At 43.1% G+C, this 72,089-nt stretch overlaps 1 protein-coding gene across 1 annotated transcript; it reads right to left on the bottom strand.

Moving 5' to 3' along the window:
* Positions 1-41,444: 41,444 nt before the first annotated feature.
* On the bottom strand, positions 41,445-68,900 carry Lpl (lipoprotein lipase). The gene is made up of 10 exons (XM_052752426.1): positions 68,436-68,900; positions 60,766-60,926; positions 56,805-56,984; positions 53,717-53,828; positions 52,523-52,756; positions 51,582-51,824; positions 48,786-48,906; positions 46,915-47,097; positions 45,598-45,699; positions 41,445-43,606 (listed from the first exon to the last, which is right to left on the bottom strand). Coding segments are annotated over exons 1-10 (1,425 nt in total). The 5' UTR covers positions 68,524-68,900; the 3' UTR covers positions 41,445-43,605.
* Between the last annotated feature and the right edge of the window lie 3,189 nt (positions 68,901-72,089).

Raw genomic sequence — 72,089 nt, 5'->3', positions numbered from 1 at the left:
CTGTCTTTATAAAGACTTTCTGTTCTGCCTTCTCATTGGTTGTAAACCCAACCACATGATACCGCCTCATCACTGCCTGTCTGTACAGACCTCCAGGTCTTCTATGGTTGGTATTGAGATTAAAGGCGTGTGTCTCCATGCTGACTGTATCCTTGACCACACAGAGATCCACCTAGCTCTGCCTCCCAAGTGCTGGGATTAAAGACATGCGCCACGAACGCCCAGCTCTGCTATGGCTTGCTATTAGCTCTGACCCCCCAGGCAACTTTATTTATTAACATACAAATGAAATCACATTTCAGTACAAATAAAATATCAATTTTAAGGTTTTTTTTCTTGTTAAATCAGCTTCTGGGTATTTTGTTGTTTTTGTTATATCGTTAATAGCTGTTGTTGTTTTTCTTTTAAGGAAAATGGGTTTATTGAACACAAAGCAAGTATCAGGTGTGATGGTAACAGAAGAGCCACCAGCCAATAGAGTTTTTATCCTTTCTACATCCCAACTTGCTGTTTGTATATATAAAGGGATCAACTTTTTGTATATTAATTCATTCTACCCACCACAGAGAAATGGATATGGGTGTAATAGTTACATCTGGAGCTCTGTGATCAAACTACCTTTATATTTATCTTTGTGATTCTGTCTTTCTGTGTGGTTTAGATTTATTTTGTATTTTCTGACTTCTTGAAGAGAAATGTCTTGTTTATTGAGATAAGTCTTTGGAGCTGTGACTTTTTTCTGGGTCTAGTTTTCGTTGAATCCCATGAGTACTGACACTTGTGATGTTTACGTTATTGTTATTTCCTAGGAGTGTATCAGTGGGATTGTACTTTTCTCTTGCACTCTTACAGTCTGACTTTACCCTGAAGGTGACGGGATAAGGGTTTGTCTTAGTCTTTGCTCACTGCTACAGCAAGATATCTTAGACTAGGTAATTTATCAGTAATGGGATCTACAGCTTTTACTTCTGAAGATTGGGAAGTCTGAGGGCAAGGTTGGAGCACAGTGGGCTTCTATGAGAAGAGCCACCATCTTCTACAGATGGTGTGTGGCTAACTGGGCTTTCACATGGAAGACTGTCATGAGGGACAAAAAGGCTCCCTCTAACCATTTCAAGAAAATGTTAATCCCATTCCTCCCCAGGAATGGAATAGACTGATATGCTCTAACCACCTCCCTGACTGCTTAATACTATTAGATAAAATATAAGAGATTAAGAGTTAGATATTTGTAGAGACAAAGCGTTTAAGCACAGTTGTAATCAGGAGAGTGATGTCATAATTGTGAGTTAGATGTTCCCTTCTGGTTAAGGTAAGAATCTAGACATTCAAGCCTGAGGAACCAGTTATAACGCAATAACTACATATCATTAGTAGAAGATAATGATTACCTGAACTGACGTCAACAGAAAAAAAGGCTAAGGAAATAAGAATGTTCTGCTGTAGACTGTATTAATTAAACTTAACTAGAAGTGGAGTAAGGGGACAGTCAAATTGCTGAATAAGTAAGCAGCTTATGCTTTGATGACATGCACTGAAGGAAAAACATAAGAGGAACATCACAATTGGCAGGGAGACTGTTGCTAGGCTGTACACCTCCACCCTCCCTACACGTATGATCACACCGACTTGCACATCTACAGTGCAGGAATGGTCCTGGAGTGAAGCCACAGATTGCAAGCAAACTTATCATACTCATGTTTCCTCCGTCGTTTGGATTGTTATTACAAGATACTATGTAATATATATTGACAACAGGAATGTACTCCTCACAGCTCCATAGTCTGGAAAGTCCACAGTCAGTGCAGTAAAACTGATGCATGACAGGAGCTGATTTACAGGCTCACAAGCAACATCATCTCTCTGTTTCCTCACAGGGGGACAGGATGAGAAAGCTCAGAGAGCCACGATCCTTCTCATGTCTGCATTACTGACACTGCTGTCTTAAGTAAGTGAGACTCCTCCTGAGAGAGAACATTTGGGGACTTCCATTAGTGCGCGAACAGGATGCCTTTATTTAGTCTGCTTATTTTTAAATAAATGGTTTCAAGAAGTTATAGTGTGACAGCTAAAAACAGTTCCCTGTATTTAAATTAATTTAATGTTTTGAAAAACTTCTCTGAGATTTAAAATGCTAATAAAATGTTTGTGATATCTCTAGACAGATAGACCGGTTCATGTTCATAATCACCCCTTTCCCTGTTGGAAATGACAGAGCAGTATGCGGTCTACATCATCTGAGCATTCTTAAAAGAAGCAGAATGTAATATGCCAAGCACTCGATGTGCTGCTAACATTTACTAAATGTCAAAGAGAAAGAGAACATTTGTCACTGAAAGCGTAATTTGGATTTCAACCTTTTTAAAGGATTGCTTTCTTCCCGAGATGTATTCACAAAAGTTCAAGATCCCTTGTTAAAAGGCTGGATGAGGGGAAAAAAACATAATTATTTTAGAAAATCATGGAACTGTGCTAGTATATCATGAGTATTCACTGACTACAAAGTACTATGATGTTTTAGGCAGAGCAAAGTGCAGGCGGGTTGCATTGAGCATTTTCACCTTTAAGATGCTTACAGTTCAGTAGAGGAAGAGGTAAGACTTAAGAAGGAATGTCCTTAATATGGAGTAATGTGGTGGTTAATTTCAATAGTCAACTTGAAATCTGGGATCATTTGGGAGACTGGCCTTGGGGCATACCCATGGGGGATTATCTTGAATAAGTTAATTGAGGTGGGAAGGCATGCCCACTGCAAGTGGCACCATTCCTTGGACTGGGATCCTGGCCTAGGAAAAGGAGACAGTGATCTGACCACAAGCCTTCAAGTTCTCTGCTTCGTGTCTGTGGACACAATGTGGCAACGGCCTCAGTCCCCGCCACAGTGAACCATGGACTCCAACTATGATACAAAAACCCCTTCCTTCTTTAGGTTGCTCTTGTTGGGTATTTTATCACAGCAACTAGGAAAAATAGTTCAGAGAATGGCAGTGGGGTGCAGTGAAATACAATACCCCCGTTCTCAGAGGGGATTACATCCTGTTAAGAAAGATGACCCTGGCACATTGCTGACTCCCCATGGGAGGAGGCCTTACCCTTTTGGATGAGGGGATGGAAAGGGAGGGGGGATACTGAGGAGGCGTGGGAGGAGGGATGAGAAGGAGATCTGTGGTTGATATATAAAATGAATAAAAAATTTTTTAAATGAAAAAGAATTCAATAAAATTTCTAAGGAAGGTCAACAATTAAAAAAGATGAGCTATATGGAAATACACAGTTTTATATCTATATCTAGTAGATCATCTCAACTATATCCATATGAATATCTACGTGTACAGCTCCACATGTGTCATTGCTGTCACGTTCAGAGCAGGCATGAAAAGAAAAAAAATCAAAGCAAAACAAAGCACCAACCACAACAACAAAATGTCACACACAACAAAGACACTACACGGTACCCACAGGTCTCTTTTGACACTGTAATTCTAGCAGAGAAGCACTAAGTAGGATGGACAATCTTGACTGTCAACTTGGTTGGGCTTGACATCGATTTGGAGACACTTCTGGACAGAACTGTAAAGATATTTCTTGGGAGGATTAACTGTTTGGGGGAGGGGAAGTGTTGGGCACCTTTTGGTGGTGGCCCAGATGTAAGGAGGTCCAGGGGAGAAGCTGTTGTTCTCTGCCTGCCTTTGCCCTCACCTTGTTGTTGTTGTTGTTGCTGCTGCTGCTGCTGCTGCTGGAATTCAGCTTCTTGGGCCTTCTGATGTGGACTGGACACCATTGGCTCTCCAGAATCCTCCAGGCCTTTAGCACCCGATCAGCACTGTTGAGGCATCTGGTCTCAGTGTGTGAAGAGTCATGCTGGACTACACAGTGTATCATGTAAGCCAATGTAACGGGTCTTCTTTTAATATATATTCATTCTGTTGATTTTCCCCCTAGAGAACCCTACACTGTTCTGTTAGAAACCTGCATTATAAAATTTTGTATCACCATGTCTGTTGGTCCCTCTTAGTACTACAACATGGCTGCACATGGGAATCACATAAGCCCTGGGTCTGAGGGGGAATCTGAAAAATACAGATTCAGCTAGTTGGATCCCACCCTGCGGATGATGATTTAGCTCATATGGGTTGTATCCAGGCATGACATTTGCCAAATCTCCCCCGTTAATTCTCATTTGAGAACACTGTCTTACTGGAGCATATAAAACAGCTGATATCAATTATTGTCTTTGGTGGGGCCTTCATCTCTTTAGACTTTTTGCATTGGAAGGGGGAACAAATAAACAACAACTACTAGTCAACTGGATAATTCTACAGAAAATTTCTCAACACCAACCCCACATGCTGCTTTAGGGACTGCTGGAGTCATGTGCAAGTCACAAGAGTTAGGAAAAGGAATTTGGCCCAGAGTAACCTTCCGTCTGCTGGAATTTTTTAAACACTATTCCTTATGTCCAGTCTACAGTAAGTGACTTTGTCAGAATTTTCTAGAAAGACTTTTAAAGCAAGAGTTAAAGCAACATGACAGTATTTCCCCCAAAATCATTACAAGAGATTAAGACAGTTCTTTTTAATTTAACATCTAGTATTTAGGGTAAAGCATCGCTTGCTCTTTGGATCATGATAACTTATATTTTTTTCCCTCAAAACACTAAAATGCAGTGGTTCTAGCAATGCACTAGAAATGTTTGTGCTTTGGGACAGTCTTACTCTTTGTAATAAAGATGAAAGGGAGGAAGGGGTGCCTAGACAGGGTCTATCTCGGGAATCCAGAGAGCCAGAAGCTGGATGTGGGATGCTAATCGGATTTCACAGTCTTAAGGTTCCCAGGGACTACAAATTCCCTTCATGTACATAACAACCAGATCAGCTGCTGATCTCTGTTAACAAGCCAGACAACACACACACACTGACCAAAACAGAAAGCGAATTTTTTTATTGTACTGAATATTTTAATCCTTCAATATATCATTGGTACCAATTCCAGATCCTACTCAGTGTCAACCTCTTTGATCAGACACAGGAAAGTCCTGCTGGCCTTGATGTGGGAGTCTGTGCCTGTGATTTTCTCTTAAAGCAATCACCTTGGGAGAGACCCAAGTTCCTCTCTGACTCTGGGGAGTCTGTGATACAGGAAGATCTTAGTGTGTCAGGAGAGAAGGAGCCAGAGAAAGATAGATAAAGATTAACACATGGAAAAAAAACCCAGCTTGCAGAGGAAGACTGCAAGCCCTCCCTTGCCTGAGCTTCTTGTAATGAACGGTCACACTCTAGAAAAGCCCCACTATATAAACTTCAGAGAGAGGCTCGTGCTGTGCAAATGCCCTGTAAAGGGACAGGTGTCATGTGGGCCAGAGCTTTGGGGCTCTTTGCTCAGCTCACTAACCCAGTACCCAAACTAATTCTTGGGAATGCTTTCCTTTCTTTATAAGCTGTTTCTATTCCTGTTTTCCTGGTACAATCTTTTGCTCTTGGACACAAGTGCTGGAATTTTGTTCCCTCTGAGCTCGGATCTGCAGCTCAGCACTCCGAAGCATTTCCCCAACACTGTTTCTCTGACCTTCACACTTAACTTAAAAGGCATGGTGTTTTCTCCATACCCCCTTCTCCTGGAAGCTGTCAAGATTTTCAGCTTTCCCATCCTGTTGTTTTTCTTTTAATGCAAGCATCCACAAGCTTTCTTCTGAGTTTGTTTGTAAATTCTTTTATTGGTGTGGCTAAGAATCAAAAGGAATCCTCAGTTTCCCTGGTAACATTAGTGCCCACAGAAAGTTCACATGCTTACACTACAGCATCACTCCATGTCTTCATGGTTGCTTGGTTACTCTGAAGCTTCTGTCTTCACCAATGCCAGAGAAACACAAATGTAGATCTGCCAGTCAACACTCGAATTTAAATCCCAATCCTTTCTCATGGAACATATCCAGGAAAAATGAATAAAGCTCCAAGAAGTGATGTATGACTTTCAACTGATCAAGAAAAAGAGAAGGAGAGGGAGAGAAAAAGGAAGAAGAGTTTGGTGAAGGACAGCTTCGGGAGAAGCCCAGAACATGTCCTGAGCAAGGGAAAGGTTTGTTACGGAGATCGATTGGAATCCCTGGCTCTTCCATTGATAGGAGCTTCCGGTTATCCATGTGTGCGTCTATTACGAAAGAGTAATTGCTGTTTTCAGAGCTACACCTGCACCTTTGATTTCTCAAACTAGTCAGTTCAAAACAACCTCTGTGCCAAAGAAGCACATTTGGGATTGGCATAGGCTGTCTCTTACAGAGGTTGAGTGTTTGGACTTAGAGAGTCAGGAGCCCCATGTGCTGATATTCCCTGGTAAATGCTTGCTTGTCTTTGTGGGGACCCTCTTAGCTTGCCCCCACTACCGAATAGGCATAGAGCTTATTTAAAGCTGAAAATAGCTGACTTAAAATAGAGAAGGATCAGAGCATGGTAGCACACATCATTAATCCCAGCCCCCAATTAATTGCTTTTCTTTATGAGTTGCTCTACACACACACACACATACACACACACATACACACACACACACACACACACACACACACACACATGCACATGCAGTGGTAAAATGTAAAATGACAGGACAGTAGTGGCTGTCACTGTCACAGTGCTAGGAATTCACTATTAGACCAGGCTGGCTTCGAACTCATAGCGATCCAACTAACTCTGCATCCTGAATGTGGGATTAAAGGTGAGCGCCACCATGCCCAGCCTTTTCTCTTTTTAAAGAAAGATTTTGTTTTGTTTATTATTTATGGTTATGAGTGTTTTGCTGGCATGGATGTATGTGTACTGTGTACATGCCTAGTGCCCATATGGGCCAACAGAGAGCATCAGATCTCCTGAAACAGGAGTTATGGGCAGTTATGAGCCACCATGTGGGGGTTGGAAACTGATCTCAGGCCATCTTGCAAGAGCAACAAGTGTTCTGAACTGATGGGCCAACTCTGCAGCCCTTGGGTACCCTTTCTACCCCTCAGGGAGAAGTCGCTTATAGGTCTGTAATGTGGTCGGTGGTACCAGTCAGATGGTGCTGTGCATATGTTCATGTAAGCACAGACTCATCCTCCATTATCAAATGGAGTCAGAAGCTGTTGGTAAAATGGGGTTTCTCAGGACAAGACACATTCTGAAAACTACTGTTTTACACAATATGATGTAACTTAGAGTAGGGTGCAGCCTGATCTAAAACAATGTCTTTCTAAAAGACTCATGTTAAAAGCATGGTTCCCCAGCTGGTAGATCCAGGCATTGAGAAGTAAGGGCTCAGACAGGCCAAGATGTATTTGGATGATTTGAGAAGAGTAACTGAGCAGAGCCGGGACATGGACTCTTCAATAAGAGTGAGGGTAGGGAATTCACAGGAGGAGTTCTGTAGGGTACTAACTGTAATTGATTGAAACCTTACAACTGATTTAAACCCATGAGTTCATAATTATCCTAAAATGGGATCAAAATTCTATCATTTCCCTTTAGAGCTACAAAGAATTGTCATTCTGTAACCTCTATACAGTGATGACATGATAGGCAAAGGGATCTCCTGACCTCTTGATGACAGTATATGACAAAATATGTAACCTTAATCTAGTCAAACCTCTAGACTACTTACCAATTGACCTGAAATACAGGAATCAAAGGAGACAATCAAGTACTATCGGTACGTAGGGGTTTCCCTTGACCTGGCTGTAGACATCTTGAGTTTAGCTACTATGGTTGTCTCTGAGTGGCCCTTGTGAATTTGGCTCACAGTCTTCTAGCATAGTATTAAATAAGCAAAAGCATTTTGGTGATGTGTGGAACCTTGTGACCAGATCCTGTTATCCATGCCATGAACATGTCCGAGGCCCTTGATGTGAGATTGAGGTAAAGTAGGGACACTCTGGCTTGGATAAAGCCTCTTTTGTTCTAACATTGCATGAGTCCCCCTTTCCCTGACAATAGTGGCAACTTACTGGTCTTGCTGCAGCCCTTAATCATGCCTATGTCAGTAAGTTCCCAATTCGGTGATATATTGGGTTCCCCAATAAAGCTTGTCCGGGGATCAGAGGACAAAGCCAGTCACTAGAATTAGACATAGAGGTCAGGCAGTGGTGGTACATACCTTTAATCCTATCACTCAGGAGGTAGAGTTCTGTTTGGATCTCTGTGAGTTCAAGGCCACACTGGAAACAGAGCCAGGCAATGACTTTAGTCCCAATACTGGGAAGCACACACACCCTTAATCCCAGGAAGTGATATCTGGGCAGAGGAAGGTATGTAAGGCGTGAGGAAACAGGAACTCATCTCTTGAGGCTGAGGATTTCGTAGAGGTAAGAACTTATGGCTGGCTTGTTCTGCTTCTCTGATCTTTCAGCTTTCACCCCAATATCTGCCTCTGGGTTTTTTATTATAAGAACTTTTAAGATTCGTGTTACACCCCAAAACATGTATTTGTAAAGAAGCAGCATTGTCTATATTTGCACTTAATGTGATCTATGGAGAACCCCAAAAATGCTTTCCTATAGAATGTGCAGATAGCCACCAGAATGAACTTCAGGGCTTAAGAACAATACCCAGAAGTCAACTATATGTCCATGTACTTTCAGTGAACAAAGAGAATTTGAAATTTAAAATAAGATGATTTATAATAGCATCAAAAATATACCACAACATTTAATTCTATACATTTTTTTTGTAATTATTGCTTTTATCACTAAGAGCTAGTTTTTTTCCCATAATCAGTATAATGAGCATCCACTTCTTTCAAATAAAATTATGTTGGCAATCTTTTTTTAAGATTTATGATTTTACAGTTAAACAGGGCTAATAGGGGCTCACAGAGACTGATGTGACAAACACAGACTCTGTATGGATCTGCACTAGGACCTCTGCATATGTTATAATTGTGTAGCTTGGTGTTCTGGTGGAACTCCCAACAGTGGGAGTGGGTTGTCTCTGACTCTTTTGTCTGCACTTGGGATCCTCTTCCTCCTACTGGGGTTGCCTCATCCAGCCAGAGATAAGAGTTTGTGCTTAGTATTATTGTATTTCGCTATGCCATGCTCTATTGATATCCTTGGGAGGCCTGGTTTTTGTTTGTTTGTTTGTTTGTTTTGTTTTTGTTTTTGGGGGGCAGGAAAAGGAGGTCGGGGGAGGGACTGAAAGGAGTGGAGGGAGGGGAACTGTCGGGATGTGATAATAAAAAAGATTTATGATTTTAAACATTTATTTTAAATTCTCTCTCTCTTTCTCTCTTTCTCTCTCTCTCTCTCTCTCTCTCTCTGTGTGTGTGTGTATACAAGTGCAGATGGAGTTAGAGTTACAGATGATTGTGAGCTGCCCAACATGGGAGCTGGGAACTGAATTCTGGTCCTGTGGAAGAGCAGTACATGCTCTTACTACAAAATGATGTCAGAAATTAAAGACTTATAATAGATGAACACCATATGTTCTGTGCTCACAGACCATCAGACTCAGTATTGCATAGATGCTAATTCTCTCTACAAAGATCTATAGGTTCAAGGCAATCCCAATCAGAATCCAATAGGAGTTTTTATTATTTTATTAATTTTATGGAGTAGAAATTTATTTTAAAAATTACATAGAAAAGTAAAGAATAAAGAATAGCCAAAAAAAATTTTAGCACAGAATTAAACAACTGGTAGTTACTGAGCATCTGTAATCCATTATGAGAGATATTCCCAGAAAGCATCAATCTCATCTCAGGCTTCAGTGTTTGATCAAGCAAGGTGTGCCAGCAAATGCCTCTGAATAATTCAGGATGGTGAGTAACAAAAACATGACCTGTGTTTGTGCTTAGGAAAAGGAGGAATCTGTGAGGCCTGAAGCCTGGGGGAGATGTGCTGGACAGCTGGCTTTCCAAGCTTAGAAAGAGCCTGGTTCACTGGAGAAGCCAAGACACCAGGGCATTTAGGGTAAAGAGCTGAAGAGAATCTGGATGGCAAGGGGATGTCACATCCGGGGACAAGGTTTAAGCTGGCCAGGTTACTGGGTGAACTATCTTTTGCACAGTGCGCTCAGTACACAGAGGGAGCGAGGAGGAGGATGTTCATTTCCAAGATGCTGAATTAGCTTATTAGCTGTATTCTCACAAACATCCTCTTTTATCCAGCAGGAGAATGCCATTACATTTATCAGCTCACCTCCAAGTTCTTGCTAGTCCCCTCTGGAGACAGTGGAGCACGCAAACAAACGCCTTCATCAACTTCACCTTAGCTACGGGCTAGGCCACCACTAGAGAGGAAAGATCATTGCCCCTTGGTGCACAACTCGGCAGATTTCAATTTTCAGAGGGGGAAAAGTGCTTCAATCTCCTTCCGCTCACTTTAGGATAGCTCCTGCCAGGCCTGATGGGCTGCTTTCCAAGTGCAGAGACAGTAAACAGGGCTGATTGCTTCCAAGAAAACCAAGCCTAGCTCTAAGCATGCCAGGACCACTTTGCCAGAGGAAGTCAGACATGAGTGAGCAGACACATTTGGAGTGAGCATAGCTTTGTCTTCAGGGATACTGAGACGAATGTGCTAATTGGGACTGGACGGAAGACAGACTTTCCTTTTGGTACGTGCACGTGTGTGGACGTTCATATGGAGGCCAGCGGTCAACACTGGATGTCTTTTCACAACCGTTCTTTGCCTTATGTTTTGAGACAGAGTCGCTCGATGTGTCTGAAGCTTACAGACAGGTGGCCAACATGACCCAGGGCTCTGTCTGTCTCCACCCCTCAGTGCTGGAATTACAAGCACATGCCACCATGCTCAGCTTTCTATGTGGGTTCTGGGAATTGAACTCCAGTCCTTATGCTTGCGGGGAGGCAAGAGCTACCTCTTCCAGCCCCAGCAGCAAACTTTTCTAAGAAGAACATCATCCCAAACTGGTCTGTTGCAGCTTTCTCAAGTCCTTTCCTTTGTTTTCTTGCACTCTCAATGGTTTTCCTCCCTCACTCCCTCTCTCCCTCTTTCCTTTCCTTCCTGTTTCTTTTCTTCCTTTTTAAATCAGGGTCCTGCGATATAGGTCTGACCTGGAACTCCTCAGATGCCCTAGAGCTGGGATGACAGGCATGTGATGCCACACCCACACCCACCCTTTGCTCATCTTCAAGACTGGGTTTAGAAAAAGATCACTTGCTGTCAGGCATGTGAATACGGTTTAGTGGCCTCCAGAGAACTCCTAGATTAAGACCAAGCGGATGTGATTTCGGCAGGGCTGTTCCCTAGCCCTGGACACCACAATGCTCCTTGTGCTTCTAACCTCACCACATTCACTTCAGAATTGCTGGCTTTCACTTTGATCTTCGTTCTCCCCCAGATGACACTCCGCCTCACAGTTCTCCACGTTATTCCTGTGAGGTCGCTGGCTAGATATTATTTGGCTTACAGGCTATTTGGGATGAACCTCTCCCTCCTGATCTGAACTTTCCTGTCATAGAACCAAATGATTCAGCAAATGGCTCAACCGTGCCTTCTAAACAATAGGCCTTTTGCATTTCTCTTGGGATTCCTTTACAAATTGGCACCAATATCACACAGCAAGTTGAGGCTTGACCCAAGAGAGTTCATCAGAAACGTTCCAAATCGCAAAACTAAAATGCTAGAGTGCTTGTCACAAACAAGACCGAATCAAAAGCAAGCCCCCTTGCTGTAGCAACTCATCAGCATGCATTTATGAGGAATTGACACCTCTGAGGTACTAGGAAGGAGAGGGAAAGCTCCCAGCAGCAGGGAATTTCCTTGCCTTCCAGTCACAGGGGTTGGTTAGTGTCGTGAGTGAGATATGTCAGAAGCACAGACTGACACATTTGTGACTTTCCACAATGTCAGAATTTACTGGATAATAGTACATTCATAAGCTATGTTGATTTTTTTGACTGTAATGTGCCAGGTAGTCCTGATTCCCTTACTGGCTGGCATTGGCAATCAAAAGTTATTTATTCAAATCTTAATTACTAATATCAATTCTCAGATCATACATTACCCACTACATAGTACTTCATATCTATATCAATCATCTATCTCTATGTAGGTTATAGTGTGCTACCAAGGGTTAAAGAGGCCTCCACAAAGTTCGAGAAGTTTAAAGAGGCAGTACTGGAGGCAGAGGCAGTGGTTGGTTCAGATGCAGAATCACCGCAGGGGTTAGGTAAGGAACCTAATGGAGAGCTGCTAGAGCCAAGCTGCCAGGCTGCCATCTTGAGTTGTGTCTTGGTGTTGAACGGCACTGCAGAAGTAGGGGGAGGGACCTTAGAAGCCACAGAGCAGAGGTGTGGGGTCAGGTCCAGACAAACAGTCCAATAGATGTGCAGACAGGTGGACAATTAGAGTGTGTTGTATTAATAGTGAGAAATGAGATGAGTTGAAGGTCCAAGGACAATCAGATTCTTTGAACACACACATCAGGTAGTCAGATGGCAGGTCAGTGGGGTGGGCCTTACAGTCAACAAAACCAACAAAGTTTGTGGGTGTATTATCATTCAGTAAATTCTGACATTGTGGAAAGACACAAATGTGTCTTGTCTATGCTTCTGGCATAGCGTGCTCAAAATACTAACCAAGCCCTGTGGTTGGAAGGTAAGGAAATTTTGTACCATTGCAGTACTGGGCATCCTCTTCTTTCTGTGATCCAGGTTGTGCCCTTCATTGGTTTAGTATGTTCAGCAAGCTCTTACATACTTCTGATGAATTGAATATGCCTGTGCATTCACATGGGCCCAGTCTATCTTCCTAAGTTTACAGGTGGTACCTTTTACTCTCGGGACTGTGTTTTATCAGCCTGTGCCTCGTGGACGGTGATGGGCAGGTGATGGTGTCTACATGCACAATGAGATGCAGAGGTATTCTGCCTCTGCACTTGCACTCAAAATGAAGCCAAGTGCTGCTTGTAAAAGGGTCATCTGCAGCAAGGCACAGCATGAAAGCAATGATTTTATATACGCTATCATGACTCAGGTAGGGTGCAGACTGATCTCAACAGTTAACCACAGGCTTCCTCCTGATCACTTCCTTCATTTCCTTGTATTCCAAAAGAAATTGGAATCAGAAATTAGTAATGAAAAAATGAACTTATTTATAATTTGGCCAAAATGGGGAGAGAAGGAATATAATTTTTCGGTCTGCCATGCCAATGGATGCCTTAAATTTTCTAGAAAACTATGAGGCAAAGATCAGAAGATGGACAGATTTGGATGTGAAACAGTTTAACAAACCCTGTTCTTGAGTGGTTGTGGGGACAGAGACCTCAGGTTATTTCCATTGTTCTTTCTGAACATGGAGGGGATACACATGTCTTTCTTTTAAAGATTTATTTTACTTTTAATGATATGTATGTATGAGTGGGTACATGTGTGTGAGTGCAGTGCCGTAGAGTCCAGAAGAGGAATCCGATACCTGGCAGCTGGAGTGGCAGGTGGTTGTGAGCTGGGAGATGAACCCTTGTCCTCTGCAAGAGCAGGAAGTGTTCTTGACTGTGGAGCCATTGCTCCAGCCTCAAGGGTCTCTCTTCAGAATACCTTCTCTGTCCTAACTACCAGGGCTCCAGCCCATTCTCTTTCAGCATGGCATCACAGGTGTAATTTACATTTGTGAAAGTGACAGAAACAATAATTACAACAGTGTCTTTTCAAAACATGATTCATTAGGAATTAAAATATTGATATGCTTGCATGTCAAGATGTCTAGACACTCAAGAAATGATTTTCAAGGTAAAGTCTGCCTTGTCCCTGGACATGATTTGATTTCCTCACTCTTCAAGGTCTATCGGTTGTTTCCACACTTTTTCTGAAACAAACCTTCCCTTTCACTAATTTGTAGGGCTAACTGTATGTTCCTAAGTAAAAGAAAAAATCATACTGTTTTCACCCTATCCTTTGGGTTGGTATGTTCTCTTTATTTGGGGGTTTTTGCTAAACTTGTCTAGAAATTTTTTGAAAATTCATTTATTTCCCCTCAAACTTATTTAATTATCTTAATCTCTCTCTCTCTCTCTCTCTCTCTCTCTCTCTCTCTCTCTCTCTCTCTCTCTCTCTCTCTCTCTCTCTCCATGAGTGTGCATGAGTGCAGGTGTACGTGTGCCATTGTGCACACAGAGAACAGGTTCCAGTGTTGGTCTTTGCATTCCACCCTGCTTGAGACAGGGTCTCCTGGTTCTGTTCTTTTCTGCACTGTGTACACCGACATGGCTAACTCTCAGGCTCTCGAGCTTTGGGAGTCTCCAGTTTCCAACTCCTCTCTCTCTGTAGAAGTGCTGGAATTACAGACGCATTTTACCATATCCTGCGTTGTGTGGGTTCTAAGGTTCTGAATCCGGGTCCTCATGTGGATCACAATGCCTTACCCACTGAACCAGCCTCCCAGCCCGGGGTTCCGTCTTGTCATTCTTGTTTATTACTGTTAGATCCCAGAGCTTCTTCTGACTGCCTTCTATGTTTATTTAACTATGAATTTCCAGAACAATCTATCCATTAGACCAGTAACTTCTACTTTCTTCTCACCTTCTTTAAGGCTCCGTCAGTGGCTCCTTTTCTACCTCCCTTCCCTAAGTTAAGTGATTCACCGAGGTCTCAGTTCTGCTCTGTCTCTCACTGTTGTCTGTCCGTTATCTTATTTAATTAAGAGGCTGCTGACCTCTGCTGACCCCTGTGCTCCTCTGCGCAGGTCTACGTCCACCCCCTCATGTTCTGTTTGTTGAATCTAAGTCCATCATCACGTACCAAACCGAGTTCCCTCTAGTATTTTTTAGTTTTGTTTCTGGATTTGGGATTTTCCGGTCAGTCAACCTGAAACACGTCTGTCAATGTTTCCTTCTCCTTTGTCCCTCACCTTTGTGCCTGACCTTGCTCGGTCACTCATTAGCTCTTCATGAATGACGGCTGTTTATCTTCCCGGAGCACGTGGTTCCTCCTGAATTACTGTAAAATCACTGCCCGCTCAGTCCTCATCCTGTCTTCATTCAAGGCTGCTTCTGTATACGTCTAGGGGAATACTCCTCCACAGAATTTTAATTTTTTCACTTATTCTCTGACAGTCTTGCACACGTACCTAGTGTGTGCTGATGATGCTCATTCACTACTGTCTCACACACACCCCACTCCTGCTTAGCCCTTTCTCCCAACAAGCCCCCCCCCTTGTATTTTTACATCTTCTTTTTTGTTTGTTTGGTTTTTTTGTTCGTTTGTTTGGTTTTTCGAGACAGGGTTTCTCTGTGTAGCTTTGCACCTTTCCTGGATCTCGCTCTGTAGACCAGGCTGGCCTCGAACTCACAGAGATCCGCCTGGCTCTGTCTCCCGAGTGCTGGGATTAAAGGCGTGCGCCACCAACGCCATCTTCTTTCTACAGAGCTCCTCAGATCAGCGCTTGTTGGTTGGTTGGTTGGTTTGAAGACGGAGTCTCAGTAAGATGCCTAGAAATCCAGATCCCTCTTCCTCTTCTTTCTTTGTGAATGCACCACACCAGCTCTGTGCTCTAAACTTTAACAAATTTCCGTAGTGTCTTCCAAATATGAGTCTACTTTTTGAAAAGTTTCCCCAGTGTCTACCAAATAAAGTTCACCTTCTTATCTTGGCTTTGGCTTTAATTTCATTCATTGAGCAAATGTTTGCAAAGTTCTTGTTATTTGACAGATAAGACGGGGGTGGGGGGGGACACTAAGAGCAAACAGGAAGGGAAACACAATTCTTACAGCAAACTCTGGGAGAAGTTTCTCACCAGGTAAGAATCAAGACTCCCAGCACAATTAACATTTGCTTTGAAGACTGCCTACCTAGAGACAATGTTCCTTTATATAGAAATGTCAAGTAAGAATGCCACAGGTTGGAGAGATGGGTCAGTAATTAAGAGTGTTTTCTGATCTTCCAGAGGCCTTGAAGTTGGTTCCCAGCACCTGCACAAGGTAACTCATAGCTGTCTGTAGCTCCAGCTCCAAGGGATGAGTCACTGCTAGCCTCTGCACATCACACACATGTGCACACGGGTGCATACACACACACACACACACACGTGTGCACACACACACACACAGGGTGGGGGAGCATAATTTAAAAAGAATAAAAATAATCTTTTGGAAGGATATTAAAACATCAATGAGTCATACTTCAGGCATAAGAGTGTATGACTAAATCAGCGCCCTCCCCAGCTATAAACCTGTGGTTATCTGGGACTGTCACAGGGACTTCCACTTAGAGTAAAAGATCTGTTTTAATCCCTATGTACAACCCATGTGACCCATGGCTTCACCGGACTAGTTTGCAATCCTATCTAGGCACCTCTAGAGATACTAACCAAAAAGTAGAGGGAGGGGGTCTGGGGTACAACAAGAGCCACTAGACTCTCGAGATTGTCCCTCCCAATCCCTGTGTGTGTGTGTGTATGTGTGTGTGTGTAAAACCCTATACTTAAATTTATGTTAAACTCTTTTCCTTTCTTAAATTCCAATTCTGCTTCTTATCAGCTCATTCTGAAATTCTTTTCAGGGATTAAGAAACCCATCTTCTCTGGAGTGAAGAGTCTGAAAAGAACTGAGGTCCCTGCAGGTAGTCACACAGAGCACTGTCCTGGCCCGTGTCCTGCTTCACTGACAGTAGACATGGTGGGATGCACTCATATATCTATCCCATGCATGTCATGATCTAGTAGGAGAGCAGTAAACGGACTGTAGGGCAGGCTGTGAGGGACAAATAAAAGCTTTCCATGAACACACAAGGAGGGGCCTCAGCTCATGGCCAGGGTCATTGCTTACAAGAAATGCATCAACTGGGATGGGCAAATACCATGTTAAATTAAAAAATGGGAAGCAGGGATGTGTAGACGAATTTCTAAACAGTCTTATTAAATAAGAAACACAAAGCCAAATACAGGGGTAACAGCCGAAGACATCAGAGAAATAGCAAAGCACCACTGACTAACCTTAGCTTACCACCACGCCATAGCTTCCCAAGAGAGAGCTTCTTCCTGTCTAACCTGCACTTTTATTGCCTTCCTGTTCTGCCTTCTCATTGGCTCTAAGCCTAGCCACATTACTTCCTCATCACTGCCTGTCTATACAGACCTCCAGGTCTCTATGGTTGGTACTGGGATTAAAGGTGTGTGTCACCACGCTTGGCTGTGTCCTTGACCACACAGAGACTCTGCCTGCCATGCGATCAGATTAAAGGCATGTGCCACCACTGCCTGACTTCTGTTTATGGCTCACTATGACCTCTGATCTTCAGGCAAACTTTATTTATTAACATACAAATAAAATCACATTTCAGCACAAATAAAGTATCACCACAGGGATGAATGAGTTTCTAGGAGGAGCCAACAGCATGGCTTTGGGAGATGCTCTGGGATTTGGCTTGTCACCTACCTTCTCCAGCCGGACCTTCCACCAGACCCTCCAAGTCACCCCAGCCACACTAGGAACTCCAGGTGTTTTCAGCACTGGGGCATTTGGTCCAGTTGTTCTGAATGCAGCTTGTCTGTTGCCTGCCCAAGTGTGAGCATCCTTGAACACTCATCGAAACCAGCTCCAGCCATGAAGTGTTCTAGGTTCTGGGGTTGGAAATCTGTTTTGTCAGTGTCTGTTCTTCTATAGATTTCCACCCTGGCCCACACTTTCTCCCTTCCTCCCTCCCTCCCTTCCTTCCTCCCTCCCTCCCTCTCTCCTTCCCTCCCTCCCTCCCTTCCTCCCTTCCTCCCTCCCTCCCTTCCTCCCTTCCTCCCTTCCTCCCTCCCTTCCTCCCTCCCTCCTTTCCTGTTGACATGGTCTCATATATCCCAGGATGGCTTCAAATTCGCTATGGAGCAGAGGCTGGCCTTGAACTTCTTGATCCTTTTTTTGAGTCCTATAATTATAGACCTGCACTACCTGGTTTTACAAAGTGCTGGTGATCAAATGCAGGTCTTCATTCCACTAAACAAGCTCTCTATTAACTGAGTGATGCTCCAGCTCTCATTTGCACCTTTCTGGGAACACATATGTCTTATCTCAACGTGCCCTCGCTTTCCTGTTCTTTTTTTTATTGTTTTGCACACGTATTTACTGTTTGTGTGGCTGCCACACTGTGCGTGGGGTTGTCTGAGGGCAGCGTTCAGGTGTGGAGTCACTCTTTGCACCACGTGTGTTCTAGGGATGAAACCCAGGTTGTTAGGCTTGATAGCAGGTGCCTTTGACTGCCAGTTCCCCCTGTTTTCCCTCAGTCTTCAGAAGCCCCCCTAAATCAGAGAGAATCTTGTTTGTCTTTTCCAGTTCTTAGAAAAGTTGCACACAACTTCTTACCCAGATGAGAACTCAAGAGTTTTTTTGAGTGCTGGAGCCAAGAATTTGAGGGTGAAGTAGGTGGCATAGAAAAGCAGAGGCAGGACAAGCTGGGGGCAAAGATGGGGTTGGCTGGACGAGGAGCAGAGGGAGGCTACAGGGGACATGGAGGAAACAGACTTTTACCTTGCTCCTTTGATGCACTCCCCCCTTAATCTGCATAAATATCTCCTGTGGGGAAGGACTGTTGTCCTCACTGTAGAGGCAGAGAAATTTGCCTGTTGCCAGGAAAGAGTAACATGCCAGCCTTTCAGCCAACCTCTGCCCTGATGATTTCTTGTTCCTGCTTCCTTTCCTGTCCCTGCTCACCTAGGAGACCAGAGTAGCACACAAAGCTGAAAAGAACAAGGACATGCATAGCAGAAATTTTAGAACACACTGAGGCCAGGAGGGGGCATCTCCCCTTCCAGAACGCTACTAGCAGGTTCAGAGTTGAGAAACATACAGAGGCCAAAGTGCCTGCACGTGTCTATAACAAGTAGGGTGATGTAGCTGGATTTTTCTCCAGTCCTGCTCGGGTCGGCAGCCGCTCAGACCCAAGTAAACACACAGAGACTTATATTACTTATAAACTGTATAGCCATGGCAGGCTTCTTGTTATCTAGTTCTTATTATCTTAAATTAACCCATTTCTATTAATCTATAAGTTGCCATGTGGCTTGTGACTTACCGGTACTTTTACATCTCGCCTGGCTGGCGACTCCTGACTTAGCCTTTCCCTTCCCAGAATTCTCCTCTCTGCTTGTCCTGCCTATACTATACTTCCTGCCTGGCTACTGGCCAATCAGCATTTTATTTATTAACCAATCAGAGCAATGCATTCACAGCATATAGAGCGATCAATATCCACAGCAGGGTGAGGCAAGTGGGACATGGGCAGGGCACACAATTCACATCTCTGGATCAGAAGCACGCACTCACACTGAACCTAGAGAGCACATAGATACCTACTTGAATCTTGACAAATGCTGTCAAATTAAAGGAGGTCCAACTCTTGAACAATGCTCTAGGTTGGCTCTGCCTGACACTGGTAGATAACACACTTTGGGCATATGGAGAACACACATGCAAATTAGCCAAGGAGATATACATTTATTCAATCAAGCCATTGTTTAACTAATGTAATTAATATAGCATTATATTATTACACATGATTAACATACAGTAATATTACATAATACAGTAAGTAACATAAAATCAAATAAAGAATTTGACAAGGGAGGGCTGGGGAAATGGCTCAGTCAGTAAGGTGCTTACTATGCAAGCATAAGGCCCTGAGTTCAGTCACTGGAAACCATGTGCTCACTAGTAATTCCAACATGGGGAGGTGGAGACAATAGACACCTAGTGTGATTATATCTTTGACTTTCCCTGCCAAGGCTGTAAAATGCCCATCTAAGCACATAATATTATCTTTGGTAAAAGACTTGTGTCCCCTGGGGAGGTGATACAAGAATAGAAACAGTTTCAGATATGCAGAGCTGAGGTTAGGAGGGGTGCCTCAGAGAACTGTCCTGGGAGAAAAACAGAGGAAGAGCTTTGCAGAAGTCTATGAAGCTGAATTTTATAGGATGTGTGGGTTTTTATGGCCATGTTGAGTATTTATGAATCTCCTTAATATTATTGTATGTTTCATCCAGATAGCTACCAGTTATTAAATCCATAATACCATCACTAAGAAAAGAATTCTTGTAGCTGCAAGTTTTCCTGTGTCCCGCCTGGTCCTGCAGACACTCAGAACTAAATAAACACACACAGGCTTATATTAATTATGAACTATATGACCATGGCCTATGGCTCAAGCTTCTTGCTAGCTAGCTCTTATAACTAAACTCAGCCCATTTCTATTAATCTATATGTCACCATGTGTTCTGTGCCTTTACCTGTGTGTCATAACATGCTGCTTCCTGTACAGCGGGATGGCATCTCTCCCCTCTCCCTTTCTTCTTCCTGTCTCTCTCTTCAATTTCCTGTCTAGCTATATCCTGACTTGCCATTGGCCAAACAACTTTATTTATCAACCAATCAGAGCAATACATATTCATAGCATACAGAAAGACATCCCACAGCACTTCCCCTTTTCTGTCTAATCAAAAAGGTAGGTTTTAACTTTAACATAGTAAAATTACCTATAACATAACAGTTATCAAGCAAGAATTGTAGCTACAATATCTAGTCTTTTTGTATTTGGCAAAATTAAAGAAAATATTCTATCTGATATTTGTGAGTCTAAAGTTTCATATCTAATTTATCTTTTATCAAAGAACCCAGAAAGATATAGTATTACCTAAGTAAACAGAAAATGCATTGTGAGAAACTTTCAAAATTCTGGAAATGACAGAGACAGCTACCTGCCAGGACAGTCATCTAAAGTTCCTCTGTAACAATGGGGCATCCATCTTCAGCCAATAGGTCTAGAGTTTTTTAGTCTCAAACATATTATCAACAGTCCAGGCAAGAGCAGTTTCTTGAACAATGGCTATTTTTGCCAAGAATGGCTATTTTGTCTTTGATGCCCATTTTTCTCTTTGAAGTAAACTGGTGCTGTCAGGAGCAGATGTGTCTTACTGTCTAGAAAGTCTAAGTTTTTAAAACATTTTAAAAGCCATATTCTGTAGGTCTTTGAAATGTTTAAAGATTACCTACCTAATTGAAATATATCTATGTATACCTAGAAAACTTAACATGACTATAAGTCATGTTACTAATTATTAATCTGTATTTCTTAAATTATCCATTACAATTTAAACGAGTCACATAAACATAATACCTCAAACAAGAGTAGAAATATACATACAGTATAACAAAATTAGCTTTAAATTTGTAATAACCTACAATCTATAGCAATGTAAAACATTTTAAACAAGTTGTTGCTCTTTAAAAGTAGGTTCAATAATCTAACCTTTTATTCTATCATATCTATATTATCCCCTTTTCTTTTTTTAGAAGAGATTTTATTTATAATCAACTCATTTTAAATATAAATAAACATTTATAAACATTATTTTGGGAATCTGGGGGTAGCTGCTCATACTACTTCCTTCTGAATGGGGGCGCTGGCAATCTTATGGGGATCCTGAGAAAATTAAGAATTATTGTCAAGTTCTGACTAGAGTAGTCTATGAGGCTGCATTATCTGAACCAGTTGCCTTAAAGCTATTCTGGATGTTGGATCATCTGGGCCATGGTGTCATCTGACACCTTTCAGGGGGTCTTGACTGATCAAACTATATTAGCCTGAAAGCAGTCCACAGGTTCTTATCTTCTGTGGAAATAAAAGCAGAACCTCTTTTCCAAAGCAACATATCCTTAGACATAAACTTTGAAGTCAAGGTGCCTTTATATATATATATATATATATACAACTCATCAGCCTTTACAATCAAATGTCTTTCTGCAGTTAAAAATTCTAAAGACAGTATAATCTAGACTCTGTGTGTGATTTCCATCTTTACTTCCAGCCCCGCAACCACTGGGACTCACATAAACACACAGAGGCTTATATTATTTACAAACTATATAGTCTATGGCAGGCCTCTTGCAATTTAGCTCTTATATCTTAAATTAACCCATTTCTGGCCGGGCGGTGGTGGCGCACGCCTTTAATCCCATCACTCAGGAGGCAGAGCCAGGCGGATCTCTGTGAGTTCGAGGCCAGCCTGGGCTACCAAGTGAGTTCCAGGAAAGGCGCAAAGCTACACAGAGAAACCCTGTCTCGAAAAACCAAAAAAAAAAAAAAAAAAAAAAAAAAATTAACCCATTTCTATTCATCTATGTTTTGCCACATGTTCTGTGGCTTACCAGTCTGCTGGCATGTTGTTCCTTGGGCAGCAGGCTGGCATCTCTCTGCCTTTTCTTTCTCTTCCTGTCTATCTGCTTGGATTTCCACCTGCCTCTAAGTTGCCATGCCATAGGCCAATGCATCTTTATTTATCAACCTATCAGAGCAACACATATTCACAGTGTACAGAAAGACATCCCACAGCAAATTCTCCTGCCTCTGCTAGAGACTAACTTGTTCTCTAGTCTTCTATTGTTATACCATGTGACTCTTGCTACTAATGATGACAGTAATCCCTACCACTTCTTCAGGAATTGCACTAAACACTTTCCTAGAAAATTTAATCAAATCCCTCAGATTCCTGTAGTAGTTGTATAAAACAATTAGAAATGTATTTCTTTAAATGCCTTAGCCCTTCGAGATACTGACAGCCTTACAAAACTGTTCTCTCTACATCTCTGGATTTTTCCGGGTGACGCTGTGCCCACCTGCTCTTGTTTGCTATAACAATAAACAGCATCAAAGCAGGCTTGATGTCATCTACCCTCTACATGTGTCTTGTCTACAGAAGCCAGATGGTAACAGAGGCATTGCTTATGCTGTCCAGGGGCTCAGTCCGTTCAAGGCACCAAGCATTTCTTAAGCTTCCAGGGTGTCTAGATCTGTACTGGGCTGGGTGCTAAAGGGAAGGCAGAAGGAATAAGACATAGTACTGACCCTCCAGGGCTCTCAACACAGTAGAGTAGAGATGGACAACTTAGCACAGATGGTGACCTAAGTCAGGTGGTGACAAAGGCTACCGGGAATAATTTCAATACACTAGACTACATGCCCTAAACGTATTCAAAATCATCATTTCCTAGGCCAGCTAGAGACACCATATGTGCAGATGATTTGATCATCATTTAATATCTTTGGAAATATATACATTTATGTAAAATTAAGGTCAGTTCATAGTTAACCCACAAAACTCATGAAGATTATTTTTCATATTAACTTGTAGGTAAATCTTCTTAGCAGATTTACTTTTAAACAGACATCGGTAGAAGTAAACTCTGTGTTCTCTTAGCATGCTGTCCAATAATGCCCTATGTGACAAAGAAGATCTCAAAGGCCTGAGTTCCTCAGAGACTTGGGGGAAGTCAGTGGAATCAGTACAGCTTTTTTGGGCTACCATTTGGCCCACCTCACTTACACTATTTTACTTCCTGACCTGGGCATGAAATCTATCCCATCTGTGGGCACTGGCACCCCAGAATATCTTCACACCCAACAGGGACCCTTCTGTCCATATCCCCATGAACTGAGAGTTTGGAAATAGTCTTCTGTTGACCCAGGTTTGAAGCCAAATCCTCTGGAAAGTCAAGGACTTCTAGTGTTTGGGCCCATGGTGTCCTTGCCCGTTCTCCATGAGAGGCCAGTCAGCCTCCTTGTCCTCCTTTAGTTGAGCTGTTAGAAGTAAATATCATGTTTTCTCAAGGCATCTGGACCAGGCTGCAGTGGAAGCACTCTCACTTGCTGAGGTCCTGCTGACTTCCTGCTTCTAAGGACGTCTCACTGCACACTAGAGTTGTCACAGGGCAAGGGTCGCACCTAACACTAACGGGGACACTGACTATGTTGCACACTAGAGTTGTCACAGGGCAAGGGTCACACCTAACACTAATGGGGACATTGACTGTGTGTCTAAAGCACTTTGTCTTCAGCATGGACTTTGTGCTTAAGAGGCACATTCCAGTAAGCCAAATAGATGTCATATATATGCCAGGAATTTGTCTCCAGTCCATTGCGACTCTACTCAGTCTATTTTCTCTTGCTGTGAAATAATACCTGAGACTGGGTAGGTCACAAGGACAGGCATTTATTTGGACTCCTGGTTTTGATGGAGACTTCGCTGTGCTGAAGCAGAATTCGGAAGGGGACAGTGGTTCTTGTAGTCAAGTAGGAGATGTAGCCTCACTTTATCACAACACACATGTGAGAGCCAACCCCACGAGAAGGGCCTCACTTCCCACCACTATGACAATGGCATTCCAATCTGAGTTTCAGAGGGGAACAAACCACGTTCCAAAGAGCAGCACTCAGTGCTGTCCGATTTGTTGCTTCTCTCTACATAACTAGGTGATAAACAGTAATGAATGTATCTATGGTGGTTCATCTTGTCAGTGGAACAGGATTTAATTACCATGGAAATGGCTCTCTGGGCATATCTGGGAGGGATTTTCTAGAATAGGTTAATTGAGGTAGGAAGACCTGCCCTAAATGTGGGTGGCAGAATTTCATTATCTGGCTCAATTTAAAGGATAAAGAGAGATGAGCAACAGCATCAATCACTCTTTGCTTCCTGACTAAGGGACACAGTATGACCAGCCGCCTCCTGTTCCTTCCACCAAACCTGTCCCACTGTGATGGACTGTGTAGTGTGGAATGCAAGACACAGCAAACCCTTCCTTCCATAAGTTGCTTTTGTTGGGTATTTTGTCACAGCAAAGAACCAGGTAACTAACAGTGTCCTAACCCTGTCCTAGGAGCCAGCCTTGGTCTCTATGATTTAAGCATCAGAAATGAAAACCGCAAGTTCCTTCAGGTCAGGGCACCATGGACTGGCATCTATGACGTGTTTTCCTAGGGCACAGTCCAGAATTGGTTAGGTTTGCAAAGGAAAGTGGGATATTCACATACAAATTATTTACTCTCTCTAAAGAATTACCCAACCCTGGAGGACGACAGTACCTGTTGTAACCTGTGATTTTTAAATCATCATGAAATGCAGAAAACAAAACACTCGACACAAGTTAAAGCTTTTCTTCCAAGAATGTATGACACGTGGGCTGGCAGTTATTCAACACACCTCATTTCTCTGACAGGCATGATCAATAAATGACTGCTCCCATTTTATAACAAATGCAGATGGTTTGGGAATAAGGTGGATACAGAGACAAGTGGTTTAAAAACTGGTGAGGTTTAAAACCTCGGCCGCTGAACTTGGCCCTTGGGTTTCTCAGATCTAACAGGCATAACATGACTTGTCTGATTGAACTATGGAGATGTATCTCTCACCACACAGCACAATATTCCTAAAACAATGATCCAAACCATCTACTTATCACACCCCAACATGTGTGGAGCAGGAATTCAGGCAGGACATGGGGGCAGATACCAAGTGAAAGACCTTGTTAGTGTCGATGACTTGTTCAAGAGTAGTGACCAGCCAAACAGCAAGAGACAGCCTAGGTCTCTGGAATCTAGCGTGTTCTTCTGTATTTAATTCTCTTAACATAAGATATGGGTCCCATAGCTCCTCAGACGTGGAAAATGAGCCCAGTGGGATAATTCCTACAAACTCGGATGGCTGATAATGCGGGGGCAAAACATTTGATTTATTTATTTTAGAATCTGCTGAATGCTGTGGCCCATCTCCCAGAAAGGACAATTTTGTGCTAAAGGGTTAAATATAACTTACAGTGAAAAGCATCTACGGGCAAAGGTTTCATAGAAAGGGGTTTATAGATGCTAGACAAGGACCAGGTTGTATTAGCAAAGGCTTAACAGCTTCTCTTCTGCTATAATTCTTCCCTAAATCTTGATCAACATTTCTCACTTATTTTACCAAGTGAGGTGAAGTAGTGAAGACTTAGTAGGTCAGAATTTTATTTGTTTTGCAAATGACATGAAAAATTTTCTTTTGCTAAGCCAAGTAACGATTGTATAGGTATTTCTTTTTAATTTTTAACAATAATTTTTATTAACTCTTTTAAAATTTCATACATATTTATAGTATAGTTTCATCATATTCATCCTCCATTCCTTCCCCAAATCCCTCCTAGATCTACTCCCAACCCCACTCCCAACTTCAGCTCCTCTTTTCTTTTTTAATAATCCAGAGAATTCAATTTGTGCTGCACATGGGTGTAGGGTTATCCGCTAGAGCCTGGTCCTCCTGTGAGAGCCCACATCCTTAAAGAAAACCAATCACTTCTCCCCTATGAGAGCCCACATCCTTAAAGAAAACCCATCACTTCTCCCCTATGAGAGCCCACATCCTTAAAGAAAACCAATCACTTCTCCCCTATGAGAGCCCACATCCTTAAAGAAAACCAATCACTTCTCCCCTATGAGAGCCCACATCCTTAAAGAAAACCCATCACTTCTCCCCTATGAGAGCCCACATCCTTAAAGAAAACCAATCACTTCTCCCCAAGTAGCCACTGTCAGTCAACCTCATCACAGGGCCTTGTGAGGCCCCTCTCCCAATAACTTTTATGTTATTCACAATGTAAGGCCATAGTCACAGCTCACTTGAAATTTAATGCATTAGTAACATTTTCTATCAGATTCTTAACTCTAGGTACCCCACAGAACAATAAATCAACCTCTGATTTATAGTGCTTGCTGATACCTTTAGTGTAGATATTCCCACTAGGATAATTGGAGAGTACCAACATGATGTCATTGATTAAACATGGAGTTGCCAAGAGATGAGCCAAATCATGCTTTTATGCAGTATTTATCAACCGTAGACACAGCCTTAGGGCCATCAATAATCACAAAACGTAACAGGTAAGAACTAAGAAGTTTTGTGTATTTATTACTTTTGTTTAAAACATAATTTATTTGATTTTACATTCATGTGGTTTATTTATTTTTTAAAGATGTATGTACTTTAATTTTATGTGCATGAGCATTTTGTCTGCATGTATGTCTGTGCACCATGTACATATCTGGTCCCCACAGAGGCCAGAAGAGGGCACCAGATTCCCTGGAACCTGAGTTACAGATGGTTATGAGCTGCATGTGTGTGTGCTGAGACCCTAATATAGGTCCTCTGCAAGAGTAGCCAGTGCTCTTAACCACAGAGCCACTTCTCCAGCTCCAGGTTTAGTAACAGCTAAACTTGCATTCAGTTTTTAAGTTTAGCTGAACTTGCATTCAGTTTTTAAGTTTAGCTGAACTTGCATTCAGTTTTTAAGTTTAGCTGAACTTGCATTCAGTTTTTAAGTTTAGCTGTTACTAAACCTGGAGCTGGAGAAGTGGCTCTGTGGTTAAGAGCACTGGCTACTCTTGCAGAGGACCTATATTAGGGTCTCAGCACACACACATGCAGCTCATAACCATCTGTAACTCAGGTTCCAGGGAATCTGGTGCCCTCTTCTGGCCTCTGTGGGGACCAGATACGTACATGGTGCACAGACATACATGCAGACAAAATGCTCATGCACATAAAATTAAAGTACATACATCTTTAAAAAATAAATAAACCACATGAAACTTAAAAACTGAATGCAAGCCGGGCGGTGGTGGCGCACGCCTTTAATCCCAGCACGCGGGAGGCAGAGCCAGGCGGATCTCCGTGAGTTCGAGGCCAGCCTGGACTACCAAGTGAGTTCCAGGAGAGGCGCAAAGCTACACAGAGAAACCCTGTCTCGAAAAACCAAAAAAAAAAAAAAAAAACTGAATGCAAAATTTCTAAAAATTTAATGATGGCCTCTTTTGAACACTGGCTCCAGAGCATACTGATAAAGAACACTAATCTGTAAATATCTCATTACCCATAATGCTTTGGAGTTGCTTGTTTTCGCCAGTTCTCAGAAGCCTAGTCAGTCCCGACAGGAAAGATGGATGGTCTTCAGAACAAATCAATTCTGTCCCCTCTTCCCTTAGGTAATTGTGTTTCCTGTGTAAGGATAACCAAGGAAATAGAAATGTATTTATGAATAATGAAGAATAACTTGTTTTTAGTGAAATATTTAAATTTCATCATTTTATTTCAGCTTGTAGCTCAAATAAAAGTCCTTATATGGCCTGCAAAATCTGCCTTTAAGCTGCACTCTCCCACAGCATCAGAATTATATTCTCTAGGGACTGTGTTTAAAGAAATGTGGGCTTACAGGCATAATTAAGTGTCTTCTGGTAAAAAAAAATTTCCTGGATTATTCAGGGTGCCCTTCAATCATAAAGGTTTTTCTAAGGAAAGGACAAGAAAGGGATGTGGTAGAAGATACTGCACTACCTGCCTTAAAAGTTGAGGAGAGAGCCAGGCGGTGGTGGCGCACGCCTTTAATCCCAGCACTCGGGAGGCAGAGCCAGGCGGATCTCTGTGAGTTCGAGGCCAGCCTGGGCTACCAAGTGAGTTCCAGGAGAGGCGCAAAGCTACACAGAGAAACCCTGTCTCGAAAAACCAAAAAAAAAAAAAAAAAAAAAAAAGTTGAGGAGAGAAAGGGGGCTACGAGGCAAGAAGAAGGGCAGCCTCTTAAGTCAGAATCCACAGTAAGACTAGAGATGCCACAAGGAACAATGTAGGGGTGGTTTTCTGTGCTTTACCCTGAAGCACCGCCCCAGTAGGTAGCAGGTAACTGCTAGGTACCTGCCTCCCCCAGGGGGCGTGGCCGAGACAGCAACCCCTTAAGACCTGGGATGAGACTTGCTCGCTCTCTTGGCTCTGTTTTGGTCTTGGATGCTGGATGTTGGTGCTGCACATCAAAGCAGAGTTCTCCAGAGAACCGCATTGGACCCCCCGACCCCACCCCCACCCCTCCTGGATCTCAGCGTCCAACTCCTTTATGTTTGTTGTGAGTTAACCCAGAATAAATCCCTTTGATTATCAGACAGACTCCGTGAAATTTCCTCATTAGAATAAAGCAGGTACTTTGCTTGCAGCCTAATTGCAGGGGATTTGCTCTGCTGACCACAGAATTGTAACACGTTCGTGTTGCTTTAAGCCGGGCAGTGTGGAGCCATTTGTTAGAGCAGCGATAGAAACAGATATACCTGCTATGAGCATTTACCGTGGGTCTTGTAGATATACACTTCCATTTATCTTGGATAAATAAATCCCGGGGAGCTGAAATCAGGGCTCCAGAAATGTGCAGTTTTAACTTCTTAAGAACTAGTAAAACTCTTTTCCAACGTGGCTGAACCGTTTTCTATTCCCACCAACACGGAGAGACTGCTTTGCATCTTTGCCAGAATTTAATTCATGTTTTCCTTAATTTTAACTACTTAATACGAAAATGTCCAACACCTCTTACATATTTACCAATAATATACTAGATGTGAAGCATCTAAATATTTTGCTTAATTTTATTTTCCTATCTCCATATTTCTTCCTGCGTTCAGTAACAGTCTGCTTACCATTTCTCTAAAGACCCCTGTTCTGGACGTTCATAGGAATGGAATCTAATTAGTGTGTTTTTTGACTGACTTCTTGTCCTTAAAGTAAGGTGTTCAAGTATAGTATTTTGTTGCTATTTTTTCTCTCTCCTCGGGGACATTTGAACTGTTTCATCGTTTCTGTGTTGTGAATAAGGTTGCAATAAACGTCTGTGTTGACAACTTATCTTCATTTCCCGAGGATATATAACCAGAGGAGGATTGCTGGGGCTTATGGTAACTCCGTGTTAAGTTGCTTAGCAACTGTCTAACTGTTGTCAAAAGTGGCTTGATGTTTTACTTTCCCACCATAGTCCTATGAGGATTTTGCTATCACTAGACCCTTGCTAACACTTGCTATTCTATCTTTATGGTTGTAGCTATTCTCTTGAGGATAAAGGGCTATCCCCGCACCCATGACTAAAGATTTGAAGTATCTTTTCAGGTATTTATTGTTTATTTCTTTATCTTTGCTCTAGAAATGAGTATCTATAGCCTCTAAATATTTTTAAATTTGTGCTGTTTGTCATTTATTGAGTTATGTCGTAGTTAGGGTTACTATTGCTGTGATGAAACACCATGACCAAAAGCAAGTTAGAAAGGAAAGGGTTTATTTGGCTAACATGTCTCAAGTCACAGTCCCTTGAGGGAAGCTAAGACAGGAACTCAAACAGGACAGGAACCTGGAGGCAGGAGCTGATGTAGAGGCCTTGGAGGGGTGCTGCTTACTGGCTTGTTTTTCATGGCTTGCTCAGCCCACCTTATTATAGAACTAAGTTCCACCAGCCCAGGGATGGCTCTGGCCATAATGGGCTGAGTCCTCCTACATTAGCCACTAATTAAGAAAATGCCCTACAGGCTTACACCAGCTAGATCTTATGGAGGCATTTTCTCAATTGTGTTTCCTCCTTTCAGATGACTATAGCTTGGGTCTAGTTGCCATAAAACTAGCCAGCATGTTATATGAGTTTGGTCCTCTTTCTGTCTTCCTCCCTTCCTTCCTTTCTCCCTTCCTTCCTTTCTCCTTCCCTCCCTCCTTCCTTCTTTCTTTTTGTTTTTTTTGAGACAGGGTTTCTCTGTGTTGCCTTGGCTGTCCTAGATCCATGCTGGCCTCGAACTCACAGAGATCCATCTGCCTCTGCCTCCCGAGTTTTGGGATTAACAGTATGTGCCACCACCACCCAGCTGGTTTCCACTTTCTTGATAATTGTTTAAGCAGGAAAGGTTTAAATCTCCATGGAGTTCAATTTATCTGTATTTTTGTTGGTGCTATTTTTGGTTTGTCTTAGCTCATGTCTAAGAATCATTTGCCAAAACTAAAGTGGTGAAGATTTATCCCTCTTTCTTAAGTTTCAAAGTTTTAATGTCCCAAGTTAGTTTTATATCTGACATAAAGGAGAGGCTCATTTTAAAAAGCATTTCTCTTATTTAAAATCTCTCTCTCTCTCTCTCTCTCTCTCTCTCTCTCTCTCTCTCTCTCTCTCTCTCTCTGTGTGTGTGTGTGTGTGTGTGTGTGTGTGTGTGTGTGTGTGTGTAAGAACACTTGAGTGTGAGTGCCTACAAAAAGCAGAAGCATCAGATCCTGAGGAGCTGGAGTTACAGGTGCTCCTGAGCCTCTTGCCGTGGGTGCTGAGAACCAATCACAGGACCTCTGCAAGTGTAGTGTGTTCTCTAGGCCATCTTTCTGGCCCCCATGAGCTTCATTCTTTATTCTTTTGCTTTTGGCTACCCAGTTGCCCCAACTTTAAGAGTTTAAACTGCTAGCTGCCAGGCAAGTGGGTTTTTATGTTTGTTTTTTGTTGTTTTGTTTTGTTTAGAGAAAATCACCTGTACTCCTGAAGGAGAAGCTACTGTATCTTTAAATAACTCTTCAAAGTTGCTTTTTGTTTCAGAGAAGAGAAATTTTCAAGAAACTGCTAAAATTGCCAAGTCATTCTGCCCCTGTCATTTTAGATGACCTAAAGTAAATTTTGTTACAATTGCTCTAAGGTCTCTATCCTGGGGGCTTCCATTTTTTCTTTTTATTAGCATGCGATGTATGAAAAGGTATGACCTCAAACTGAGCACGTTCAGGACTCTGCCCACCCCCGCAAAAGTTGATGGGTTTCCCAAATAAAAGCCCCATGCTTTCTGTGTCCAGGGAGATGCTGCTTTGGGAATTATCAAGTCTCCTTGCTGCTTCTAAACTTTCCTTCACCCTTACTTCCTGTTTATATTATCAGTTTTTTCTCACCACCGGGTGAGCCCATTTCGTTGTGGTACAAAGGACTGTTTCTCCGTCTGTTGAATGGTTTTGAATTCTTGTGGAAAACTAACTGCCCATCTACATGTGGTCTACCATGGGCTCTTAACTTGGTTGCACTGATCTATATTTCCCCTCTGCCATCAACAACATGCTCTCTAGGTTACCATTGTCCTGTAGTAAATTCCAAAACCAGGAAATGTGAGCTTGCTTACTTTGTTCCCTTTTCCAGATCATTTTGCCATTTTAGGACCTTGATAATTTCACATGAATTTTAGAATCAGCTTGTGAATGTCTACTAAGAAGATAGCTGGGAATTTCATCACCTCTGTACATGAAATTTAATAAATATTTCCATTTTACTACCTGCTAAATTTTCCAATCTGTAAACCAGAAGTTTTTCATTTGTATATGATTATTAAGTCCTTTAAATTTCTTTGAACAATGCTTTAAAGTCTCAATATGCATTCATTGCGTTTCTCATTGCTGTGATCATGTTCCTGTCAGGAAAGTAACTGAACGGGAATGGGGATATTCTTCTCGTGGTTTAAGGGATACAAGTCCTTTGTGATGGGGAGGCATGGAGGAGGGAGCTTTTCTCTGCTATGGCAGCAGGAACATGAGACTACTAGCTCACATGTTGATGGATCGGGAAGCAGAGTCAGGACAGGAGACCAGGCAAACTGTGAACCTTCACCCAGTGACTGACTTGTAGCTAGTCACCTCTCCAAGGTTCCACAACCTCTCAAGACAAGCACCGCCAGCCAGGGACCCAGTGTCCACAGACGTGAGCCCATGAGAACTGCTTCACATTCAAAATAGAACAAAATCTATAACATTTTATTTCTTTTGCTAAATTCGTTCCTAAGGATTTTTTTTATTATGGTGGTCTGATCATAAATGATGTTTGAAGATGTTATTTTTAGGTTATTAGAAGTGTATAGCTATTGCCCTGATTTTGTAATTTGATCTTGCAGAGTACAACCTTGCTGAACTTGTTGAAGAGTCCATTTGAAAATGCTTGTGAAGATTCATCTCAGTGTTCTGCAATTTAGTACTTCAGGTTTTGCATATGCTAGAAGGTAAGGGTCCAGATTCCTTTTCTTGTCTGTGGCAGCCCGGTTGCTCTGTCTCCGCAAGTTGAAAAGACTATTGACTTAGTTAACTTTAGTGGATTCCTTAGTGGTTTCTGTCATTTATAAGTATGGATAGATTGATTCTCTCTTTATTCCAAATCCTTTTTGTAACATCTTTTAGTCCAACTCTCCAGCTAGAGCCTCTAAGTCAATACTGACCGGCAGTGATGAAAGCAGACACGCTTTTTGACTTGAAAGGAAAACTATCTAGATTTGAGGACATGCCCCTTCTGCTCCTAATTTTCTGAAAAAATTTTGCATGGATGGATATTTGACTGAACAGATGATTTTTTTTCACCTTTGATTTGTTTATGGCTAAAATATAATCCCAAGTGAAGGGCACATATGCTTTGCTCAGATTCACTAGATGGTAATGGCAAGGACATACTTACATTCCTTCAGCAGATGGATTCATTCAAGATAAATTCGAGGTGAGCAAGAAAAATGCCCATGTATTTTGACATCTATCACTAAGTAACCATCGTAGGGTTATACCAACATACTTTCCCACCAAAAATAAAGAGCATTCTTGTCTCTGAATAGAGTGGCTAGCATTTTTTAAACATTGAAATCTGTCTAATGTGACTCAGTAAAAAGTGGCGTTTGGGTATGGTAAATCTGACCTCTTATTGTGAGTGACAGTGGCGATCTATCTGTATGATCAGGACCATTGTATGTTTGCTGTTCTGTTTCTGGTTTTGCCATGTGTACAATTTTCTTCTTAAATTTTAGAAGGTTGGTTTTTATGTATCAGTTTTGGAGGTGCATTGTTTCTTTTTTGATTTCTGATGTGTGTAAAAGCTTATATATATATTTATATTTAATGGTCACTTTTTCATTAATATTTCTGATAGGATTTTAAAGAATGTGACGTGTAAGACACTTCAAGAAACACTGTGGTTTTTGGTTTTATCAATTCCTTTGATAAATCTGCTGTGGAAAGATGTGCCCAGTTGTTGAATTTGACAGAAAAACTGTGCCAGTTCATGCTAATCCTTCTCACAGAATGTCCCACAGAACAGGAATGTTTCTTTTCTCATGGTTGTGAGAAAAGATTCCATCCAAACTCTCACATCATTTTCTCAAATATGGAGGGAATGTCAAGGGCAAAGGAGCCCTTCGGCTTCATCTGGTCTGTATATTGTACAATGCACCCTTGGACTTGCAACCACTTTGAGATATTGGTTCCACATCACAGGTAAAATGTTCTACATCATTGGTGTGTTAGTCATCCTGGAGACCTCTGAGAGCTTCATTCTAATTCCCTAGACCTTATTTGGATGACACAGTGCTGAGTCTACAGTATCATGTAAAGACTTCAGAGAGCCTTCACTGACGTGTAGCATCCCTGTCCTCAGTGTGTGACTGACACAACCTCACATGATGCTGGCATGCGCAGAGGTTAAAAATATCTTTCTAAAAATAAATATTAAGCTATTGAAAAAATACAGCATAAATACCTTTCTTCCTTCTTTCTAACTTCTGTTTTCCATTGTTTTATCTTTTTTTAACCCCAGTTCAACACTCCCACTTAATCCAAATGGCTTTTCTGAGGGGAGGTACAATATCTCAGTTCCTGTTTTTCTTTCCTTCCTTTTTAGAAAAAAAGGAGAAATGCTTTCTAGTGCTAATAATATTCATGGTTGTTACGGTCTTGAGAAATTCACTGTAATGAATCAAGCAATGTATTTTTAGAACATCTTACGTGTCTTGTTCCCAGGAAGAACGAGTATACAGGTCAGTTTCAATTGCTCCCATGATATGTAGAACATAGTGAAATGAAAGCTTCATTTCTGTATGTTAGTCAGAGTTCAAAAAGTACTTATCATGGTAATCATTATTCTTTTATTTATTGGTTCATTGAACAGATAGTGTGAAAATGTAAATACTTTGTTTTTATACTCTTTGAGACTATTTAAGATGCTCTCTCTCTCTCTCTCTCTCTCTCTCTCTCTCTCTCTCTCTCTCTCTCTCTCTGTGTGTGTGTGTGTGTGTGTGTGTGTGTGTGTGTGTGTGTGCACATGTGCACACCATGGCACACACGTGGAGGTCAGAGGACGACATGTGGAGTCAGTGATCTCCTGCTACCAGGAGGGTCCTATGATTGGCAGCAAGCGCCTTTACTCTCGAGCCATCTTGCTGGCCCAAGTCTCTTTTTAAAAAAGAAGCAGCTTTTTCTGTGGCTTCCAGGGGTCTGAACTAGGTCTCCACAGTTGTGCAGCAAGAACTCTTAACCACTGACTCATGTCTCTAACCTCAGTGTCTACAGTTTAATAAAGCAGGTGATGGTGAAGCCATCAGTTCAACAAGCTGATAAACATATCCACAACTTCTGGAGTCTTTCGTAACCCCTTCCTCTGGTTCTTCTCCCATTTAGTCCTCAGGCAGTAGCTAATCTGCTTCCTGTCTCTGTGGGTAACTTGCAGTGACTCAGATTCTAACACACGGGGTGGCACAGTGGGTACGATCAGTTTGGTTTCTTTTATACAGTGCTTTTATACTGTTTGGAGGTTTGTTGGTGCTGTTGAGCATCATCAATAATTCATTCCTTCGTATTGCAAAGTAGTACAGATCAATGCGTTTACACCCTCCCTTGCTGAGCGATGGGAGGTTGTGTCGGGTTTACAGCTGTTACAGCTGTAGATGCTATGAACATTCACACACAGTTGTGTGGAGAGAAGCTCTCATTTCTCTTCACTAATGTTCGATACATGGGAATGGGGCACTCTGTGGTTTGTAGGTGTCCCTTTGAACTGTTTGGGTGTTGCTTCACATCCTCATCTCCAGAAGGTGAGCATTCCAGTTACTCAGCATTATCATTAAGCTGTTCAGTGATCTACGTATCTCATTTGGGCTTCATTATAAACATCTTAACATGATGGACAGGATTCGATTAGACACTGTGCTGCAATTATTTTCTATTTGTCTCATCTGCAGTTGTTTCCCTTTCCCATTTTCTGCTTTTTCGAATTATGTCCATTTCATTTCTTCATTTTATCTTTCATAACATTATTTATTCACTTTTTAAACCATTTTTCACGTAAACTTTTGTCACAGTCCTTGCTCTAAGGTGTGAGACACTTTCTCCTACTGCATAAGACCCCGTCAGTCATAGTGGGCTTCCAATGATCTCTTCTTTTCTGGTTCATTGTTGGCATCTATTCTCTCTCTCTCTCTCTCTCTCTCTCTCTCTCTCTCTCTCTCTCTCTCTCTCTCTCACCTTCCTGTTACCATTTCCTGCACAGCACCTGGTAAGTCTTCAAAGTATAAAACTTAGTAACTCACAACTTTACCTTCAAGGACTTGTGTATTTGAGACATTAACAACTGTGTACCATCGGTCGGAATCATGTAGCAGAAAACAGTAATTTCAGTGAGACGAAAATGACCCTGAGCACTTGGGGTGACTGTCTTATTGTAAGCAGAGGCTCCCGAGTTCCCCACCCAGTCTGCAGGCCATCAGCCAGCTTCTCAGTTCAGCCTCTTGTATTCTTCACTTTGCACCTGTGATTCTCTTCAACGACCTTGCCTTTCTACCAGCTTTAATGTCACTTTTCCTGGAAAAGCATTTTAGCAAAACTATTTCAACTGTTAGATACTTAAACTACTTAAATTTGGGTTTCAATTAAATATTTAAACATGAGAAAGATAATTATGCTTTTCTAACATATCCTTGTGGCTAGTCAAGATGCCAGCCTAATAAGTAAAAGGGTCTTTTGTCATATGAACATATTTTTATGCAATTTTGAAAATAGTATAGTTAATATTTCAAACAATCAGGATTTGAAGAGGTACAAACGTTTGAAAACCATCTGAAGTGTGAACAGACTTTCCATAGCTGTGTGAAGGAGACCACTCTACAGAAGCTATGTGACTCAGGTGACAGCAGGAAAGCCTCCATGCAGCTTTGTGAGAAGACATTCCATCCTCACGATCCCATCAGCCAGGGCCGTGTTTGCAGCTATCACAGTCCAGGAACAACAAGGCGGTTTCTTTGCACAGTGATTGACTCACATGCTGACTTCAGCTACTACCCTTGGCTTGCCTGTGTTCAAGTCCACACCTACAAGTTGACCTGATTCCTCATATTTTGTTTGAGATTTGATAACTGTTTCCTGAAGGTCAAAGTCAGTGTTAATAGGAACCTTGGGAACAATAAATAATGTGTCAGCAAATTCTCAGACTCTAAATGTCCCTTCTACTGAGATGACATTTACTTAGGGCCTCCTCCATGTCCATTGCCATTCTGCTGCTCCAGCACTGAACAGCATGGCCATCTAGAAGCACAAAGCCAGCATCAATGTCAATAGTGTTTCTCTTTGTAATTAAAAAAGTGTGTGTGTGTGTGTGTGTGTGTGTGTGTGTGTGTTCATGTAGTACTGTGTGTTACTGCCTGTGAGTTACTGCTGCTGTATGCATATGGAAGTATGCAGGGGATGACTTTGGGTGTCAATTCTCACCTTCATCCTTCAGGCTAGCTGGCCTGAGAGCCTCTAGGTATTCTCCAGTCTCCACTTCTCATGTTCCTGTAAGAGTGCTGGGATTGGGTATCCAAACAGGTCCTATGCATGCACCAGAGGGGCTTTATCTATTGACCCATTACCCCAGCCCTCATGGATAGCATTTCTACCAGCCTTCAAGCTGTCAGTTATAGCATTCTTTATGCATGTCTGGGTACCCCCTCCCCTTTTTGGCCATTTGACCCATAATCTGACAATGTGGATTGTTAAGTTCCTCAATAGAGGTGGACATCCCTTTTATCAATATATATTCAGACAAATCCTGCATTTTCCACATGGTGAGGATTCAGGTCATGAAGGAAGCTTCTCAAAACAAATGGGAAGCAGGCTTTCCATATTTTCTGAAGGGAATCAATTTCTTTTCATCGGAATCAATACAGGATTTACTTTTCAACTCTAGCATTGTTAATTCGATCTTCAACGATCACTCTTTCAGCTCTTGATAGTTTCTCTCCCTTCCTCCCTCCCTCCCAACACCTCTCCTGTTCCCTTTCAAGACAAAGCCAGCATTCACTTCCGTTTTCATCTCCTAATGATGTATTGTGCATGAAGATGTAAGCCTCTTCTCTTTTTCAGGAAGGATGCTGTTCTCCATAGTACCCAACAAGCTCCTTCCCGGGCTTATAGCAGTCTGAGGTCTGTGCTTCTTCTCCATGATAAAGAGGTTGATGGAGTCCTGTGGCGCTCTACTGAGACATCAGCAAGTTCGACACCAACTTGAGTAAGTAAAGCTATGTACCCCTGTTTTCCGGCCCATCTCTTTGCTTGTTTTGACTTGTTCCCAAAAGCAGAAGTCACACAGCTTGGAGGAGGTGTGTTTCAAGCTTGGGTGTAAAGCCTTTTCTATGGCTCTTTCTAATAACTTTTATTCATAAACCTGTGCTGGCAGGGCTTTTCCCTCAGCCTTATTGTAACACAACCTCTGATGAGAAGACTGAGAGAATCAAGGGGAGGATTTTTATTTCCCTACTCATACTCTGCTGTGGGAAAGCATTCACAAAGCCAAGGCCAAGTATTCCTGGTCAGAATGAACTAGAACCCTAAATCAGCCACATGGAGTGTGTAGAGTGGCAGTGAGGACACCAAGCACTGTCACTGCACTTCTTACACCCAGCCTGCAGATTTAGTGCTGGTGAGGGAGATGGGCAGTTAAGGCCCTGGAAGTGTGGGACAGGAATAACTTAGTGGATGATGTGGTTAATGAGCAAAATAGATGCCTTCTCTAAAATATTAGTGACTTAGCCATCGCTAAATGTCTTAAGAATTCAGGAGAGATTTTACAGGACCATGCTTAGATTCGTCTGAGGTTAGAAGGAAGCAAAATATGATAGGACTTGGGGTGCAGTGCTATGGTAAAAGTGTGTACTTGGCATGTGTAAGACCTTGGGGAAAGTGTACATGTTGACACATACTTATAATCTCAGTTTAAAGACAGAAAGGCAGGAGGAACATGAGTTTGAGGACAAACAGCTTGGTAAACCCCCAAACAAGAATAACAATTTTAAATAAAAAAATGAGCATTTTGATCCCGGCAATGACAGTGCACGCCTTTAATCCCAGCACTCGGGAGGCAGAAGCGGGTGGATCTTTATGAGTTCGAGGTCAGCCTGCTCTACAGAGTGAGTTCCAGGGCATCTAGGGCTATACAGAGAAACCCTGTCTTATAAGTGCCCCCACCCCCAAAGAGCATTATGGCTGTGGCAGATGTTTGTCTAACACGTACAAGGCCTCAAGTTTGATCAGCAGCACCAAGGGAAGATAGAAAAGCAGGAAGAAAGAGGAAAACAGTATTCTGCCAACAACACTTTTAACATGGGGGAGGTGTAGCCATGGAATCAAAAAGTCAAGGCTTCTGCATCCTGGGAAGATCACTGGCCTACAAACTGGTGCTGGACTCGATCTCTTCCATCAGACTTGACAAGGGGCATATGTTGTAGCTTGTCTGGAAGCACAGAGGCCGTCCTGTGGAGTTATGTACAAATGTGCATCACAAAGGAACCCATCTGCAGTGCAGTGAGCTTGAAGGCACTCTCCTTTCACGGCTTCCTTTCCTGGGCCACATCCTCCAGGCTTCTAGGGAGAGAGTTCAGCTGTCTTCCTCTAGAATGTCCCGATTGCTGAGTCATCTAGGCTAAATGAGACAGCTTATTTATCACACACAGTGTAATGACTGGACCTTGGGGAATCATTCAGTAAGCCTGGCTAGCACTTGGGACACAATGCCAGCTGGCTTTTCTGTCCCTTCACCTAGACTTTTGTGTATCTCAGGAAGATCCCACCTTAAAGACTCCACTCTTTAGCCCCTGTGCTGAAGGACACTTGACTACAGGTCCTCAAGGCTAGAAAAAAAGACCACCCACCAGCTTGCAATAATGCTACTAGAAGGGTCGGGGGAAGTAGGCCAACTAATAGTCATGAAATTCCCAAACCACAAGTATTTCATGAGAGCTTGTGTGTGGAACCAATTTTCTGGATGACAGTGCTATGGGAAGAAGGGAGATGAATTCAGCTGGCTATTCTTAGCTCCAAACCTCATTTGATTTAAGAATATCTTCATGAACAATCCTATCCTGTGAAAAGTATAGTAAAGACATTACGATCATGTTCTGTTATAGAGCAATTCCCTTTGAAATGGAGCATTCCATCCTGAAGGGAAACTTGCTATGACTCAAGAATCTAAAGAAAGGCTTCTTTTTTTTTTTTTTCTGGTTTTTCAAGACAGGGTTTCTCTGTGTAGCTTTGCGCCTTTCCTGGATCTCGCTCTATAGACCAGGCTGGCCTCGAACTCACAGAGATCCTCCTGCCTCTGCCTCCCGAGTGCTGGGATTAAAGGCATGCGCCACCACCGCCCGGCAAGAAAGGCTTCTTAAGATTGAGGAAGTACAACCTCACAAGGCTCAAGAGCACCCTGAAACTTAGCAGAGTTGCAAGGCCTCTTCCTCCCCAAGGCTTATATAAGTAGTAAGGACTGATGGGGAAAGAGACTTTTCCAACCTGCTTAGCTGTCTACACATCATTTAGAGTCCCAGGATTGTAATTTTGATGAGTTGTCGGCGATACTGGAGTGGTAGCTGCCTTTCAGTCATCCAAGCTCCTGTACGTGAGTCCTCACCCATACTACTGAAAGTAACTACATTAAACTCATTGGTTTAAGTTGAATTTGTAGTATTTCTACTTTGGACTGTTTTTAGTTCTTATCTGAAGCAAGTACACATTTGTCCACACCTCCCCAACAGAAGTATATAACACAACATGGTATCTTTGGTTACTGTCTCCTCCCACTCCTTGAGAGCGTCCCACTTTACTCTGTAATAAACTCTGTGTTCTATACTAACAAGAAAAGAAAGGAAGGAAAAGAAAGTGATGAAAATTAAACCCGTAGTGCTGACAATTACTGGTTTTCAGAATACTGAATGAAAGGTAGAGAGATAAGTATAATCTTCAAAGCATAACTTTCCCTGGTTCTTTCAAAATATGGACTTTTAAATGTTTGACTTATAAGGAATAAACTAACCACATAAAGCAAACTATGTGTCTTTGCCATTTATGGCTGCATAAAAAGCTAGCCCCAAATTTGACAGGCAAAAACATGTATTCACAGCCTCTGTGTGCTAAGAATCATGGAGCACTAGGATAGATCAGGGTCTCCCCTGAGGTTGTAACCAAGCTGCTGGTCACCAGCTTCTGCCCATGAAGCTTGACTGGATGCGAAGGAGCTGTTTCAAATTATGCTGAGTGGGTTCTGAGCTCCAGTTGGTGCCACATGATCCTCTCTAGAATGCTCCTAGACAGAGGGGTCCCAAGGGAAGCTGAAGTCCTCCATAACCTGAGTTTCAGAATGAGATGCCATGGCTTTTTCAGCATGCTCTTGGTCACACAGATCTTTGAGGGAGAGACTATGCAATGGTGTTAATACCACGTGTCAGCAATCATTGTGACCACTCTGGAAACTGATTCCTGCACTGTTCTCACTGTTCAATGTATCTGTATACATGCTTAGTCCACAGATGGGGAGTCATGTCTAGAGCAGTGTGGGAATAAAAGAAAGATCTGCGATGTGATGAACTTCTTGGTATCCATAGTGTAGCAATAACTACTGGGAAGTCTGGACATGTGCATTGTCATAAAGGAGAGGAGTTGAGATTAATTTGATTCATTTGGTTTTAGTAGGTGATCAGGAACACGTCTAATGGGAAACTTACATTACTTCTATGACTTACTCAGTCAAAATTTGCTGACTGAATCTGCCCTGAGAATAAATCTAATTTGCCTAGACTCTAGAAGGGCTAAAATGATACAAAATGATGACTTAGTATCATGATAAAATGTTGTCAATTTTATTAAAAGCAGATTTCATTTCTTCACATAAGTGAATTTCTTTTCCTCTTTTAAAAGCCTATTTCATTATACTATTTCACCAGAGTTAAGTTAGCTCAGTGAGACAGACCATCACTGTTGGAGACGGACACAAAGTTAGCACCACAAATCTATACTGCAGATAGCCACAACAGCCCTCCCAGGGTTTACAAGCTCTCTTACACACTCACACATATATTTACAGCCAATAAATAAAATTTTAAGCCAAAGCATCATTGAGATACGTATGTATGTGTACACATATTCATGTATACACACACACACATATATATGCAGAAATATATATGTCTTTAGAAGCCAGAATGTCCAGTGTTATGCACAGGTTGGCTGGATCTTTTAAATTTGTGAGCCCTTGATGGAAACCCGAAGTCAATGACTTAGCAATAAAAGGGGTGACAGTGACAAATTGTACATCATTTTATTAGGATTGTCTCCAAGCCTGATGAAATCAGTCATTTTTGTCCTATATTACATAGGTACAACCATCCTTCTCCTAGCAAGGGCTAACATTCCAGCATATCTGGAACTACTTCTCTGACCATTTTCCAGGACATCTCTTGACTCTTTCCTTTCCAAATGACATTGAATGACAATTACATTTGTGGGGCTTTGCATGTGGATAGTTGTTCAGATACCCACACATTTCACAGTTTGTGTTCCCAGCCAATAGCCTCTGGCATAGAACTTCTTTATCACTTTGTATTAATACACAGTAAAAACGTTCTGAAAATATGAGATCTAGTTCATAAATAATTGTTCACTCACTCTTGATTAGTTTCTTTCTTTTTTTTTTTAAGTAAAACAAACAGTGGCAGCCCATCTGGTGCTTCCTGTGGCTATTGCAATTGACAACTCCCTTCTTTGTACACAACAATTTACAAGCACTGATGAGCATATCTCCTAGTACTTTCAACTTTCATGTGGTGAAGTGGTCCTGATCTAAAATTTGTACTTTGCATGATGCAGAATTTGAACTTGATCACATCTAAACTAAAAATGAAAGTGGTGTGTTAGAAGTGTGACAGAGGCATGGCTGAGAAGTCTCAGACTAAATACTAACTATTGGCTATTGAGTGTGTTCAAGTTGATGAAAACAAATAGGAAAAATCTGGTAATAAAATTATGATATCGAGCCAGATGTGGTTCATGCCAATAATCCCAGCACTTAGGCAGGAGGATCATTGAGAGTTGAAGGCAAGTCTGAACAACAAAGTTGAGTTCTAGGTCAGGCTTGGCTACAGAGTGGAACAAATGAGACTTTTCCTCCAAAAAGCAAAAAAAAAAAAAAAAAAAAAAAAGTAAAATCAAACAAGGCACTATTTTCTTTCAGTTCAATTTATATGGCACCTGAATTATAAGGTGACGTTTTCAACATCTACCCAGAGAACAATGTTAAACTATAAGACAAACTTTTAAAAGATGGAGGGATTAAGCCATAGAAATTTAAGTCTATTAAGAATTACTCAGCTAGTTCTGTATCTCTGTTGACTTGTGCTTTGTCATGGTGGGACCAAGGCTCAGGATTTCATGAGCTCTGGCCTCCATTGCTTTTGCTAAGTCACACGTCCCTGATTACTACTTACTTATTTATTTGGCTTCATCCCAATGGTAAAAGAACTAGTTACAGAGGCCAGGTGTTTCAACTGCTAAAGAAATAGCTCTCATTCATGCCACAAAACATTATCTATATTAGACTTGGAGAAAACTTTGAAAAGGGCTCAGAATTTTGACAAAATAAGAGGCCTTCACTAATGTTCAACCATGACCAAATGGGTCACACAAAGGAGTCCTATTTATTGGGAACCAGTGATTCCTTCTTAAGGGACAAAAGACGCCATGCTTCTCCTATCTGCTGTCCTCTGATGCTGGAAGACATGCTATTGGCCACGAGACTGCTCACTTGGTGGTAGCCACGTTTTAGTATTTGAGCCTGTCTTCTAATTAAACTAACAAGATAGAGCTGGGATTAATACTCAGGAAAACCCACGTTCAAACACCCAAACAAGGGCAGTTTTTTTCCTTTGTTTATAAAATTTACTTCGTTTACTTCAGTCTTCAAAGAACTCAAGTGCTTTCTTCTCTTGTTGAATTGTCCAGTGTCTGAGGAAAAACAGAAGAAGGGCGATTTATCGTCTGCTTGGCCTTTTACAAACCCTTTCCCGCCCCACTGCGGCCATGATGAAGAAGTATCCAATGGACATTCAGAACAAAGCTTATGAGATGCAGATCCTAGATCTGGGAAAGCAGGAGACACACTTGATGCATGTATAGATCGGCCTCTATTTGAGCACCATCTTCAGAAGACTGGGTCACGGGATGGCAAAAGTCACAAAGCTTTCCTTACGCTCTAAACATAATGAAATGGCTGCTTCAGTCTTTTCTTGGAATCTGCACCTTCTGAGGAGTTAACAGGGGACAGTAGACTGAGAGCCTGTGAGCTGAAACCCCTGAAGAGTATTGTCAGTCTGATTCATAATGAACTCCTAAATTTAAAGTGCATTGCAAGACATGGCTGCTTATGTGTTTGTTGTTTAGAAACCCTATGAGTAGACCAAAGGTGCATCATTAGACCTTCTTAGATAACTTCTTATAAATAAATAGTCTGACCAGAGTGCCTCATAAACATTTGAGGTTGTTCACTTAGGTTTTGGATTTATACTTATTAAAGAGGACTTTATTTTTATAGTCACATATCTACTTAAAGTTACAGATGGGTTGGTGGGAAGGTAGGTGTACATAAGTGTATTCATGTACATATCTAAATTTTTATCCTGGAGCCCCCTTTTTCAGAGTGGAGGCAAGTATGAAGTTGCCTTGGATCCACACTTTTTAAGTGGCAAAGCATTTACCGCTTGGTGGCTATTTCTCCGCTTAGTTAAAAGTCATTTTGCCAGCTTAATGCTGGTAACTATTCTCTGTGGCAAAGCCCTCTTTGGCATTCATAGTAATGTTCAGGTCCATATGGTCTCTTCTTTTCATTCATTGCCATAATTCTATGTTTGTGATATGAAAACATACACATGTCATATATGTATAGTGAGAAAGGATATAAATCAAATTGTTAATCACATGTCAAATTTTACCGATAAGGCCTTGTTGGTTTTACTTTGTTTTTGTCCGGTTTTCCTCATCTATCCATAGTGAGCATATATAAATTATATTTAAGTAGACATTTTAAGGGAGGTGTTCCACATAGGATCTCTAATAGTCTCTTTCTGAAGAGGCGATCTTCATTTGATACTTCTGTCTATAATAATCTAGGCATCAGGATAAGGCAGAAGCAAGTCCTTTTTTTTTCTATTTCCCAGTGACTCTGTGACCAGCTTGTGCTGTCTCTGTGTCACTGCCTGTGTGGCCCTATCTAATATTCCCCCTTTAATATATGTCACCCATTAGCACTTGGCGTCTGGCAGGGGAGCGAGGGGAGGGATGAAAACAGCACATCCTGAGAACTTGGGAGAGCAGACGGAAGGTCACATGCTTGGTCTCCACTTAGCACTGACGTGCTGGAAAGATTCCGCTGCCAGCTGCCATGTGGATTAGCTCTAGAGGTCATGGAGGACGAGCCAGCAGTTGTTTTGAGATAGGAGAACGGTTTCCTGCACTCTAACCCCATTTTCTCTCCATCTTTGGGGTTTTGACACAGTTTAGGTCTCCCCTTTGGTCCTGTGTCCTACAGTCTGTGGCGATTAGAGAGAGTCTGTCACTATATGGCTACAGCTGATATGAGACACTTTCGTCTCTGGTTATATCCTGGGAGGAGTTGACCCCACAGAAGAACCCACATGGTCCCTGCTTCAGACAGCATCTATGCAGCTAACAGACCTGCAGTCATGGGAAACGCAGTAGTGAAGACTTCTGAGTAGTTCAAGAGTTAAAATAAAATTTAACTTGTGTATCTGGGATGAAGGTCAGCAAGGTGAGAAAGAAAAGGAGTATTAAAGTGTTAGAAATAAAGCAAATGAGCATAGATAAGAAGGAAGGGCTAGAGAGACACCTTAAAGACAGGGACCACAAGAGCTGCAGGGTAAAGAGCTGGGCAGAAGCCACTTTGAGAGGATGCTTAGAAAGCTGAGGTTCAAGACGCTCACCAGCCAGACTTCTTCAGAGACTTGTCATGGCATTTCACAAACACTGCGGCATCCTTTCCTTTCTGTAAATGAGACACTTTCTCCCTAGCACAGAAGATGACCCTGTGGGAGAAAGCAGATGTGAGCATGCCATATGGAACAGTAAGAACAATTGTTCAAAATGGGTGTTTGGTCAAGGCCATTTAAACCATATGATCACATTAGTTAACTGTGGCGGTATTTCCGATAGTTAAGTGTGCCGCTGGGGTCACGTCTCACTCAGGAGGTCTGACCAGCAGAGGAGTTACAGAACCACCCCTTAGTATTGCTATCTGAGAATTAGGGCATCAGCTTCCACCTGCCTTGAGAACAAAGGATCTGCAGAGTTTTTCTATCCTTTCATGTCTTAAAAGTTTTTAATAAAAGTAAACGGCAGAAAAAGAAATAACTTCTCAATTCTCCTTTAAAGAGTTGTTTCTATCAATGGCATGCTTGCACAATCCCTGAACATGTGTGTGAAGATTTCAGTTCTATGGGGCCCTTTATGCAATTTCACAAACACTGCGGCATCCTTTCCTTTCTGTAAATGAGACACTTTCTGCACTCTAACTCCATTTTACAGACATGTCAGGGGTTGGGCTGAGACTCTGCTGTTTCTTGAAGAGTTTCTTTTAGTCCCTAGATGTCAGCATCTCTAAGATTTGTGCCACGTTTTGTAACTATTTTCTGCTTGCAAGAAATAGTGTTAGATGCATACTGAGATTGCCTGCTTCTGATGCCAGCTCTCATTCCAAACAACTGTGGCCAGTTCAGTATATGTTCCTTACTTGAAATCCAGAAATATTACAGTCCGAGCATCCCCAATCCAAAAGTCTAAATTCCCAAATGTTCCAAAATCTAAGCCTTTTTGTACACCAAGTGGCAAATTTCACACCTGACCGCATGTGGTACATTATAGTCAAAATGCAGTCACTGAAAATGTACAAATTACCAACGGACTGTGTGTGCAAGAGCAATGTGAAACACAAGTTGGTCCCATCTGCAAGAGATCTCATTTTATATATATATATATGCAACTACTCCAAGGTCTGAAAGAAATAAACCCCTCAAATCCAAACCCTTCCAGTCCCAAGAATTGTTGGTGCTCAATCTGTCCTCCTTCCTCTGTGTGGCCTTGAAAGAATATTCTGGAATCGTTTCTGGGTTAATTAACTAGGTCCCACAGGACTGAAAAGAGAGTTTCCTAAAGTTGCACCCGCATGTTCAAGGCTCCAGGAAGGTCCCCCGAGGCAATGAGAGGAAGCCGGGCAGAGTGTGGGGACCATTGCGGTCACTTACTTTTTCTGAGTCTCTCCCGCCTTCACTCGGATCTTCTCGAGGACAAAGCCGGGGCTTCTCCACCAGTCCGACCAGCTGAAGTAGGAGTCGCTCTTCCACTTCAGCTTCATCATTAGCAGCTCCCCGATGTCCACCTCCGTATAAATCAAGAAGGAGGAGGTTTTGTTTGTGGAGACCTCAGGCCTGAGTGAAAAGTTCACAGATTCAGTTACTTTTAGGAATTAGCCTTTTCTCCTCCCTGGATGTAAATAACTTTATTGTTCGGATGATATTTTTAAAATGCAAAACATGTCCAAGATGCATGTCAGCAGCGTTTGCCCTATCTTAAAATCCCACACCCCTTTCCCATGGTCCAGAATTCCTCCTAACACCAAAAACTACTCAGTACAGCTCTTAAGAGAAAAATGTCCATTAGCCAATTTTATTTCCGTGTATTCCTTTTTAATTTATACATGTGTGAACATATGTTCACTTAATTAAAAAGCATATATTCAGTCCTCTACTTGGCTCTGTTTCCGTCATGTTTTACCTACTTTTCAAGAATTCTAATTTTTAGAGGCTATATTGATTCTACTGACGTTATGAACCATAACTCACATGACCTTTGACTCAGTGTTAATTAATACTCAATTTGGGGTATTATGTGTTCCATGATAATAAATATGCTGCACTTAAATTTTTAAAAATATTAACTGACTATTTCTTCAAGATACATTGTAAAAGAAACCATCTTTATCCTTGTAATTATAGCCACGGAAAATTATTTCCTCACTGTCTTCCTTGCGTGGAAAGTTCTAGCAACCAACAATATAACCAGTGTGTGCATGTCCTGCTCGGCCATTTCACAGTTATCATGTATTTTAGAATATGTGTTCATTTAGGAATTATTAAAGGGTATCATGAAATTTTCCCTAATCAAAACTAAGGAGTAATGCTTTGTCATGGGCTTTTTACCTATAACATTTTGTATATTTACCAGTTCACCTGTCTGTCTATCTATCTATCTATCTATCTATCTATCTATCTATCTATCTATCTATCTATCTATCTATCTATCTGTTTGTCTGTCTGTCTGTCTATCTACCTGTCTATCTATCTATCTATCTATCTATCTATCTATCTATCTATCTATCTATCTATCTGTCTGTCTGTCTGTCTGTCTGTCTGTCTGTCTGTCTACCTGTCTGTCTGTCTATCTACCTGTCTATCTATCTATCTATCTATCTATCTATCTATCTATCTGTCTACCTACCTACCTACCTACCTATCATCTATCTGTCTGTCTATGTTATAGAGTAGCTTCTTGTTACAACTGTTTTTATTTTTTTCCTTTCTTTCTTGGTGACACTGGGAGCACATACAAATGCTTGGTAAGTGCACCACCTGCCAGCCATATCCCTGCTTCATAATGTCAACTCTTTTGGGGGAACTTAACTATTTTTGTCACTGCTTCTTTTTTTTTTTTAATGAAAGAAATAAAGACCTGAAATGTTGAGAGAAAACACAAAATACAGTAAACAAAAATAAAACAGAAATTAGAAAACAGTATTTTCTCATATGAAATGGTGCAAGACCTCCATTTTTAAATTCCAATTTCTTTTTTTGGTATTTTGAGACAGAGTTTCTACATAGCCCTGGCTGTCCTGAAACTCACTATGTAGACCAGGCTAGCCTTGAACTCTACAGAGATCCACCTGCCTCTGCCTCCTGAGTGCTGGAATTTCAAGGCATGGCCCAGCTAAATTCTAATTTCTTAAACTGGAGCTTCTTTTTGGGGTGGTGGTGGTGCACTCCTGTTTCCAGATCAAGCTCTGGCAAGGAGCAAGGCTGTGACCTAGCTATAGACTGGAGATGTGCCCCGAGCTACTCACAGAGTGAAGGGGATGTCCTCACTCTCGGCCACTGTGCCATACAGAGAAATCACGAAGGCCTGGTTGAGCTGAGTGTCACTCTCAGTCCCAGAAAAGTGAATCTTGACTTGGTAATGGAACACTGTAGGGGAGGGGAGGACATTGGAACAAAGGCAGGCATGTCAGTCTTCATGGAAACATCATAGTCCCCAAACAATCAAGCAGTTCAGACCCATAGAACAAATGTCTTCCAAGGACCCAAACAGGAAGTGCACACATTGGACCATCCGAGTGGCTTGGAAACACTTTGCATTGGAAGTGCAGACCTTCCGTGCTTTTCAGTGTGGCTGCAGTGCATGGGAGAAACACAACTGTATCTGAACTGCCAAGCTGGAAGGAACTACCAGGGAAATCAAATTAATAGCCAAACACATCCAGAAGGCTCTTTGTGACCTTTACTTGCCTTGGCCACTTTATATTTCTACATCTATACCAAGCATATTTGGTACTTGCTGCTTTATTATGTGTATGGCCTTGCTCCTTCCCATTTCGTGGGGACATTGTACCCCATCCCCCAACTCTGGTCTCATTCTGCTCCTCCACCATCTGCACAGTGTGGCATGCGGCATACACAATACAGTGAATTCCTGTGCACCAACACAAAGCCCTGAGGTCCGTCTTACAAACTGCCCTGCCTTAGGAAGTACCTCTGGAAGCAGGAAATTGAACTTCAGCATCTCTTCCCTGTTCTTCCCCACTTATTCACCAAAACCCTGTGCCTGAATGGGGCACATAGCTACCGTGACTATAATGGGGATCATTCTGATGCTTGTCTCCTGCAACCCAAGATTCTTATGCATATTTTTATTATACTGCTGTCTATTAAATGCAATTTCTGTTAAGTTGGGATCCAACATCCTTAGCTCTAATGGCAAAGAGTGAAGCAAAATTGAATTTTGATGTTACTTTGGTTATATTCCTGAAAAACATTTCAGTACATTTTCTTGTGGTTTCTTATGACAATCTTTATTTAGTTTCTTTATTTGTTTTAAGTGGTATTGTGCACTGAATATATGTGCGTGTGGTGGTATGTGTGTTTTAAGACAGGATCTCATGTAGCCCAGCTGGCCTCAAACTCACTGTGTAGTTGAAGATGACCTTGAATTCCTGATCTTCCTGCCTCTACCTCCCAAGGGCTGGGATTACAGGCATGTACCCTATGCCAACCTTATAGCTCATTTTATAATGAGAATAAGTAACTAGATAAGCAAAAAGAGAAAAATAAAACAACCAAACCCCAGGACTATTCAAAAGTGGAGATAAATCATCCTATGGCTAAGGCAGTGCTGGAGGTCACAGCAAGAGAGGCTGGAGGTGGGGGCTGTCCGTGTGTCTCTAGGAAGTCCAGACAGAATGCTTGGTGACCCTGTGTAAGCCTACCCTTGTCTTTAGAGGATGGCCTCTTCTGTACCTCATACCTGGTTCTAGAGTTGGGGAAAATGAGGCTTCTCGTATAGCCTACAAGATTTCTGAGAATAACGTGTGCTCTAACATCTGGGCCACCTTGCACATCTACAAAGCACTGCTGAAGCACACTGCTTTGTGTGAGGAAACTATTCTTTAATAAGTGCCCTTACTTCAGGCTTCCACCCAGGCTCTACCGAAGGCAATTTGTCCAAAATCAGTCGCTGTCAGCAGATGTGTCTTACAGTACAACCTCCTTCCTCATTTCCCCCTGTATGTCTTTATGTCTTGTTTTAAGCAAGAGGCCAAGCCTTAAGTTCAAGCTGGAAATGAGTTCATGCAAGATGGACATATGACTTGGCCCATTCTTGCTTCCCTAGTGTGCTGGCCAGTTTCATGTCAACTTGACACAAGCTCTAGTCACCTGAGAGGAGGGAACCTCAATTGAGAAAATGCCTCCATAAGATCAGGTTGTAGGGAAGCATGTAAGGCATTTTCTTATTCAGCGATTGATAGGGAGGGCCCAGCCCATTGTGGGTGGTGTTACCCCTTAGCTAGAGGTCCTGGGTTCTATAAGAAAGCAAGATGAGCAATCCATGGGGAGCAAGCCATTAAGAAGCCCCTCCAAGGCCTCTGCATCAGTTTCTGCCCGCAGTTTCCAGCCCTCTGTGAGTTCCTGTCTTGACTTTCTTTGATGATGAACAGTGATGTGGAAGGCAAAGCCAAACAAACCCTTTCCTCCCCAAGTTGCTTTGGTCATGGTGTTTCATCACAGCAATAGTAACCTTGACACTTGGGAGACTTGAATGTTGGTGGTTCTTGACTTCATGTAAAACAAATTTTAAAAGTAACAAATGTTCCGTGAAGTTTCAAGAGAGCAAGTAATTTAGCCTTTGTGGGTTATGTGGCTTTGTCACAATTACTTGAGTCTGTCTCTGTGGCAGGAAGGCAGTGTTAGACAATATGGAAAGGAATGTGTCTGACTATGTTCTAATAAAACTTTATTTACAAAAGCAAGTGGTAGACTGAATTGGGCCAAAGGCCTAGAGTTTGTAACCCCAAAGTGATTAGCTTTCAAATTATCTCTAAAGCCAGTACTACTGGCTGGTCACAGCTACAGGGAAAGCTGACTACAAACTCAAGTCTGAGCACTGGGGCCTTGCTGGTATGGGAATCAAGAGCTAGATGAAATGGACTCGTGAAAATCCCTTTGTGTTAACAGAGGTATAAGTGAAGGTTCAGGACTTAGTAACATCACTTCATTAACTCTATTTCAATAGACAGAATCAGCCCATGATAACAGAGATGGCACTATCCAATTCTCCCTCCTTCCCACAGCTTCTTCCAGCTTACCTTTGTAGGGCATCTGAGAGCGAGTCTTCATGTACATCTTGCTGCTCCTTTTGGCTCTGACCTTGTTGATCTCATAGCCCACATTGTTGCAGCGATTCTTTCTGCAACTCAGGCAGAGCCCTTTCTCAAAGGCTTCCTTGGAGTTGCACCTGTAAGCCTTGCTGGGGTTTTCTTCATTCAGCAGGGAGTCAATGAAGAGATGAATGGAGCGCTCGTGGGAGCACTTCACCAGCTGGTCCACATCTGCACAAAAGGACGTGGGAAGTAAGTTCTCCAGAAACTGCCTTGCACTAGGGTAGACTTGACGTCAGCCTCTCCACTAGGATGTGCCCTCACCTCCCTCCATAACTGTCAAGCTGACTGTTAAAAGTTGACGAGGAACTTTCAACTCTTGCCGTCTTACATATTTGAATGTTTATTATGCCAGAATCGATGACACCCGAGGCAGAAGTTGATTCCCTCCAGCTTAACACAGCCTTTGCTTTACTGAAAATGTCTACCATGTCTAGGTGCTTCTAAAAGCACAGGTCTAGAAACCACATCATAAAGGGTGTCATTGTTAAATTAAGAACAAAGAGGTCAGAGGACAACTTGGTCCTTGCCTTTCACCTTGTTTGAGACAAGGTCACTTGTTTGCCACTGTGTACCCAGGCTAGCTGGCCTGCAAGCATCGAGGGATTCTTCTGTCTGCCTCCCATGTCACCGTAGGACTTCTGGGATTACGGAGAGGCACTATGGCATGTGGCTTTTATGTGGGTTCTGTGATCTGAATTTGGGTCCTCACACATGCGTGGCATCTGCTTTACCCACTGAGCCATCCTTCCTTCCCTCAAAGTGTCTATACTGAAGCCACACCCTGCGGAGGCAGTGGACAGGGTACAACACTGTCATTGAGATCTAAGCCTCGAAACTCACGCTGAAGTGACTTCTGCTGTGCTCACCTCCAAGGCCCCTCTCTGCAATCACACGAATGGCTTCCCCAATGTTGCATCCTGGCTGGAACGTGCCTCCGTTGGGATAAATGTCAACATGCCCAACTGGTTTCTGGATCCCAATACTCCGGCCAGGTGACCCTCTGGTGAATGTGTGTAAGACATCCACAAAATCTGCGTCATCAGGAGAAAGGCGACTGGGGGCCTCTGCATACTCAAAGTTAGGCCCGGCTGGATCCAAGCCTTGATGGGAAAGAAAAGGCCCCATAAACTGTAGAGTCTGCAGTGAGTTTGGTCCTTAGGTGAGCATCCTGCTCATTCGAATGTAATCGGAAGTTTCCTGAATTCTAATCAGCTCCTTGTCTTAGGAGTTGGATCCTCCCATGACTAAGAGTCAGAAAAGTAGGCATAGCTCTTCTAAAATGGAATCTGGCTCACTCACTCTGCTGCTGCTTCACTCTCATTCTCTCTCATTCTCCCAGGCTGGCCTCAAACTCTTGATCCTCCTGCCTGAAGTTCCATAACGCTGCGATTACAGATGTACGCTACTGTAGCCGCACACTGGAGATCCCCCTACTCTCCACCTCTCTCCAGATGCTCCTGTTACTGGATGGCTTTAAACACACACTGCAGCTGACAAGGGCTTCAACTTCCTACCTCCCCACTCGGGGTGTTAGCACTCTAGGCTTGCACCATGAGGCCTAACATGCATCTTTTAAACTGGCCGGTCCACAGTGATTTTTCACACCCAATGGCCTGATTTCTTCAGGTTATTTCTGAGTCTGAGAAGACCTTTAATCCATGATCAATTATTTTCCCCCTCTCTCTACGCCAAGCCGTTCATAGCCACATCCTAGATGACAGTCTTCTTCCAGATGCTCTCTAGAACCAGTCCTTGTCAGCCTCCCTGGTACTGATGTGAGAGGGGATGGCATATATGCAGTCTGTTAGCTCAAGTGGAGCCGAGGACGGTGAGAACTCTTTCTCGGAGGAATGTGTGGGCCTCTGTACTTAGTGCTGTTATCATCTACTTGTGTGCCATGGCCAGTGGATGGAAACCAAGAGCTGAGACAGGAGATGATGAACATTGGGCACATGCCCCAATGCCACACATGTGGGTACTAACAAAAGGAGCTCTGATTCTCTTCCAGAAGGGTGGTCACATTGGCTCTTGTGACAAATGAACAAAAAAATGCCTCTTACCAGTGATTCTGTTAACCTTCTTGTTGGTCAGACTTCCTGCCACCCCAGCAGCGTGGGCTCCGAGGCTGTACCCCAACAGGTGGACATTGTCCAGGGGGTAGTTAAATTCTTCCTGGAGGAGAACAAATGAAAAATGTCTTGGTGTAGCTCTTGGACAAACACCAAAATTAAAAGTAACAAAAATGAAAATCAATATTAGTTCTAAACATCGGGACTACTGTAAGTAAATTTTACCGATTTCATGTGATAGTTAAAGACAAATATTCTGTGGTGTTGAGATTTTTTTTCTTTAATGACAGGTTGAAACTAAGAATTTTTTCCTGACATCCAAAAGTGTATTACTTATACATAGAAATAAATATGTATACATAGTAGATGCATATATACTGTTTAAGTGTACATATAAACGTTTGCACATTATCAACTAGTCCAAATATCCTGCATTCTGTTATTCCTTGAAGTTAGCCAAGCAGTGACTGAAGCAGACTACAGGTAAAGGAAGAGATCACAGGCACATATGGAAAGGAAGAGATCACAGGCACATATGGAAAGGAAGAGATCACAGGCACATAGGGAAAGGGAAGAGATCACAGGCACATATGGAAAGGAAGAGATCACAGGCACATATAGAAAGGAAGAGATCACAGGCACATAGGGAAAGGAAGAGATCACAGGCACATATGGAAAGAGCAGAGATCACAGGCACATAGGGAAAGGAAGAGATCACAGGCACATATGGAAAGAGCAGAGATCACAGGCACATAGGGAAAGGAAGAGATCACAGGCACATATGGAAAGAGCAGAGATCACAGGCGCATATGGAAAGGAAGAGATCACAGGCACATATGGAAAGGAAGAGATCACAGGCACATATGGAAAGGAAGAGATCACAGGCGCATATGGAAAGGGCAGAGATCACAGGCACATATGGAAAGAGCAGAGATCACAGACACATAGGGAAAGGGCAGAGATCACAGGCGCATATGGAAAGAGCAGAGATCACAGGCGCATATGGAAAGGGAAGAGATCACAGGCACATATGGAAAGGAAGAGATCACAGGCACATATGGAAAGGAAGAGATCACAGGCACATAGGGAAAGGGCAGAGATCACAGGCACATATGGAAAGGAAGAGATCACAGGCACATATGGAAAGAGCAGAGATCACAGGCGCATACGGAAAGGGCAGAGATCACAGGTACATAGGGAAAGAGCAGAGATCACAGGCGCATATGGAAAGGAAGAGATCACAGGCACATATGGAAAGGAAGAGATCACAGGCACATATGGAAAGGAAGAGATCACAGGCACATATGGAAAGGAAGAGATCACAGGCACATATGGAAAGGAAGAGATCACAGGTACATATGGAAAGGGAAGAGATCACAGGCACATATGGAAAGAGCAGAGATCACAGGCACATAGGGAAAGGGCAGAGATCACAGGCGCATATGGAAAGAGCAGAGATCACAGGCGCATATGGAAAGGGAAGAGATCACAGGCACATATGGAAAGGAAGAGATCACAGGCACATATGGAAAGGAAGAGATCACAGGCACATAGGGAAAGGGCAGAGATCACAGGCACATATGGAAAGGAAGAGATCACAGGCACATATGGAAAGAGCAGAGATCACAGGCGCATATGGAAAGGGCAGAGATCACAGGTACATAGGGAAAGAGCAGAGATCACAGGCACATATGGAAAGGAAGAGATCACAGGCACATATGGAAAGGAAGAGATCACAGGCACATATGGAAAGGAAGAGATCACAGGCACATATGGAAAGGAAGAGATCACAGGCACATATGGAAGGAAGGGATCACAGGCACATATGGAAAGAGCAGAGATCACAGGCACATAGGGAAAGAGCAGAGATCACAGGCACATATGGAAAGGAAGAGATCACAGGCACATACGGCTCAGCTTTCTGCATCAGCAGGTACAGTGGTTTGAGTGAGAATAACCTCCATAGGCTCATGTATTTGGATGCTTGGTCCCCAGCTGGTGGAACTATCTGGAAAGGATTAGGAGGTGTGGCCTTGTTAGAGGAGGTGTGTCACTGGGGGTAGGTTTTGAGGTTTTTAAAGCCCACTCCATCCCCAGTGTCTCTAACTACCTTGTGGCTGTGCCTCAAGATGTGAGCACCGGGCCTGCCTGCCTGCTGCCACGCTCCCTGTCATGATGGTCAAGTACTCTAATCCTCGAAACCCTGAGCCCCAAGTCAAATGCTTTGTTTTCTAAGCTGCCTTGGTCATGATGTTTTATCACATCAACAGAAAATTAACTAAGACAGCAAATGAGAAGCCTGGGGCCCAAGGCTGTGATCTGGTTCTTCCAAGTTCATTTGTGTGACTGGCAAAAAAGCCAAGAAATAAATTTTGGCGTTTGATGATTAAAGTATATTTTTTTGCAACTAATTCCCTGCTTTAAATAACTTGGCCCTGTCAGAGTACTAGCTTCTCTTTAGCCCCCCAAAACCTTCAAAGTTAACTTCCAGAGTGTGGCCCCCAAGAGAAGGAAGGGGGTAAAATCTGCATGCAGCTCCAGTTCTGGACCCTTATCTATGTCATGTCCTTTACGTCCCACTCACTGCTTCCCTGCGTCAGTTCATCTCTGCCCCAAACCAGGATGGTGACTGTGCGGGTCTCAACAGTCACCTGGATCCACTATCTTCTCTAAAAGCTAAACACTATTTACAATTTTGTTAAAGAGGCTGGTATTCTAACAGGAGTCACAGCCAGATGCAATGCCCATGACAGCCAGCTGGTGCAGAAAGAGGAGGCTGAACACGCCATCTTCCGTGTGTCCTAAAAAACCAGGCTTTTGTTGATGCTGTCCACTTGGTGCTTAGTCCCGGCAGATTTATTCACTGGACTATCAAAGGATGGGGCAGGGTAGGATCATTTGTTGGCTGTATAATCTAGTCATTCTTACCACAGAGTAAATATGCCCTTGTGAAAATTTGAAATGCTTGAGAAAACACCTCAGATCATGGTAAAAATGAAAAAAAAAAAACTCAGCCACCTGTCTGGCTCTCACCAAGAGTTTTCTCCTAAGCGCGGGAAGCTCCCTTTCCCAGTCTTACCTCCATCCAGTTGATGAACCTGGCCACATCGTTTCCCACCAGCTTGGTGTAGCCAGCCGACACCGGATAATGTTGCTGGGCCCGATACAGCCAGTCCACTACGATGACATTGGAGTCAGGTTCTCTCTTGTACAGGGCGGCCACAAGTTTGGGCACCCAACTCTCATACATTCCTGTCACCTGAAAAGGATAATACACGATTTCTTCTAACTATAATTCATTGTAAATATGACGACGTGGACTGAGAGATAGAAACTTGCGTGGGAGCACACTGACTCAGCCTGACCACTCAGACCTCGAGGGGTACCCTAATTCTTTCCTATTCTTTCCCCTTCCAGGGCAAGTGTGAGTATACCAGGGAGTGTGCTGGCCTCAGGAACAGCAGGCTGGGGATTAACTCACTTTAAAAAGTATGTTTTATCAATTAGTAAGACATCAACAATTTACACTATTAAAAAAAGATCAGGGTCGATGTATCAAAAGTTTATAGCCAAATTAAACACTTTTAGAAAAGAAATGTTGCTTAATTACTTTCAATCAAGCCAGGAAACGTTTCCCAGAAGAGCCGACTTAAAGGCCAGGTCTGTCAGGCATGTCTATAATCCTAGAACCTCCGGAGAGTAAAGCAAAGGTAAGCTCATGACCTGCTTCAGTTACAGCGTGACTTCAAGGTCAGCATTCGGAAACTTAGTGAGACTATCTGAAGAACAGAAGTGGAAAGAGGGTGGGGGCCGTGGCACAGTGACAAAGTGCTGGACTTGCAGGTGCAGAGCTGGGGTGTGTGGGCATTGCACAGTGGCAAAGTGCTTGGCTTGCAGGTGCAGAGCTCAAGGCTCAACATTCAAAACTGCAAAATAAGAAAGGAAGATATTTTTAAGGGATGTAGATGCACTGCTTTCCTTACAAAGACTGGTTGGCTAAGGATGTTGTTAGGTCACACTGCAGCCACAGGAAAGGCTATCAATTATTCCTTGAACTTAGAACACTGTGACAAACGTGTTTAAGGTAACAATGGAGAACTACAAAAACCAGCAGAGAAATAGGAACCGTGGATACCCCAATCTACTGGCTCCATTTGGAGTTTTACAATCATGAGATGAGTTCTTTCAAATTCCTGTCTTGTTATTTGTGTGTTTTCTAGACTGAAATACAAAAACACGAACCTCGCTTCACTCTGTGCCCTAGACAAACTGCACAACTTTTCACCTAGTTTCTGTGCCCTGTGTTGGGGCAAGGCCAGCCTAAGAGATATGGATTGTAGTTCTACCTCTCTTGTTAATCAGTTCTGTAAACTAACTTCAGCTTTTCTGGGACACCTGCACCAAAAGGCTGGCTCAGAATGGCTCAAAGCTCCCTCGTACATTTCCACTTGTGACCGGTCTGCTGTCCGGTCTCCTTGCAGGCATAGGGTCAGCTCCACAACGATTTTAAGCATGGAGAGAAAAACGAAGTAACAAAGGTACAAAGGTGATATCAGCCCACGAGGAACCCAGTTGAGCCTCTTTGAATATGTCTGAGGCAGGATGCTTCAAGTCCAGGTTCAGAGTGTGCCCTAACCACCTCCCTCACCTTCCTTCCTGACTGCTACACTGACTGCCTTTTGCAGCTCCAAAGCAAGACCATGAGAAAACAGTGGCCTTTCTCCAGAATGTAATGCTAACTGCGCTGACCATCAACTTCCCACCCCACAGGGAGAACAAGCAAGCGCAAAGCTCCAGTGGGAGTAGGCAGTTCTCCTGATGTGACAGAGAGGGTCTTGACTACCCTGAGTCTGTGCCCTTGAGTGGCCTGGAAGCTTATCTCGGGTGAGCTGTTTGTTCTGGGTTCTGTAGAACCTCTTTCTCTATCAGTGTTTCCAAGTCAGGCAGTCTGGAAAAGGACAGGTGACCTACTTACCTATGCTGTTGGATACTTCTATTAACTCAGTAGCACCTAATCTAATCCTTCTTTTTTTGTTTCAACATAAAATATAAACGAAAGAAACAAGAGGGGTTGAGGAAGCTGAGCACTGTCTTCTACCCAGAAAAGGTCTTGTTTTCTAGATTTTTTTTTCTTACAGGCCTTTGACAGACAAGTCTCCGAACCAGAGTCCACTCTGCTACCTCTAGCAGGTGGTTTGACTGACCCCAGCCTGCATTTGCTCAGATAAGCCAGGATCAGCTGGCTCTATTATGGTTCCAGACAAGGCGAGCCTCTGCGATAGGGAACCACAGGCTGTCTGGCCAGCAACCGAGCCTGAGCCTGGAGCTCAAAACACCAGGACACGTGACCTGAAGAGCACAGAGTGAGCAGCAGGACCACCGGCAGCATCTGGCACTGTGTCTGGATACTGCATTTGTTATGTCACATGAGCAAGAGAGGGAAGCTCTCCCCACCCCGCTGCAACTTCCTAAAGCGCCCAGTTCTTTCAGGGTGAGACTGGGACGCTTAAGACTTGAGACACGCAGTTGCTTCCTGTGCAGAAATTGCTCACTGAGCTTGAACTTCTTGGAAAGTATTAAAAGCTGTGTGCATCCCAAATGTCTCTAAACACCTCAGAGATCTTTGCCCTCCTTACAGCTTATGTTAGGGATTTAAATTTTCATCATATGCTATGTACCACACTATGTACACTAGTAAATGGGTACATCTTAAAAAAAAATACATCTGTATGAGTCCTGCTGCTGACACATCCGTGGAAATGATAACATTTGCCCTATAGGTTCAATAAAAAGATCAGTTCATTATATGAGAACTGATCACTATCGCTGGTTTGGTTATACATCATTTTTACCTAATTCTTCTCACTGGAATTCAGTATCCAGTGATAGCATTCAAAAGTTGTACCTAACAGGAAGGTGACACATTTTAACCACCTATTTCATATAAGTTATTTTTAATAAATAATGTAACCTGCTCACTAGAAATTGAAAATTGCAAAGGTAAATTAAAATATTTACGTTAAGAACAGCGTCATGTAAAGCAACTGTGTGGCGTATTTGGGAGGGGCTATGTATGAACATTTCCCATAAGTAGCTTGGACCATAGCTTGGACTTTTCTTCCTCTCTGTTTGTATGTGTGAGCATGTGTCTGGGCGGCGGCGGCGGCGGCGGCGGCAGCGGCGGCGGCGGCCTGAGGGGTTGTCCACAGGAGCTGTCCGCCTTGCTTTTGGGGATGGGAATCTCAATCTGGGGTTCACGGAGTAGCAAAGCTGGCTTGCCAGTGAGCCCCGCGGACCTCTCTGTCTCTGCCTCCTCGAAATTGTAAGAGTATGTCTCTGTGCCTTGCTTTTTATGTATTTATTTTTTTCAAGTGGTGGAATAGAACTCAGGACCTGTGCTTGCAAGACAACCCCTTTGTAGATTGAATTATCTCCGTAAGCCTTTTCTCCAGCTTTCTTCCGTGACAGTTCCCTGATACACTCCCTTAAGTTTATAACTGGGGCAAATTGAAGTTGGAGGGGCCTTAGAGAAGTCTAGTCCAAGCCCTTTTTAGTAAGGTGAGTAAGCGGAGGCCTAGAGAAGACAAATGATTTGATCATATCACAGAGCTGGTAAACAGTCAGGAGGCACCTGAACAGCTCTTCTGCTCTGGCCTCCTCCTACTTTTCAGGAAAGGGCCTTTGGCGAATGAATGAATGAATGAATGAATGATTTCTTCATCTTGGGCGAGCTCATCCTGTGTGTATCAGTATCATTCTAGACTTCCACTGGCTCCCTGAAACAGTAACATCTTGTATTGAGTGGAACATCCTTTTCCCACCTCCACGGAGGTAGGATTCAAGGGCACCAGCCAGGCACTGTGTCAAAACAGAGGTGGGTACTAGCCAGGGGAAGAGTTCATGAACCTGGGGCTGTAGGGACTACCTTGAACCAAGATTGCCTCTACTCAAGTCCACCCAGAGAGCAGACAGATACAGTTTACGGGCTTCCAACAGCTGGGATCTGCTTGACCCTAACCCACTTCCAGAACCACTCTTACGGTCCAGCCATGGATCACCACGAAGGTCTTGCTGCTGTGGTTGAAGTGGCAGTCGGACACAGATTCTGCTACTCCAGGAATCAGGTGGCAAGTGTCCTCAGCTGTGTCTTCAGGGGTCCGTAGGGCAAATTTACTTTCGATGTCTGCAAAATCTCTTCCCCCTACAGAAAAGGAAATTGGAGAGATTAACTGGGGGCTTACTTGGTTTTACTTGGGACTTAAAGGTTTTAGGCTCACAAACAACCAAGGCCAAGAACATCCTTGATTTTCCTAAAGTAGGTTTTCAAAAAACAAATATGAGTCTGTGCAAGCATGAAGACCTGAGTCCAGAACCCCAGAACCCATGTAAATGCCAGGTGGGAGTGGTGAGCTGCTGTAATACCAGCCTCACAAGGCAGAGGTGGGGTCTTCAGAGCAAGATGTGGTACTAGCCCTATCGGTGAGCTCTGGGTTTGACTGTAAGACCCTGCCTCAAAGAATAAGGTGAAAGCGTGGTCCAGAAAGACACCCTCCATCAACCTCAGGCCTCCACATTCGCATGTCCACATGTGCAAACATCATGCACACACCACATACGTGCACATAAAAATATCTTTAAAAGAAAAAGAGAATGTGGATTGACCAACGTCCCAGTGGTGACAATGTGGACAGAGATGACCTGAATCGTGAGCTAAGCAGTCTGTGACTGCCAGCCTTTCTTCCAGCCCACTTCCAGTTAGGGAGTGTGTGGATGTGTATTTAATTCACACACATGAACTACAGTGTGGAAATTCCTTCATTTCATCTTGTCTCAAGTGACTCGGCCAAGATGGGAAAGAGAGGGTGGACTAGCAACACAATTATAATTTAACATTTAGATTCATTTGAACGCAGAACCTAGAACCCATAACAACACAATTAGACTCATTTGAAGAAAGGACTCCCCAGAACCAGAATTTTAAAAGAAGAAAACTTGAGAACCTGAGGAAGCCTTTCCCCTCCTAATGGCAACATGTGCTGTCTCAAGCCACTGTGAGAGAGCGGAATGTCCAGAGATACCAGGGCAGGTGTGAGCTATGGCCCATACGTTGTTCCTAGGTAGCTTTCCTCTCCCTTTTTCTTTACAGTCTTCCACACCAAGTCAAACCTTGCAAACCACAGCAAATCTTAGCTGAGTGGCAGCGGCACACACCTTTAATCCTAGCACTTGAGAGGCAGAGGCAGGTGGATCTCTGAATTCGAGACCAGCCTAGTCTACATAGTGAGTTCTGGGATAGCCAGGGCTACGCAGAGAAACCTTGTCTCTAAAAACCAAAATGAATAAATAAATAAAGTAAAATAACACTGAATCTGCTGTAAAGGAGCTATTCATTCTTCATAGTAAGTCTTAAACTGGATAAGGAGAGACAATAAACCTAGCTTTTGATATATTGACACATATCTAAATGCTGATAAATCTTTATGATTATTATAGAAAGTAAAAATTATTATGCTACTAATACAATCAGACCCTTTTTAGGAAACACGCCACAAAGGACTTAAAAAATAGGAAATTTGAATGTTTCTCTTAAAATTTTCAGGAAATGAACAACTGGGATTATTAAGACACTACCCATGTCTCAATCTGAATCCTCTTTTGTTCCTTTTTTGTAACTAAAAATCTGAAGCCTTGAATTTCAAACCGGCCTTGCTACAGTCAAGCCGAGAAGGGACCCAGGAAGGATGCACTAAGAGCGACAGTACAGGCATTGAAATTGGGCTCCTCGTGTAACCATCTGAGATTGGCAAGCATTTCCCGCTTCAGAGATTATTTTTAAATGCTGTGGTTAGCTGCTGAGTGAGTCATTATCAGCAGTAACTCAGCCATACATGTGCACACAGCCAGCAAATCTCTACTACCTGACACACAGGAGACATTTCTTCATGGTGATATTTGCTGGAAAGAAAGGAGTTTCACAACCGTTGTTAAACACTCGGAAAGCGTTTAACCAACCAAAGGGCCTGTGCTAACCTCCTGATCTTTAAAGCTCTTAACAACTCAGAGTCCATCCCGACACCAAGAACATGTGCAAGCTCTCATCTTATTTGACAACACAGGCTTTCTTCTTCCTCGCAAACCAGAAAACACTGTGCATCTTACTAGTTGGTGCAAAAGAATGTTATATGTGTTTCGCCTAATTAACATGATTTGGCCCAAGAAGTTACTTTATTTTTAGAAAGTGTTTTAAAAGGAAACTAGCCTCCCTTGATTCCACCTCTCTCCTCCTCCAATGGTTCACCCTCCTCTCTAACCATCTGGCTTTTGTGTTTGATTATCAGTCTTTTATTTTAGTTTTGTTGCACTTTAGTCACACACATGTGTAGTACAACACATGTGTGCAGGTTAGAGAACAGTTTGTTCAAGCCAGTATTTTCCTTCCACCGTGGGGGATCTGAGGATCAAACTCAGGCCCGTCAGGCTTGGCGCATGGCTTTAATCTGCTAAAACACCTTGCCAGCCTGATTATCAGTGTTTTTCAAGCAGAGGCAATTGAATGGCCCAGCAGACAAGCTCCCTCACTGTCGTCCAATTATTAAGGCTGACTTTGTATATTCTCATGAAAAAAAAAAAAACTGTTTAATGCCAAGATCCATATCCAAGGCTCAGGTTGGATTCCCTACAGCCAGTATATCCACTGAACCCACTGCTGATTGAGAAAAAACAAACAAACAAACAAACAAACAAACAGGAATCCATACACCATCACGTAGATTTACACATGGGAACTTTCATTTTACTTTCAACAGGAAGGATTGTGTGCACGCCCCTGTGTGCGAGTGTAATTGTTTTCACACGAAGTTGGTGCGGTTTAGTGAGCTCCGTGACAGTTTCAGTTCTGTGTTAGATACAAAGTTACAGATATTCCTGCTGCTTAGTCTAATGCGGTAGGAAGTTTCGTTTGCTGCCCTTTAATAGTGTCTCAGTAGCCTAAAGATCAATTGGTGTGCTTTCCCAACTTCTGTGGTCCCCCAAGCATCAGCTGAGAAAAGCACCATGTAAGAAGATGGACCCCAGGGGTGATTCCCTGAGTATTCATCACCAAGGTGCACCCTGGGCTGACTGCTGGAGTGGCAGATGATCTTGAGCTAATCTGAGGTAACTGTTGCTAAGGAAACTAGTGTTATCAGCGACTCCGCCCTCAACCAACTATGCTTTTTACTAGACTCCTTGGAAAACTAAGGCCACTTTTAAGGCTATTCTGGTCTACATGCTGAGTTTCTGGCCAGTCAGGGTAACATATTAAGACCCTGCCTCAAAACAAAAACATAAGAATGCCATTCCACTTTTTTACTTAAAATATAAGTTCTACAGATGCAGATTCCCACAGCCAAACATTGGGTGGACCTCAGGGAATCCTGTAGAAGAAGGGGAAGAAGGATTGTAGGAGCCAAAGGGCTCAAGGACACCACAAGAAAACCCCAGAACCAACTAGCCTGGACTCACAGGGGCTCATAGAGACTGAACCGACAATCAGGGAGCCTGCACGGGACTGACCTAGGCCCTCTGCATATATGTGACAGTTGTGTAGCTTGGTCTTCTTGTGGGTCTCCTAACAGTGGGAGCAGGGGCTGTCTCTAACCCTTGTGCTAGCTTTTGGGACCCTTATCCTCATACTGAGTTACCTCATCCAGTCTTCAACTAGATAGGCCATGTCTGGTTGATATCCATGGGAGGTCTGCCCTTCTCTGAATAGAAATGAAGGAGGAGTGGATGTCCTGGGGGCAGAGAGGAGGTGGGGGAGGGAGTGGGAGGAGAGGAAGGAGGGGAAACAGTGGTCAGGTTGTAAAAATTAAATAAATCAATGGGGAAAATACAATTAGAAATATTTGTACATAAATAAAACCTTTATATTAATTTGTTGAAATAGAAAAGGAAATAATAAAATGTAAGTTCTGACTGAGACCTTTTCCATCATAATTTTATAAATTTTTTCCCCAGAAGGGAATTATTGACTTCAAGATAGCCCTATCTGGTATTGAGAAGGGCTAGACTCAGTTGTTCACTTGGACTCTCTACCATCCAAGAACCTGACTCCATGCAGTTTAAAAGCTTCTGCAAACTTCTTTTTTTTTTTTTTTTTTTTTTTTTTTTTTTGGTTTTTCGAGACAGGGTTTCTCTGTGTAGCTTTGCGCCTTTCCTGGAACTCGCTTTGGAGACCAGGCTGGCCTCGAACTCACAGAGATCCGCCTGGCTCTGCCTCCCGAGTGCTGGGATTAAAGGCGTGCGCCACCACCGCCCGGCACTTCTGCAAACTTCTATATCAAGATTAAATTAACTTGGGTCAGAGTGGGATTGCATAGAATCAGACCTCACACACACACCAAGGTATGGAGCGGGTGCCATGAACACTGGATTAGACCTCACACACACACCAAGATATGGAGTGGGTGCCATGAACACTGGATTAGACCTCACACACACACCAAGGTATGGAGTGGGTGCCATGAACACTGGATTAGACCCCGAGCGGCTTTGGCCATTGAGCCAGTGAACAGTGAGGGCACTTTCTTTACTCATTCAAAGGTCACCATTGGTGTCACAGCTAGAAAATAATTCAGTTAGTGTGGGAGAACAGACTAGGGAGAGCACGAAGAATCAGTTGGCACAAGCGTATGTGAACTTTTCATACGTTATGTCACCTAAGATTACCCACTCCTTCCATCCTCGTCAATACTCACTTATTCCACAAGAACAAGCTAACACGTGTTAGTACTAAAGTGACGCTACTCCTCACAGACAGACACTCTTAAGGTGGTTCTTAGACAGGTATGTGAAGTCACACTTTGCTCACAGTGGAGTGTGGATGGGAGGGGGCGGGGTGGGGAGGTTTGTTGTTTTTTTCTTCAAATTTCAAACTCTTAGATTCAGAGTAAGCTACAATCTTATTATTTTGATCCTTCAAAAACTGGTAAAGCTTCAACTTTTGCAAAGAGTAGATGTGACAAGGACCTCTTACGCAAATTCCTATCAGGTTACAAAATCTACAGAGAGAAACATAGACAGACAGACAGACACAGAGAAAGAACTATTAGTATATTCAAATGACATTTCTTGACCTGAAAAATAATGATGCTTATATTGAATTCTTTACAGTGTGTGACCCAAAGTCATCACCAGCCACCATTCTGATGGCCAGAACATTTTCCCAGATAAAAGGATGCAGTCATTGGAATGATAGTGGCACACACTTTTAATCCTAGGGCTAGGGAGGCAGAGGCAGGCGGATCTCCATGAGTTCCAGGCCAGCCTGGTCTACAGAATGAGTTCCAGGATAGCCAAAGCTACACAGAGAAACCTTGCCTCAAAAACAAAACAAAAACAAAAAAAGATGCAGTCTTGGTGGTAATAATGTGGAAACAGGCTGTGGTCAGGGGCAAAAGGGACAGGACATGGCATGTTGGACGATCTGACAGAACAGAGCAGACAGCTGAGTGTAACAGTCTCCTCTACAGCGCAGCCGCAAAGGGAAGCTGTGCTAAAAATACTCTCCGTGAAAGAAACTGAACATCTTTCCACTGCGACTTTTCCCCCAGTTCACTCCCCCACCTTTCAATGCAGCTATTAATCAATCACTCCCCTGTCAAGCTCTCTCCCAGTGACATTTGCTGCTTTGCTGTCCTTACCCAGGTATTTAACTCTGATATTAACCCGCAAGCGAGCACTGTGCCGGGTGGAACAGGGCTGCACGGAGCAGGGCCCGCTTTGCTCCCTCTCTTAGCTCTACTTTCCTGACTGGGGCCAGGAAAGACTGCAGAGGCTCCAGGAAGAAGGCACCCCAGGGCAATGCCTCTCTTACTTGTATACTGTTCGCAGAAAGAAAAAAAAAAAAACAAAAACAAGGAAACTCGGAGCCCAAAGGGAAGCTGGGCTCACTCCAATCTGCACCTTCCTCACAGTCTTGCCCCTAGGTGAATTCATTTGCGGGAGAAAGCTTCTGTAGAAGGTGCTGTGATCGAAAAAGCCCACCATAAAGGGCGGGTAGAGAGAACAGAAAGATGATCAGAGAGAATAATTTTGCATCTGCTTCGGCATAATATTCCCTAATACATCTTATTGATAAGAAAATGAAGCGTTGGCTAAAATCCAAAATTATTATGCAATTACTTAAGTATCCATTTAAATCAAAGTATAAGATTGGGAACCTCAGGGCACTTTAGATCTTGCCGTTTTTTCCCCAAGGTTAGAGCCCATGCAGCTAACCCCACAAGGGTGACACACTAAGTAGCCAAGAAACTGGGTCCAGAGCCTCTAAGGAAACCGTAGCAAAACTTTAAGATGTGGAGGACCCTGGGGGAGTTTACAGTGAAAGCAGTTTTATACTGTGATGTGCTTTCTGGAATATGAATTGAAAGTTTGCTCCTATTTTCTTAACCAGAGTTGCAAAGTATGCAGAAACACAACCTGCCACAGGAAAGGCACACTTTCCAGTGTTCTCAAACACCTGAGATTCTTATCTTCCTTGCAGTTCTCCAGTAATGAATTCTCTCTTCTTTGATAGCTCAGCAAAGACATTTACAACTATATGCAGAAATAAAGCTCACTTTTAGTTGCAGTCCCAGACTCACTAAGACTGGAATTAGGTTGTGGACGTGCCACCTTCAAGCACCTCCAGGGGACACCACCCTCATGGTGATTCCACCAGCCCCAACACAAGGAAACATCAGCCTCCTTTTATGACTGGGTTCAGTTACATTTTGAGTCTCTGCTCTGTTAGCTCAACCAAGGTTCAAGTTACAAGGCTTCTCAATTGTGGGCAGGTCTCGACTTTAAGGCCATAAAGAAACTCTTAACTGACCCTAGTCGTCTTCTCTAGGCAGAGAGAGCGGGCAGCGCCCTGTAGGTGACCGCCTTTGTGACTGTAGTGGTGACCGCGACCTCCCTGCGACGCTAGAAAACCCCGCGTTCTCCCAGCTAACAGAGCGCCTGGCCTCGGGGCGTGCCTTTGCTGGGAGGACAGAAAGGATAGAGTGCTGAACTGGCAACCCCAAAGCCAGTGCTGGTGGCTGAGCCACGTTTACCGGAACGCGTGCAGGACGCTGGGTCCCAGGACTCGGGGCCACGCGTTCCCCTGCACCACCGCACACTCCCACTCCCTGCTCATGGCCCTGCGCTGAGAGCGACAATCCCCTATGCAGCCTGGACGCAGACAACGCATACTCCCACCCCTGAAGAAGCCACACTCAGCTCACTCTTCCCGCCGCCAGAGGGGTCTGACTCGTGGTCCCAGCCAAGTTAGTGTCACCTTGGCCCGCGTGCCTTGCATTCAGCGCTCCCACTCCCTATGAGGAGGTTACAACTTGTCACAACTGCATCGCCCGACCTCCACATCTCCCCCATCTTATCGGTCACACCCCCGACCTTTCCCTGAGATGGCCCGCGGCGGGAGAGAGCAAGGGACAGAGCAGGAATCCGGGAGAGAGAGAAAAAAGCGGGAACCCGGAGTCCCCGCAGCGTGGTCAGAGGCTGAGTCTCTCCTTGCTCCTCCTGAATTCCACTCCAGCCACCCTCCCAGGGATTCCCTTTTCCTGCTGCGCCCGGGAGTCCCAGTGTGCTTGCTCCCTTTCCAACTTTCTCATTCCCATCTTCAGATGGAGAGGAAGTGGTCCGGGCCGGGTCTGCAGGTGGAGGCGAATTGGCGCGCAAAACGTACCGTCCGCTGCGGCCACCCCTGCGTGGAAGACGGTCAAACTCTGAAGCCACACTCCCAGGGTCACCAGGAGCAGGGCTTTGCTCTCCATCTCCGGGCGCGTCCTTCTGCTGCGGGAAAGGCGCGGCGCGGGCTGGCGGGAGGGAGCGGATCCGCGGAGCAAGGGACTGAGCAGGAGGCGCCAGAGGGCTGGAGCGCCGTAGGGCGCCACTGGGCAAGTCAGCCCTTAAAGGGGGAGGGCAGGGCAGCTGGAAGGGGCAGAATTCCTCGGAGGAGGAGGAATCAAGTCTGACACGGTTTCCACTCCACTGCTGCTTAAGTGACTGGAAATATGCAAATAAGCCTCATCACCTATTGGCTATAAAATCATAAGTTGGGGGGAGGACTCTAAATTCACTTCCAAATATTTGAGCAAACGGTAGTGAAGCTCAACGGTGCCAGCGAGAAGAGGGGGAAAGGGCAGGAGGGAAAGCTTGCTTGTGGTTTAAGCTGCTGTTTGCTGACCCTGAGGAACCTGCTCCCCAGGGACCCCTGTAGGGACACGGAGGTGGGGTTTACACTGATTTATGTTAAGTATTCAGCGATCAGTTTTTTCGAGAGGAGGAAGTTTTGCTCTTAAAAGATAGCTGCCCAATACTTTGACCTCCCCCCCCCCCCCCTTTGATGGATCCTCTCTGTTAAACTTGAGAGTTTCTTTCCACCGTAACCTCTGCCACCTCCCCCCTCCTCCCCCCTCTTCCCTCCCCCGCGCTAAAGGGACCTTATGACGTACAGTGCTCAGTGCCTAGTGCCTTCAGTCTGCTTTTTATCATTGGCAATACGGATTTCTTTCTGTGGTAGAAGAACACGGGCCCACTTGCGTTAACTAGTTTCTAATTTTTGCCTTATGCAAATTGTACTCGATTTTCTAATTCAGCAAGAAACGCAAGAATAACATTTATCTTCAGAGGCAGAAGGTCATGGACAAATATTGTAAGCTATACTGGATTCTCTGTGGAAGAAGCAATTCCAAAAGACACGCATTGCACCATTCCAAACCTACAAAGACAGGAAATGGATTAGTGATGGTCCAAGGCGAAGGGATATGGAGTGCTGGGGGTGGGGGTGGGGGAGTGATAGCTGATAGAAATATTCTGAATTCCATTATGCTTATCACTGTGCAACTTTTTAGATGCATTAATATTGAATTGTACTCGGCTTGGTGAACACTGAGCTCTTGCAAAGTGGATTAGGACTTGAATGTAGAACGAGAAGAAAAATAAAATCACATCGTATACTATGCCTGTCTGCCCCCAAACTCGGAATACTTGTAAGTATCTTTTTAAATGAAGAGGATGTTGATTGGCTAGAAAAAAAATAAACATTAAACTCCCCACCTTAATGCTGAGAAGCCACCTCAAAAAATCAGAACCTCCAACTGTCTCTCTTTACTGATCCTGATATTTTTAATATGGTCATCTCTATATAATACACACACACACACACACACACACACACACACACACACACACACACCATAAGCTTTAATATAGACTCACCTTTTAAGTTTTCTCAAAACTATAAAATAAACGTTGAACATGCTTTTCTGTAGACGAGTTCTTTCCCCATTTCTCGGTACCTCATCCTGCATTGCAATCCTCAAACAGTGTATTATCCACGTTCATTACCGGCTCCAAAGCATGCAGTGAATCTTGAAAGCTGGCAAGAGCGAAACCCCACTGAACAACTTTGGAAATGGCAGGAGATATGCCAGGGTGCATAACTAGAATGTGGCCAACCTCCAAGAAAAGTATATAGGAAGCTCTAATTTTAAAACGTGACAGTGGGGTAAAAAGCAGAAAAACAGAAGAGCAGAAATACCTACTGCTTTATCTAGAATAGCCAGCCACACAGCCTAGTTTCAAATATAAACGTGATTTGATAAGACTCCAAACCAACCTGCATCTCTGCCTGCAACTTTCAGAGAACTGCAAGATTTTATAAGATTAATAAAGGGGTGTCTGATGCTTATAATGCATTTTCAAAATGACCTCTCTGCTCTCCAGTTAACCAACCACAAAAGGCACTCAAGAGTTGGATATATATATATATATATATATATATATATATATATATATATATTTGCTTCTGAACCTGGTTTATATTGGCCTGTATTGCCACCTTGCATGACCAGGTACAGGGATTTCCAGGAAGAGCTAACACAGAATTCAGCCTGGTAGAAAAAAGCAGACAGATTGGCTCCTCTCCAGGGCACAAGTGGTGGGCAGGTGGGTGTGGTGGCCACACTCTGTCATGATTGGTTGCGCTGGCCTTGGTCAGGTGCCCCAGTTCTCCCTGCAGAGGCTCACATGAGCTCCAGGTCAGGAGCCTGTGTGCATTCATTGGGTCTGATGCCCAAACCTCTACAAGGTTATTTGACCATACATAGCTTGAGGCTTGGCTTTTTCTAAAATTGACTTTTCCTTTGTCATAGACTTAAAAAGGTGTTTAAAGCTGAGCATTTTTAAATATTAACAAAATATTATCCTTAGGGTAGGGCACTTTGGAGTCTGCTACAGTTAAAACAAATATGTACAGCTTACAAAACACTGAAGTTCCAGATGTAAGGAAGCACTCACCGTCTGTCCATCCGACTGTCTGTCCTCCTGTATGGTTTTGATTGATTACTTGCTATTTGCACATTGAGCAAGTTTCACCCTCTCGTGCATTTAATGATTTTAGTTGTAACGAAGCTGAATAGCATTCCCATACTACAAATGGGAGAAAATGAAGCTCCCCAATGATTAAACAACAATACCCTGAAACCACAGCATGTACTCGCTCGACTTCGGTGGTCCCAGGAGAGACCAGGCTCGATTTTAATATTTAAACTGCAAACCTGGAAGGGAAGTAGACTCTTTTGTACATGGAGATTTTAGGTTGGATCTTATTCTGTGTTTTTCTTGACAAAACTGAACTGTGATAAAATGTCTAAATAAGGTTGAAAGAGCATCAGAGCTTCGGTAGAGCTGATAGCTCAAAATGCATTTAATATAGGAACAACATGGCTAACACAAATAAAACGTAAAAATGCAAACTCATGAGCCTAAAAATATTTTAGGGTTGGAGAGATGACTTAATGGTTAAGAGCACTGGTTGCTCTTCCAGAGGACCTGGGCTTAATTCCCAGAACCTGCAGAGTGGCTCACAAACATCTGCAGTTGGAGTTCCAGGAGATGCCCTCTTCTGGCCTCCCAGGGAACCCTGGTGCACTTACATAAATGCAGGCAAAACACCCCTGCACATTTAAAAAAAAAATGTTTTACGTAAGTCTAAATTAACAACAACAACAACAGCAGCAGCAAATCAAGATGTTTTCTAAAAATTGTCGTAAGAGCTCTTCTGCCATTCCCTACCCATATCCTAATGTTAAACTGCTGATGGTGGAGGATGGGGGTTCAAACTGATCTGAGCAGCAATGGTGATCATATAGTGAGGGAGGGACAAAGTGAAGACCAGCAGCTACGGATCTGCTAGTGAGGCTTGTCTCTTTTTCTGGGAAATCAATAGGCAGAGACTCTGGCCGCCCATCCCATCCTAACCACTCACTCCATGATACTATGCTAAAGAATCCCAAAGAACGTATTTCAGAAATACTAAACTCAGACAGAGGACAGT

The sequence above is a fragment of the Peromyscus californicus genome, unplaced genomic scaffold (assembly GCF_007827085.1).
Source record: "Peromyscus californicus insignis strain IS unplaced genomic scaffold, ASM782708v3 Scaffold_23__1_contigs__length_62951481, whole genome shotgun sequence".
NCBI lineage: Eukaryota > Metazoa > Chordata > Mammalia > Rodentia > Cricetidae > Peromyscus > Peromyscus californicus.
Note: the sequence above shows the minus strand (reverse complement) of the source record. Positions and strands in the feature narration are given on the sequence as shown.

Coding starts and splice junctions, on each gene's coding strand:
- Lpl (XM_052752426.1), bottom strand. CDS start 68,523: ATGGAGAGCAAAGCCCTGCTCCTGGTGACCCTGGGAGTGTGGCTTCAG. Junction 56,985..60,765: donor TGGTGATCCATGGCTGGACC/GTAAGAGTGGTT, acceptor TATCCTTTTCAG/GTGACAGGAATGTATGAGAG. Junction 51,825..52,522: donor TGCAGAGAGGGGCCTTGGAG/GTGAGCACAGCA, acceptor CCTTTTGTGCAG/ATGTGGACCAGCTGGTGAAG.